At 45.6% G+C, this 72,089-nt stretch overlaps 1 long non-coding RNA gene across 1 annotated transcript; it reads right to left on the bottom strand.

Annotated features, from left to right (window-relative positions):
• Positions 1 to 12,609: 12,609 nt before the first annotated feature.
• Positions 12,610 to 24,135, bottom strand: LOC142818101 (uncharacterized). The gene is made up of 3 exons (XR_012895570.1): positions 23,802 to 24,135; positions 20,814 to 20,923; positions 12,610 to 17,287 (listed from the first exon to the last, which is right to left on the bottom strand). It is a non-coding gene; the product is annotated as an uncharacterized LOC142818101 (long non-coding RNA).
• Positions 24,136 to 72,089: the final 47,954 nt, after the last annotated feature.

Here is a 72,089-nt window from a genome sequence, read left to right as displayed (position 1 = left end):
TCATAAGTGTGGAGCGTGGGCGGCAAGCTGTGGTGAGCGTGAGTGTTGCAATATTACGTGATTGTTGTGAGCATGTTTCTGTACGTTAATCATTGTTATGTGCTTCGAAGGTAATGCAATTAAAGTTACGCTTGCTCAAGGTACGGCTGCCGACGTAATTTTTTTCTCAATCGAAGCAAAAAATTTACTCCCATACTGACCTGAAAAAGTTCCCCGATGGATGTAAATAGAAACCCCCCTGGCACCATGCAAAAACTCCCTACAAATGGGGAGTAAATTTTTTACTCCCTCTAGACGGTGTTTATAAAACTCCCATCGGAGCATGCGCTAGAGGACAAGGTCATTTACTCCCATCTCGGCTTATTTCTGTTTACAGTACACAGTGTTGGGGAGTGCAACATTACGTGTCCTGGCCACGTCAGAAATCGGGGCAGCGACATAATCACCATCGGGTACCGGAGGATATGGCGAGAGTTGGACTTGGACTGCGGCTTGCAGCGAAAGCGAAATCGACAAAGCGTAGACGAGATGGGCTGGTAGAGACAGTCTCTGAGAAGGATAGTAGTTTGAGCCGAAGAAGACCTTTGGAACAGTCAATGAGCGCAGTGTGTGCAGCCAAAAAGTCGAGTCCAAGGATGAGGTCATGAAGGCAATTTTTCAGTACAGAGAACAGAACTGAAGTTTGATGCTCAGAAATCGTTATTCGCGCAGTCCACATTCCAAGCACAGCAGGAGTACTCCCATCCGCTGTACGAACGGTAGGGCCAATTGCAGGCGTCAGAACTTTTTGGAGACGGCGGCGGAGGTCTGAGCTCATCACAGATATTTATGCACCGGCATGAATAAGAGCAGTACCAGGTAAACCATCAACGAGACTTGTAAGAAGGTTGCACCGCTAGTCGGGAGTGATCGGAGGATTTGAAGTCCAAGTCGTGTATGCAGCGTCACCTCCGGGGGCTGCACCGGCTAGTTTTCCGAGCGACGGTCGTAGGAAGACTGAGAACGGCGGGTTTGGGGAGAGCGGGACTGACGACGCACGGGCGATGGCGAGCGGCTGGTCCGACGTTTTGGATTGTGCTCTGGACCTGTCCCAGCACGGTAGGACGGGGCATAAGGTGCACGTTCGGACCGAGGTCCCCAATCATAGAAGCTCAGTCGAGGTGATGAGGTCTAACGGCTGCGGCAATGGTGAACGATGTGTCCTATCTGATGGCACGTGAAACATATGGGCCGATCATTATGAGTGCGCCAGTCAGCTTGGTTTCATCGTGGCACAAACATGTGGTTTGGAGTGGCAGCCGCAACGACTGGAGCCAAGCTGGAAGTAGTAGGGGCATTTTGATGAGGTGGCGAAATGCTCCTATTCGCGATCTCTTTGTGAACCACGGCCTGTATCATTGAAACAGCATTGAGAATGTGTCCAGGCGCGCTGACGCTAGACATAATGGGTGCCATAGCCTCGAGTTCCCGACGGGCTATTCTGGTGACGTTTTCCGGCGCTGGTGGTTGAAGTAGTGTGGGCAAATCTTCACAAGAGGACGTAGCCCGCGTTTTGGGAAGGCGGTCAAATCGATGAACTACGCGCATAGTTTTCGCCTGTTCGATGCGACGACATGCTTCGATGACCGACTTCACCGTCGAGCAGTCCTTGCACAGCAGAAAATTGAAGGCGTCATCGGCAATTTCTTTAAGAATGTGTCCGACTTTGTCCTCGTCGAGCATGTCCTTGTCGACCTCGGAGCACAAAGCCTACACGTCCTGGATGTACGCGATGTAAGGCTCTGTGGATGTCTGGCCTGGGACACGAGGTCGCACCACAACAATCGGTTTCGGGGCTGACGGATCTTGTTGACATTAAGTAGCCTGGTCAGTCATCGTGGTAGCTGCAATGCGCTGTCCTCTGCGAAGATCCAGCTCCTGGGGCTGTGTTGCGAGCTGCACCCCACACCTCCGCCAATGATGTTACGGAGAATAAAGTATACACGATGAATATACTGGCGAGCAAATACGTACAACGCTGCTGCAATCCGAGCACGTTCCTTTCAGCTTTTCGTCGTCGTAATCCTCAGGCATCTACTTATCTGCTTAGCCCGTAACAATATGTATAAATATCTTTATATATATACGTATATATATATATATATATATATATATATATATATATATATATATTGTCAAGGTTATAAAATAAGTGCAGGTAGCAGTATAGCAAACAGCAGAACAGCCTTGATCGAGCAGCGCGAGTTCGTCGTCATCCTTTCTGCTCACCAAAACCTTCGACACCCACAAGTAATGATGACACTAGCCCCGCAACAGCCAGAAACCCACTACATGCTCGTGTCATTATTTCCCCTCTTGAATAGGAACAATTCGATGCTTTCAAATGTATGACGGCACGAGCAAGTCTTCAGCGTGAGTAATGCGGCTTCATCCTAACCACGTGGACGATGTGCGGCTGGGCACCATGAAGGGAGGACTGCATGCTGGGCAGTGCGATAGCTTCGTAATTTACATCGCTGACGCGCTGAACAACCCGGTAAGGATCGAAATGACGACGCAAGAGCTTCTCAGAGTGGGCGCGTTGGCGTACGGGATTCCGGAGCCATACTTTTTCTCCGGGACAAAGAAGGCAAAATAACTACCAATATGGATAGGATAGTTAAAATAGCGGAGGAGTTTTACAGAGATCTGTAGTGTAGCCGGGACAACCACGACTTTAATACCATAAAAGCTAGCAGTAACACAGATGACACCCCACTAGTAATGATAGAAGAAGTCAGAAAAGCTCTGGAAAGCATGCAAAGAGGCAAAGCTGCTGGTGAGGATAAGGTAACATCAGACCTGCTGAAAGATGGAGGACGGATTGTGTTAGAATAACTAGCCACCCTGTTTATGAGGTGTCTTCTGATGGGAAGAGTACCAGTCTTGGAAGAACGCTAACATCAGCTTAATACATAAAAAAGGAGATTACAAGTACTTGAAGAATTGAAGGCCGATTAGCTTGCTCTCTGTAGTATACAAGCTATCTACAAAGGTAATTGCTAACAGTGTAAAGAAAACATTAGAATTCAATCAACCAAAGGGAAAAGCAGGATTTCGAAAAGGCTACTCAACAATCGACTTCATTCATTTTATCAATCAGGTAATAGAGAAGTGCTCAGAGTATAACCAACCACTATACATAGCCTTCATAGATTACGAGAAGGTGTTTGATTCAGTAGAAATATCAGCCGTCATGCAGACACAGTGGAATCAGGGCGTCGATGAAGTATATATAAACATCCTGAAAGAAATCCACAGGGAATCAAGTGCTATCATGGTGCTTCATAAAGAAAGCAACAGAATACCAATCATGAAGGGTGCAAGGCACGGGGACACAATCTCCCCAATGCTATTTACCGCGTGCTTACAAGAGGTTTATAGAAGCCTAGAATGGGAACAGTTAGGGATAAGAGTTAATGAAGAGTAGCTTATTAACCTGAGGTTCGCTTATGACATTGCATTGCTGAGTAACTCAGGGGACGAATTGCAACTCATGATTACGAAGTTAGATTAGGAGAGCAGAAAGGTGGGTCTTAAAATGAATCTGCAAAAAACGAAAGTAATGTACAACCTCGGAAAAGAGCAGTGCTTCGAGATATGTAATAGTGCACTTCAAGTTGTAAAAGACTATGTCTACTTAGGTCAGGTCAAAACCGCGGAGCCGAACGTTGAGATTGAAGTAACTAGATGAATAAGAATGGGGTGGAGCACATTTGGCAAGCACTCTCAAATTATGACAGGTAGATTGCCACTATCCCTCTAGAGGAAAGTATATAACAGCTGTATCTGGCCAGTACTTAGCTACAGAGCAGAAACCTGGAGACTTACAAAGAGGGTTCAGCTTAAATTGAGGACGACGCAACGAGCAATGGAAAGAAAAATGGTAGGTGTAGCCTTAAAAGACAAGAAGAGAGCAGAGTGGATTAGGGAACAAATTGGGATTAAGGATATCATAGCTGAAATCAAGAAGGAGAAATGGACATGGGCCGGGTATGTAGCGCGTAGACGAAATAACCACTGGTCGTTAAGGGTAACCAACTGGATTCCCAGAGGAGGCAAGCGGGTTAGGGGGAGACAGAAGGTTAGGTGGGCAGATGAGATTAAGAAGTTTTCGGGTATAAGTTGGCAGCAGCAAGCACAGGACCGGGTTAACTGGCGAAATATGGGAGAGGCTTTTGTCCTGCAGTGTACGTAGGCAGGCTGATGATGATTATGATGATGATTGTCACGGGCTAAGTAGATGCCTCAGGATGACGAAGACGAAAAGCTGAGGGGAACGTGCTCGGACTGCATCAGCGTTGTACGCATTTGCTCGCCAGTATATTCATCGTGTATACTTTATTCCCCGCACTATCATTGGTGGAGGAGCGGGGTACAACTCGCCATACAGCCCCAGGAGCTCGATCTTCGCAGCGGATGGCGCATTGCAGCTACCACGATGACTGACCAGGCTACTCAATGTCAACAAGATTCGTCAGCCCCGCAACCGATCGTTGTGGCGCGACCTTGTGACCAAGGCCCCTTAAACCGCACACTGTCCCAGTTTCTATGGTCTACGTTGACATACATGGAAACCATGTCTGTGATTGTCTTATTGAGCAGCTCTGTTAATCCGTTAGCTCACGAATCGTAAGCTGTCGTTCGGCTAAGTACGCTGCCGCTGAGAGTCATTACTTCTTCCAATAGTTGGGCAGTGAAGGCCGTTGTTCTGTCTGTTAGAACCACTGCTGTTGCACCATGGCGGATGACCACAGCATGAATGAAGAAATCTGCGACATCGCTCGCCGTACCGCAGTGGGGTGCTCATGTTTCACAATAACGAGTTAAATATTCAGTCGCAATTGTTCTTCATTGATTCGTCCCTGAAGATTTTGCTAATGCACCTATCAAGTCCATGCCAACTTGTTGAAATGGTTCTCGCGTTGCTCCACAGTGTGTAAAAGACCAGCGGGTTTCATGGGCTCAGCTTTGCGATGTTGACAGCCTCAGCAGGTTTTCAGGTAGTGCTTGACCGTACGAGACAGTTTGAGCCAGTAGTACGTGTGGCGGATACGTGCCAGAGTACGCGTGAACCATAAATGGCCGGAAGATGGTTCGGCATAGCACGCCTTAAAGATGTCGTCTTGCATCACAGATAGTACGGCTAGTAGTGCGGTTCGAGCGTTAGGATCAAAGCTCCGCTTGTACAGGACGTTGTCACGAAGGAAAAATGATGAAATTGTGCGCCTGGATGTTTGTGGTGGCTGTTCAATCTTGTCCTCGAGATTGTTGATGATCGAGCGAAGTTCTGTGTCCTTACGCTGTTTTAAAGCCAAGTCGGAGGCTGTGACGGCCTTGAGGAAACTTTCGTCGTCAGTTTGGTCAGGAAAAGTTGACCCGACTGGCGCACGTGATAGGCAGTCAGCATCGGTGTGCTTGCGTCCTGACTTGTAAACCACCGTAACGTCAAATTCTTGTAAGCGGAGACTCCATCAAGCTAGGCGGCCTGAGGGGTCTTTGAGACCTGCAAGCCAGCAAAAGGAATGGTGGGTGACTACTTCGAATGCAGTGCCATTTTTTGGGCGTGTTGGTAAAGGGAGCTTGACGACATATTGAGCGCTAAGAGACAGGGACAGGAGAGAGTGGACACCACAATGCGCTAACTTCAACAATTTTTATTTTCAGGAAACGCGAACCTATAAATCCGTGTACAGTGGCGCCACCAGTCTAACCACTAGCCCAGCAGAAAAGCCCTTTCTCGATCTAACAAGTCAACTGACGGTGCACTTACACATGCGTCACCTTTGCGAAAGATAGCATGGGCTTCAATTATCTCTCGCACGTCTTTGTCTTTATGCTTCGCCAGAACACTGCAGGATGCGTACAAGGGTGTGCAACCACATTCCACGCAATGTACTGACAAATGGCCATAATTATTCTTGTTTTTAACATTGAGCTTATGTTCACGAAGACGGTCATTAAGGCATCTACCCGTCTGACCTATACATATACCACCACAAGTCAGAGGAAGCCCATAAACTACCCCTTCAACACACGCCACAAAATGATCGCGATGCTTCTTGGAGCAACCGACAGCAGGCTTGCGGTGCGGGTCCGTCAAGCGACTTATCCTGCCAAGCTTTTGTGGTGCTGAGAATACTACTTTAATGCCCACTCGACTAGCTACTTTCTTCAGGTTATGAGCAGTTTTGTGCAGGTACGGCACTACTGCAACTCTGCTCCTACTCACTGCCGGTTGGATGTCTGCTTCCCGAGGGCGACTGTCCACCCGGCATTTTTTAAGCAAACCCTCCACAACAGACACCTGTATCGACTCTGGGAAACCTGCTGCGGATAACCTCTCCGACTGACTCATGACACTTTTCTGAATTTTATGATGGCAAGATTTCCGCAATGCGTTCCCAAAACACAGATTGGCAATGCTTCTTTTTACTAGCTTCGAGTGAGCAGATTGGTATGGCAATAGGGGCTTATTAGCTCTGGGCTTGTATTCCCAACACGTGTGCTGCTGCTTGAATTCCAATTCAATGTCTAAAAACCGCAGCACGCTATCGGTTGGCTCTTCTACTGTAATAACGAGTGGGCTAAGGCAAGCAGAAAAAACAGCTTCGAGTTGACTTACTGCTACGTTTTCTTCACGCTCGAACAAGACAAGGTAATCGTCCACGTATCTCACAACTTTTGCCACCCTGTGCTGTGACAAGACATGTGCCAGATTTCTATCATGGTGGGCCAGAAAAATGTCACTCAGTACCGGCGCCAAACAGGAGCCGATACAGATGCCCTGCTTCTGAAGGAAAGTTTTTCCATTCCACGTGGCAAATGTCGAGCGGAGATATAAGCGAAGCAAGTCTAAAAAGCATTGAACCGAAATCTCGGCTGAGTTTTGAAACGCAACCACACCAAAGCTGTCAATACATTCTTCCACGCGCTCGATTAGTTCATTTTGAGGCAAAGAATAATATAAATCTTTTATGTCAAAGGAGCAGGCGAAAAAACCTTTGTCTGGGTTACTCTTCAGGAAATCTAATATTTCCCCGGAATGCCTAATCAAAAAGGGGTCGTCAATTTTAAGAATACCGAGCCTTTCTTGCAAGAAAAGGGCTAGGTTCTTCTGCCATGACCCTATTTCCGAAACTATTACCCTCAATGGCCATTCAGGCTTGTGCGTTTTCGCGCTAAACATAATATCAAGGCTATCTTTCTTGGCTGCGTCAATATCGTGAAACAATCTACTGAGGCCCAAATTTTTACAGAGACGTTTTGTTTCAAGTTTTACCTTCCTAAGAGACACATTATTGCACTCATTAAAAACTTTGGCAACTGCAGAACAGGCTCTCTCGTCATAGTCACCTTCCCCTAGGACAACAAATCCGCCCTCCTTATCCGCTGGCAGAACGCACAGTCGCTTCTGCTTCAAGAACGACACAACACGGCTTACAGGCACCCGTGAAGCCCCAATATTCTTCCGCGAGATCACATCAACCCCTTCCGATATACATCGATTCGCTTCACCTTCCGGGGCACACTTTGATATCCGTCGCACAAGGCTCAAAAGTTCCGGCGCACTCAACCGTGGCTCGACGGCGAACTTAGGTCCAAGTTTAAGAGCATTTTCAACGTAGTCTGGAAGACTAACCTGGCCGGTGGTTCTGACGCTGCATGTGGTTGGAACTGTCTTCTTTGGGATGCTGGCACGTAAGCCTGGCAGAGTCTGCTTCCACATGAATTCCGTGCCGCTGCTGACGATCGCTAGAAGATTCTTCCACTCCCTGGTGGCATGTCGTGTCCTTCCTGGATCTTCCAAGGAGGTCTTGAGCAGGTCCTTTAACATCCGAGCCTGCCTGTGCCACTCACTCCTAAGAATCTTGAGGACTCTGATGCCATGCCCGGCTGAAGGAGCGAGTCCACCAAACAACCGCACGACTTCATCCGGTAGGTGCTTGCAGCGAATGAAGAAGGAAAGGGAGCGAGCTTGGCAGTTGGCATGAATCAAGAGGGGAGCAACTGAACACGGATTGTACGAAGAACACAGAAAAGAGCCCGATGTACTAGAAATAAATTTTAGCAGTGCCATTTTTTGGGCGTGTTGGTAAAGGGAGCTTGACGACATATTGAGCGCTAAGAGACAGGGACAGGAGAGAGTGGACACCACAATGCGCTAACTTCAACAATTTTTATTTTCAGGAAACGCGAACCTATAAATCCGTGTACAGTGGCGCCACCAGTCTAACCACTAGCCCAGCAGAAAAGCCCTTTCTCGATCTAACAAGTCAACTGACGGTGCACTTACACATGCGTCACCTTTGCGAAAGATAGCATGGGCTTCAATTATCTCTCGCACGTATAGGTCAGACGGGTAGATGCCTTAATGACCGTCTTCGTGAACATAAGCTCAATGTTAAAAACAAGAATAATTATGGCCATTTGTCAGTACATTGCGTGGAATGTGGTTGCACACCCTTGTACGCATCCTGCAGTGTTCTGGCGAAGCATAAAGACAAAGACGTGCGAGAGATAATTGAAGCCCATGCTATCTTTCGCAAAGGTGACGCATGTGTAAGTGCACCGTCAGTTGACTTGTTAGATCGAGAAAGGGCTTTTCTGCTGGGCTAGTGGTTAGACTGGTGGCGCCACTGTACACGGATTTATAGGTTCGCGTTTCCTGAAAATAAAAATTGTTGAAGTTAGCGCATTGTGGTGTCCACTCTCTCCTGTCCCTGTCTCTTAGCGCTCAATATGTCGTCAAGCTCCCTTTACCAACACGCCCAAAAAATGGCACTGCTAAAATTTATTTCTAGTACATCGGGCTCTTTTCTGTGTTCTTCGTACAATCCGTGTTCAGTTGCTCCCCTCTTGATTCATGCCAACTGCCAAGCTCGCTCCCTTTCCTTCTTCATTCGCTGCAAGCACCTACCGGATGAAGTCGTGCGGTTGTTTGGTGGACTCGCTCCTTCAGCCGGGCATGGCATCAGAGTCCTCAAGATTCTTAGGAGTGAGTGGCACAGGCAGGCTCGGATGTTAAAGGACCTGCTCAAGACCTCCTTGGAAGATCCAGGAAGGACACGACATGCCACCAGGGAGTGGAAGAATCTTCTAGCGATCGTCAGCAGCGGCACGGAATTCATGTGGAAGCAGACTCTGCCAGGCTTACGTGCCAGCATCCCAAAGAAGACAGTTCCAACCACATGCAGCGTCAGAACCACCGGCCAGGTTAGTCTTCCAGACTACGTTGAAAATGCTCTTAAACTTGGACCTAAGTTCGCCGTCGAGCCACGGTTGAGTGCGCCGGAACTTTTGAGCCTTGTGCGACGGATATCAAAGTGTGCCCCGGAAGGTGAAGCGAATCGATGTATATCGGAAGGGGTTGATGTGATCTCGCGGAAGAATATTGGGGCTTCACGGGTGCCTGTAAGCCGTGTTGTGTCGTTCTTGAAGCAGAAGCGACTGTGCGTTCTGCCAGCGGATAAGGAGGGCGGATTTGTTGTCCTAGGGGAAGGTGACTATGACGAGAGAGCCTGTTCTGCAGTTGCCAAAGTTTTTAATGAGTGCAATAATGTGTCTCTTAGGAAGGTAAAACTTGAAACAAAACGTCTCTGTAAAAATTTGGGCCTCAGTAGATTGTTTCACGATATTGACGCAGCCAAGAAAGATAGCCTTGATATTATGTTTAGCGCGAAAACGCACAAGCCTGAATGGCCATTGAGGGTAATAGTTTCGGAAATAGGGTCATGGCAGAAGAACCTAGCCCTTTTCTTGCAAGAAAGGCTCGGTATTCTTAAAATTGACGACCCCTTTTTGATTAGGCATTCCGGGGAAATATTAGATTTCCTGAAGAGTAACCCAGACAAAGGTTTTTTCGCCTGCTCCTTTGACATAAAAGATTTATATTATTCTTTGCCTCAAAATGAACTAATCGAGCGCGTGGAAGAATGTATTGACAGCTTTGGTGTGGTTGCGTTTCAAAACTCAGCCGAGATTTCGGTTCAATGCTTTTTAGACTTGCTTCGCTTATATCTCCGCTCGACATTTGCCACGTGGAATGGAAAAACTTTCCTTCAGAAGCAGGGCATCTGTATCGGCTCCTGTTTGGCGCCGGTACTGAGTGACATTTTTCTGGCCCACCATGATAGAAATCTGGCACATGTCTTGTCACAGCACAGGGTGGCAAAAGTTGTGAGATACGTGGACGATTACCTTGTCTTGTTCGAGCGTGAAGAAAACGTAGCAGTAAGTCAACTCGAAGCTGTTTTTTCTGCTTGCCTTAGCCCACTCGTTATTACAGTAGAAGAGCCAACCGATAGCGTGCTGCGGTTTTTAGACATTGAATTGGAATTCAAGCAGCAGCACACGTGTTGGGAATACAAGCCCAGAGCTAATAAGCCCCTATTGCCATACCAATCTGCTCACTCGAAGCTAGTAAAAAGAAGCATTGCCAATCTGTGTTTTGGGAACGCATTGCGGAAATCTTGCCATCATAAAATTCAGAAAAGTGTCATGAGTCAGTCGGAGAGGTTATCCGCAGCAGGTTTCCCAGAGTCGATACAGGTGTCTGTTGTCGAGGGTTTGCTTAAAAAATGCCGGGTGGACAGTCGCCCTCGGGAAGCAGACATCCAACCGGCAGTGAGTAGGAGCAGAGTTGCAGTAGTGCCGTACCTGCACAAAACTGCTCATAACCTGAAGAAAGTAGCTAGTCGAGTGGGCATTAAAGTAGTATTCTCAGCACCACAAAAGCTTGGCAGGATAAGTCGCTTGACGGACCCGCACCGCAAGCCTGCTGTCGGTTGCTCCAAGAAGCATCGCGATCATTTTGTGGCGTGTGTTGAAGGGGTAGTTTATGGGCTTCCTCTGACTTGTGGTGGTATATGTATAGGTCAGACGGGTAGATGCCTTAATGACCGTCTTCGTGAACATAAGCTCAATGTTAAAAACAAGAATAATTATGGCCATTTGTCAGTACATTGCGTGGAATGTGGTTGCACACCCTTGTACGCATCCTGCAGTGTTCTGGCGAAGCATAAAGACAAAGACGTGCGAGAGATAATTGAAGCCCATGCTATCTTTCGCAAAGGTGACGCATGTGTAAGTGCACCGTCAGTTGACTTGTTAGATCGAGAAAGGGCTTTTCTGCTGGGCTAGTGGTTAGACTGGTGGCGCCACTGTACACGGATTTATAGGTTCGCGTTTCCTGAAAATAAAAATTGTTGAAGTTAGCGCATTGTGGTGTCCACTCTCTCCTGTCCCTGTCTCTTAGCGCTCAATATGTCGTCATACTTCGAATGGTCGCCCATACAAATACGGCCGGAACTTGCATAAGGCCCAGACGACAGCTAGGCATTTCTTTTTTGTGGTGGAATTGTTTGTGTTAGCCCATGATAACGTAAGGCTAGTGTAGGCGATCACTCGCTCGATATCTTCCTGCCAATGCACAAGGACGGCTCCAAGGCCGATATTACTAGCATCTGTATGCACTTCAGTGTCAGCATTTTCGTCGAAATGAACCAAGATTGGAGGAGTCTCGAGGCGTCGTCCTAGCTCTCAAAAAGCATCGTGTTGTCCCGGGGCCGACACAAAAGCAACGTTGCCTTTCGTGAATTGGTTTAAGGGTTCTGCTATTTTGGAAAAGTTCGGAACAAAGCGACGATAGTACGTTCAAAGGCCTCGAAAACGGCGTGCGTAGTCGTTGTTCATTGGAGTTGGAAAGGAAGCGACAGCCAGTGTTATCTCGTGGTCTGGGCAACTTCCGTCACTGTTGACGACATGGCCGAGAACCTTGAGCTCCTCGTAGCGAAAGGGGCATTTTTCGGGCTTGAGCGACAGGCCAGCTGTTAGTAGCGCCTCAAGTACTGCACGAAGTCGCTGAAGGTGCTGCTAGAAAATCAATGAAAAAACGACGACGTCATCTATATAGACAAGACACGATTGCCACTTGAGACTGGACAAAACTGTGTCCATTATTCGTTGAAAAGTTGTGGGAGCAGAGCACAGTTCAAAAGGAAGCACCTTGAATTCGAAGAGCCCGTCAGGAGTAATAAAGGCTGTCTTTTACCGGTCGCGCTCATCGACCTCGATTTGACAGTAACCCCTCCCTACTGAAACGTTCCGTAAGATGCGGAGACCTCACATACGGAATTATTGGAATATGGAAGACGTATGATGCGGACTCCGCATAAGACGTATGATGCGGACTCCGCATCTTATGGAAAGACGTATCATGCGGAAATTACTGAAATGTGTGCATGTTACGTCTGAATCTAGTGCAAAGCAATATAATGTGTAAATTGAATAGACGTCCACATCTTGAGTACATGCAATACTGTGTACAAATCACAATATTTCTTAAATGTGCGTGATGAGGGATTGAATCATCGGCATCTTACTAATTGTCGTGATGCGGAAGCAAAATTACCTTTTAAATAAAATACATTACAAAACTACTAAACATGCTAGCGATCATAAATGGTGGTTACATTGCAACACATTAATGCAGTGTTCTATGCAAGACTTAAAGAAATTATAAAGTTATTATTATCAATAGAGAAGCATTAATATACACATCAGCCCTGCTACAATCAATATGTTTTTTTTATTTGTCTGTATGCTCCAGCTGTGAATAGTGACATTGCAGTGTTGATCGTACACAAATGAGGCGACTGCACTGCAATTTCACGAGCTCCACCTAAGCCACAGGATGGTGGCACAATGTAACAGCAATTTTAGAACGAAATGCTTAAACATAAATAATAATCATAGCACTGTGAAAGTGTGGCGCTGTGTTTATCTCATGAATGCCTTGTGGAGATCGGCGAAATGCTGCTTGAGGCTCCGGCACCACTGCAAATTTCGAAGGTCACTGCGATAGAACTCATGTGTCCTTCATAGGCACCTGGAAATGAAAATAATTGGCACAAATAATGTCAGAGACGCATGTTAGCACAATAGTTTACATGCACAAGAAATATAACACACAGAATGAAACTGAAAACTTAAGGCACACAATCCTTCATGTTATGCATATGTGAATAATAGAAGGAATGAGTGTATAAATTAGTTCTGCCACATCAAAAAAACAGCATGCTTATCACAGTGAAAATAGCTAGGTTGTCACGATTTTCAATGGTAGAGATAATCGATTAATATGTCCTTATGAAATTATGATTTAAACGCTTCCTGCACAGTAAAACTTTAGGAACTGCAAGTGAAAGCTCTCAATGTTCATTTAATAGTGTGTGCATGTACATCTGCTGCCTTTATACTATACAGTTTGTGCACAAAATTGGCATCTTGAACAATTTTGAGAGTTAAACCTATGCAACTTATGAAGGTTAAAATCACCATGAAAGCAAGCAGGACCAGGCAGGTGCCATTAAAAATCTGTGCAAGCCAGATAACTATAATCGAACTGCACACATATAGGGGAGCAAGAGTAACAGAAGTTCGGCTGCTGACCCGCATGCCGCGGTATCAAACCCCGGCTCCATTTCCGATGGAGGCAGAAATGCTGTAGGCACGTGTGCTCAAATTTGGGTGTACGTTAAAGAACCCCAAGTGGTCAAAGTTTCCAGTGCCCTCCACTACGGCATCTCTCTTAATCATATAGTGGTTTTCGAACGTGAAACCCCACATATAAATCAAGAATAACAGAAATAAACTGCCAACAGAAAAGTTGGGTGCATGTGCTATCTGTAAGTGCTTACACCTTACTCATCAGCATGCTCATTCCATTTTAAATACCGATATTGAAAATAACTGCTCTATTAGGAATGTAAAAGGTAAGGTAGAACTGAACGACTCTACAAAAAGTGACCCTAGTATGACATCACGTTTTCTTATAACAAAATTGACTAAGAATCTCAAATATCATTATGCAAGGAAAAAATCTTCAAAAGAACAATCAAGTTTGAAGTCATAATTATTTATATGGCTACTATGACTATAACCAAGAAATCGACCTCAACATGGCTAATGTTAGTTTTTAAGGCCTATGTTCACTAGACAATGAACTATACCACAAAAAGCACAGCATTCAGGCAAAGCACCACACAAAAAAAGAAAGCAGTCCTTTTTGTTATTACCTACAATGCCTTTAAAATGGTATTTTTACCTGTACTTTCCGCTTTTTATCTAAATAACTGGTGTGAAACAAGTTAGCTGAAAATGCACTGTGCCTCCAAAACCTGTTGGTTGAATCTGAATTTTTAAAAAATGGTGAAGCTTGCACTAAATTAGGCTCCACAAGCCTTCAAACAGTGAGACTACATGACTCTTAGGACTACTTTAGTTACTTGTGTTTTGTTTCTGGGCCTAAGCATAAAGACAAGGGCTTAACTGAATTGCTGCTAACAAACAAATGCTTTCGAAATTGCCCGAGTGTCAAAGGATGCTCAGCCATTTGTTCTTTTTTGCACTGGGCTATTCTACACCAAACATACAAACCATACTGCCTGGCGACCATCACAGATGTATAGTTTAAAAAATGATGGTAATTTACTGTTCTGAAAATAGTTATTTGCAGAAATGTTTTGAAGAGAAAAGAGTAGTGGTCACGTGGGTACCTTCAGAATTTCGCAGAATGTCGTGCGGGTGTTATTTGTGAGAAAAATTTCAAAGTACCGCTTTTTCTTGCCATATCAAATTTGATCTACATATTAGGTAAAGATGCTTCTTAAAGTATTTGAAGTCAAGTAACATTAGTGCAATTTTTCTGCTACATAGGCTTTGAAGAATTCAGCCAAACTGTTTATCGTTTGCATTTCTTGTATGGCAATACCGCATTTTGTATGAATATTTCAGCCACAAATACTCACTGCACAGAAGTTATATTTTACGAAAAAAATAATGTTAGGTCCAGATTACAAATATTACTATATAATCATTTTTGTCCACATTGAGATGCAATTTGAGCTGTGTGTTTGTCTAATTGAAAATTACTTTTATATGTAAGTTGAAAGCAAATTAACAGTTCTTGTTACATCGCAAGTGTTATCATTATAATTTTTGTTTAAATGAGGAAAATGATTTTTCAAGTCTCCTATTGAGGGCCATGGGGAAGTTCGGAACGGAAGCTGTCGTACATCAAATGCAGAAAACAGCCATCATAAGAAAACTTCAAAAATTCATTTCTAATTTAAGACAAAGTGTAATCATAAAACTTGCCATATAAAGAGAACTGCTTCCTTGCTTTTGATGTGGCGAAAAAATTGCACTAATATTACTGCGCTTCATGCACTACACACAATCACCTTTACTTAATACCAAGACCAAATTTGGTGTAGAAGAGGCAGTATTTTTGAAACACTTTACTTTTTACAAACAACACCCAGACGACATCCTGGGAAGTCCAGAAGGCAGAAACGTGGCCTAATATTTTGTTCTCTGCGATATACTTTACCATTTTGCTGTTTTCAGAAAAATACAGTAAACGAGCACAATATTTTTTTTCAAAACACATTTAGGACGGTTGGCAAAATGGCTGGGATGTTTGATGCGTAATTGCCTCACTGCCAGCATTTATTCTTCCGAAGCTCAAGCTATCACCTCTCTGTTACTGCCTCCCTCACATACAATGCCTGCATAGGAAAGAAAAAGAAAGGCAGGTCCGACAAAGTTCACGAGGCAAGATATTTTCATGTTGGATAAATTCATTACCATAAACAGCAGCAAAATAACATTCATTTTGAATAGTCCAAGACACAAGCTATATATACCAGCATACTAAGAGCCAAGCACAAACTTTTCAAGTGAACATGTGTGATGGTAGACAGGAAGCACTTATTGCAAGACTGATCAGTCTGTAATTAACTAAATGAAGTACAATGCACTGTTCAATCCAACACCACATAGGCATCTTTGCTATAGCAAAGCCATGTGTCATTGATTCATGCACTAGATGGGACAATGCAAATGTAACAAAAAAAGGTGAAAAAAGAAAACAAGGGAAAAAAAGAAGAAAAGGGGGGATGCAAAGTAGGAGCAGTGTAGCACTACTTTTACTTTGCATTCCCCTTTTCTTTCTTCTTTTTTCTTCTTTTCTATCATTTATCTTTTTTTGCTTTCCTTGCCCCCAACCTCCGACAGGAGAACACTTTGTATCAGCGCAACCTAACTTGAAAAGAAGCAAGGGCTGCACTCTTCTGCGTTATAGGTTTTTTTTTTTCAGACAAACATTTCCAACAGGCGCACACGCCTATACCAAAAGATGATGTCATTACTGACCCCATTTAAACTAACACGCCAAGGATGACAAGGTGACTTCTAAAAAATAGGTCCTCCTATCGCGACATCGGCCAGCCTGTCTGAAGCACTTCTACTGTTCACCCTGATTACCCCACTAGATGTTTCCATCTGTCGACTCACATCTTCATTTTGGATAACACTAAGACGAGCTTACATTGATGAATACGCATGAAAGTTTAGTGATGTATCATGTATCAGATTAAGCAACTCTGTTAAAAATTATTGATAGCTTGCTTTCAGGCTTTTTATACTGTAGCCTGAAACTTCGTAATGTCTTCTATGCACATGAACCAGATTGACAACGTAATGCACAACATGCTTAAGAATACTGCGAGGAACAAGATAACGACAAAACGACCAGCCACCCAAAATTTTCGCTGTACATGTTTATAAAATGTTCATGTACCCCAAACGAGGTGCTTATGATACAAGCCGAAAAAACCTACAAGTAGGGCCTTGGAGTCTTCTGGAAGTAGACGTGTTACATTTTTTCTGTAGAGGGCTTTAGACCCATAAGTGAGGAACAGAACTAATGTATATTGAAGAATGTTGGCAGCTATCACTTATAGAAAAACCTAATGCAGCTAATCTTCCCCGACACATACGTACATTTAGAGAGGTGACGTACCTTCTGTGATTGTGGCAGTAACTCCAACAGGACCAGTGCGAAAGTTGGCAATACTTGGCTAGACAAACGTCCAAACATGCCTGCCCGACTCCCTCTAGCCATCCTGGCTGAATCTGACACATTATTTCTTAACTGCTGGCTGGACAAAAACAAAACCACTGAAGCACTCACAATACACAGCGTGAAGTTTCTTTAGAGTGGTCAACTTCGTCTTCTGCGATGAAAGAGCAGCACAGTGTACTGATAAGGCACTGCTTGCAATGGTTTTCAATGCCACACAGTGGCCTTGCTGTTCCTGTCGAAGAGAGCTTCGGGAGCTTGGAGGGTGCTTGCTCTTTTCTGGGGGCTGCAGCCGTTCCTCGTTTTCTGCTCAAGGTCAACCTGCATAAAGTTGTAGACGAGGCTTTAAGAGTTGTATATAATGATATACAAATTTTCGCTGAACACACATTTCCTCGTGGCACACTGAGGAATTTCTTATAAAACTTGAGGCCTCGCATATGCAAACATTGACAATCGATCCGAAGATGCACTCGACTCTAAAGAAGCAAGTTTGTTATGTAGTGTATATAAAGAAAGGTCATTCAGCACAACCCCAACTACAGTTGCACACGAAAACGACATTTTACGCGATCCTGTTTATTTACATGGTCCATTTTATTTTATTTACACGGTCCATTTTACACGGTCCTGTTTTACACGATCTGGTCTGCATGAACTCTTGAACCGGGCACCATATAGGTTGAAAGACACACACAGACTTTGAGACAAACCTAGTTTCCCGTGGAGCATCCTCTTGCACTATAACAACACATCTCAATCTAGTTAGTTGGTCAGAACGAGGTGAAAACAGCTCGCACTTGAAAAGCACGGGCAGAAGGAAACGCCTGCACCCTGTGCTTTCTGTACATTCTGGTTGAGGGTGCAGGTTTCACCTTATCCTTAAGCAATTTCGCATTTATAACATTGTTTGCTGCATAATCTTTGTGGCGTTAAAGTGTGTGATACCGTCATGTGTATCCCATGTTATTTATAAAAATAGAATACAAGATAGCTTGATTCAAAAATAACAAAGTGCATCCAGCGCCATGTCCTGTAGCCATTCTTTAGGCAAGTGGCAGAATGATTTATTCTTCAAAACATATCTTACTTGTAACGACTACAAGAGCTAACTCGTACACTGGCACATTCTGTTTGCCTCTTCAGATTATAAGGTACCTTTTTTACACCAGAAAATCTTCAAGAAGAATAGAAGTGTTGTAATTGTGAAGGAAGAAAAGTAGAAGGAAAAAAAGATATTGATTGATTTGTGGGGTTTAACGTCCCAAAACCACCATATGATTATGAGAGACGCCGTAGCGGAGGGCTCCGGAAATTTTGACCACCTGGGGTTCTTTAACGTGCACCCAAATCTGAGTACATGGGGTTACAACATTTCCGCCTCCATCGGAAATGCAGGCGCCACAGCCGGGATTCGAATCCGCGACCTGCGGGTTAGCAGCCGAGTACCTTAGCCACTGGACCACCGTGGCGGGGCAGGAAAAAAAAGATAACCTGCCCTGTACAGGGACCGAGCCTGCGAACTTCGAATAACATGTCCGATGCTCTATCAACTGAGCTACCATGGCGGCTATCCCTCTTCCATTTTGTACGGTATATATGTGCATTTATACATGGAAGAGTCAGTCAGCGCTGCCTGTTACCATTATGGCGAGTGTGGGACACCTTTTTTTGCCTACTGGCAATACCATTACGATTGAAATTACGTTACGATTACTTCCAATATCCCTATACTTCTTTGGCAGCATTATGCATCTGTCCGTTCTCAGAAAATCTGCTAGTCACAGGAGGAGGCAATAGTTCGCCCTCCCACCTAAATGCATGTATTTGAACACATGCACAACTGATCAAAAAAAAACAACTCACACACCGCTAAGATTACTGAGATTCACTGTTTCAGATTCATGAGTAAAGGAAAGAACTATAAATTTAAGAATTTGTTGTCTTTCTTGAACACACTATAATGAGAACTAGCAGAAAATGATGCCAAACAAACTATAGGGGAAGTTATCAAAAGTAACTTTAACAAAATTGTTAAAAGAAAAGTGAACAAAAACGTAACTTGGCAACGTTTTTTGACAATTGAATTGCCATTACTTTTTATAACATCCCTTTATTTTACTGGGTAATGTTGTCGGGTAATTCTCATTATTAGAGTGGTGAGTAGGCTGACAAAGGAAGTATATGGCATCGATACTTCTTTTGAACACCTAAAAGTTTGAGGAACTTAAAAAAGTGGAGGCTACTTTGAGTAGACCAGAATATTTAGTTGGAGCGAAAAAAAAACGTACACACATTTTTACCAGGCTTTTTAACCTATTTTGAGACATAAAAGTGTATGCTGCCAGTAATGTTATGTACCATTACTTTTGTCACACTATGCACTGTAGCAGGTGTAGTTAGAGTGGTGATAGTGAAGGATTAATCAAGCACGCCACCAACTGCGTTCACATCAATGGTCGCGTATTTTAAAAATAAACCTGCTGTATAGTAAAAAAAATTTTAAAGCATTTATGATTTTATCCAAATCAAGTTAAACCGAATGGGTAAGCAAACCATTTGCATAAAATCAAAAGGCATAAAGTGATTCATGTATTATAACTATGTGAACAATTCCAGCAATGCAGGGCAAAGTGACAACAGTTCTATTAAAAACCCCTCTCATTATAACATGCATGAAAAGCACCACACCAGAATATTTTATAGTGCATGTAATATCGAGACTACTAGACTGTCTATTGACCTTTTAGAAGAAGGGTATCTCCTTCACATTCAAGAGGCAACCACTTAGCCTTTTCCTGAGCTTTTCTGTGAATATTTACTGAATTTCAGATATCATTAGGATTGATTTAGAGTAAACAGATTTCGCTTACGCATCGAAACCTAGTTCTGTATGTAACTGCAATTACGGGTGCCAAACCATCTCCAATTAATTTTTAACATTTAACCTATTTTTTAACTGCAGCAGCACAACTAGCTATGGGTGCCCAAAAAGTAGCTAGAAACAATACCTTTACCTCTTTGAGCCTTTTGGAAGTGTTCAGCTTCTCAGTGCTCACCTTACAACATTTTTTTTAAATACGTGTTTGTATGCCCACTGCTCTTGCTCCTTGTACAGTGAGGAGGAGCACATGGCAAGACGAGACAAGAAAGAAGCATATCAAAAAAAAGCGAAATAAGCGAGGACCTCTTTTGTATCGTACGATGAGTGTAACATTACTATTGCGACAACATATAGACAAATTATCACGGCTATGTATCCATTGTAGAGTCATACACAGCTGCAACACCACGACTAAATTTCAACCTTGTGTTGGTTTAGGATCCCTTTATAGTGGCAAGCTAATGATATCTGCATTTGTTTGGCACATACTAAGATGCAGTGAAATGTGATATGGTAATCTCATTTAGAATGCACGTCATGTGGCTTCATTGTATATGTGGCCACAAGTAACTCTGGTTGCAAAGCAATATAGCAGAGCCTAAACAGACGTCACCGACCACTCCAATCTGAACTTGCCTTTGCTACTTGCCCATTATCATCCCAGCAAAAAATGAATAATTGAATCTGCTACAGATAAGTGCTAGCTTATGCTGAGGACCAAGTATGAAGGGTGTTTTGTCATTATTGAGATCAGTTATTTGTTCAAGAACACTTGCTGTCAAACACAAATACATTGCTGTCGAAGCATCAAGACTCAAATATAAAGCAAAAAGAATTGTCTCTTTAAAAATTACAGGCCACAAGGCAAGATAAATATTTGATATACTTGGGATGTAAGGCACGCACAAGAGGTGCTGCCATATTATACTTTTCCTTGTGTTGAAACCTGCTTGCTTTACTCACCCAACACATCTGTAAAGATGCCGTGAAAACACCAAGGAGCTGATGCAGCAAGGTTGAACACATGTCCAAGGATTCCAACATTCCTAAGCAGCCCTACAGCCTCCACAATCCTGCAACCATTTGTAAGATAAATATAGTTCTACCCAAAGTTTTTGGTTTACAGACACACATGCAAGACACATAACTACTCTATAGGAAGTTTGCATGATAATGCGCTGGGTAGCAAAACGGATGCCAATATCAAGTATCCCGGCCTGCCGCTTCTTTCTTTCCGTTCTTAATTAATCAATTCATGGTTATTAAATGTTCCCCCAATGTGAAGTGTACTGGCAGTCCAGTGAAGAATTGCAATGTATTTAGAACACAGTCCAATTCATGGCAAGTAAGCATGCAATAGCGTTTTGTCAGCTCTTCGAGAAAAGAGCATAAAGTTTAGCTAAAACCCATGTTTTTTATAAACACCATTCAATTTGATATAAAAGTTGTGAGCAATATGTAAAGGAACACGGATTCACGTTTAATCAATGATTTCTTATAATGTACTGATATGAATGCAACTAACTGAATATGAAACGATAAATTTTGCTCGAGAATTTAGAGTTATGAACACTATCGCACTTGCCTGCTGCATCTTGTCCAAAACAGCGGCAAGATAGGCTAGTTTGTGTAGGTGAGTAGTAATGAGCAGTGCAAAGTAACAACAAGAAACACCAGTAACAACAGTATGGGGCAAGCACAGACTGCCAACTGCATAATTTATTACACAAAAGTTTGCCTGAATATCAGTCAGACAACTTGTGCAAATGAAGGTCCAGTTGGGCATGAACAAGTTACGAAATCAACAATGCCTGCTTTCACTAAGAGGACCCTCATTCACATAAAGTAGGCAGCGATAGGCCCCTACCGAGGTACGTCACAGCATGATGTCACTGGCACATCTAAAAGGTGTGGCTGGAAAAACACTCCCGCTGGTGGCTCAGACCGGTACAGTCGTGCGGTGTTTGGGGCAAGTTTTAATTTTTCAAAGCTTACACTTCACGTTACAATGTCGACATTAGCTGTAGTATGTGTCAGCAAACATCCAGCTGTGTGGTAAAATATTTGCCACGCTGTCTGTTTATCTTGAAGAAGTGAACACACGTGGTGGCCTGTGCGAGCAACAGCGGCATAGTCTTCAAAAATGTGCACTGTTGATTGCGGCATGTAGTGTGAATTGAAAGGTATTGAGAATATCGGTTCAACTGGGAATACTGAGTGTGGTGTGTGCAGTGTCAATAACAATGTGTCTTGTTTGCGAAGACTAGCACTCATGGCAGCGACCGGTCGATGAAAAATCTTGATTCGACATTTTAGTCAAGGTAAATATGCACTTGACGTGACCATCTGCGAGTGGGTACATCTCGGTGCTTGCGCTGTGTGCAGAAAAAAATTGCAAGGTCACCGGGCTGGAAGATACCATTTGCTGAAGCTGCATGTATGAATCGCCCCGACGAGTACGCAAGCTCAATAAAGGTATAACTCGTTTTATCGAAGGCCTCATAATTCTTCATGCAATAAGCAGAGATTCTTGTTTCACATATACTCAGTACCTTTACCGCTCGATATTCATGAAGTGACAATGCAAACAACATGTTTGTGTGTTAGGTCCTAAGGGAGCAATGTAAATATGCAAATAAGTTGTAGGTGTCAGATGCAGCGATGTAACTGCACAAAAGATTACGTATATATTAGGCTACAGGTTTAGAATCGCATACATCTCAGTGGTCTATCAGGAACGTCACAAACAACTTTCTTGCCAACCAGCCCTTGCACAGAGGGAGGGAATGGCTGGCACGGTGCTCGAAGTGACGTCACACTATTTGCAAACATAGAGAGGCTTCTTACTTAGGCAACATTTTGCACAATATATTTTTTACATGGAAGACTGTACTCATCCACATTGATCATACTGATGTCTTTTGTTGTTACTTTGTGCTGTGAGTTACTAGGCATTTAGTCACGATGATCTTTAAAAGCTAATTTCAGTGTTCTCTCTCATATTGCTGACAACTGTGTTGTTGCATAAATTGGGCAAAAAAGCAACACAGAAAGGCTGTCACAATATATACACCAACATGGGTATTCTCCTGCAAACAAAAGTCGGCACTGGTCCTGTCATTACCGGTCTTCCTTCTCTCTTTGCCTTGTTTGTGCTGAAACAGCCAAACACCTGATGAGTTAGATGAGAAATATTAACGCATCAAAACTATAAGTGCTTGCATCAGCAACTACACAACAGCTTGATAACCGCACCCCTGCCACACAGCAGCGAAACATATTTTGAACATGCTGGCAGTGTATTAATTTATAAAAAGCAACTCTGGCAGATTACAAAATCTCACATTGTGCATGCAAGTTTTCTTCAAAGTCAGGCGTACAATGTAGGTGCTGGCCGGTACATTATTAGTTACAAGCAAAGGCGTCTTGCAGGTACACATGCAGATTGCACGAACACCTCTCTCTCTCTGCACTAGGCACACACATTATATCTTTCAACAAGCACACGCCACTGTTTAGGGGCATAATAACGCTCTACCGTGAACGTATGCTAATCAACCCACTTAGGCGGTTGGCTAGGTGAATCGAGCCAAGTTACAAATTGTATCGCCCGCGAACGTAAACAAAATGCTGCTTTGCATCAAATGGCACTGCAGGCTTCGTTTAATCAACAACGTAGCAAGCGCCATGTGCATCTTCCTCACTACATTGCACATATGAAAAAATCGATCACCATACACATGCATGTTGCCGCAGTTGTCTCGAATTAGCTCCAGTAAGGCCGCGCCGATGCGCCATGGCTCTGCTGGCGTTAGCGTTGTCAAAGCGAATCGGCAACCGCACTCGCAAAGGCGCGTAACGTTGCCGTTTCACGACGCCTCGTTCGAGTGCAGCAACACACACTTGCACTGAGTGGCATACTTGGTCTACATAAAAAAGTGTCCCCCTTACCTTTAGTTTCTTTCACACTGTCCTGAGGAAAGCGACCACAGGCGTCAGCCGTCACCTCGGAGTCCTTCGAGCACCCGTCCAAACCGCCGATTCCTTGGACGACTCGCACTTGATCCGCACTCGGACAACCGCGGGAATAGGGCGCAATCTTAGCACATCACACGAACGAGGATTGGCGCTTCCTTGCGTAAGTTTAACATTTCGTGCTCTCGTAGGTAGCAGCGCGAACACATGAGACACGCACCGAAACGGCATGCCCACGAAAACAAAGAAGACAAACAACATGTGGCTTTAGCTGTGAATGGATTTGACTTGGATATCTGTGTGAGGAAAATAAAAAAAAAACATCTGTCGCTGCTATAAACTGAAGAAAAACGTATGTTATCTGGCAAAATAACTTTAAAAGTGATAAACGGTTATTCAAAAAACAAGTTACAACTTATGAATACTTTCGCAGGTCTTTGTTTTGTTTTTGTTCTAGCAGACGACAGCCTCCTACTGCTTCTACGACAGACGTAGTGCGGTTTCACGTTCGGTGCGTGTCGCCGACGCAAAGCTCTACAGTAGTGATATCAGAGTTATCAATTCTCAATGAATCATAGGATGGCTACAAAGCAGTAACATTTTGACATAGTGCAGTACGCAATCTTTCAAGGTATGACATTTCTTTGCTCTGAAGCAAATCGAAGCAAGCCGACCGGCGCAATCAGCTGATGTCGCCGCTACGCGAGGCATGGTCGTGCGCAATAGCGTCGCGCCCCGCGCTCGATTTGTCATCAAGCGATAGAGCTACTAAGTGGAATACAGCTAGATGCAGGGATTAATGGCGTATCACTCTAATTCCCTGTGGTGGCCGACTCCATCGCAAGAGAGCCCCGGGAAACAACCTTCAACTGCTCAAGCTTTGGTGTGTGTGTAAAAATACTTGTTTTCATCCGCGGCGGGGCAGCAATCTATAGTTGAAAGACATGCGAAAAGCATGTGACGTATATACAATCCCAAAACATATGCACACAACAATAGATACGATCGCATATCGTACAGAAATATGCCAGCACATAGCGTTTAAAAAGCAAATTTATATACGTAACTTAAACTTATGTGCTACCTTCTGCGCGAATAGCTTAGCAAGCTAACGCACTCAGTTCACGTACGCGAGCACAACTAAGTGGCGCAGGTTCGAGTCCCGCCAAGTTAATTTTTTTTTGTTTTTTTTCAACGTTTTTATTGTACTGCTATCTCTTCTAATGCCTTAGGTTCTAAAACAAAATAAAAGCAATATTGTGTTCAAGTACGTATGTGGGACTGTGTTTTTTGCGCAACAGTTGTTAGTATTTTTATTTTCATTAAGAATTTTTTTATTTATTTTATAATATAACAAAACTAAGGACTAAGGGGAACAATTGTGAAGGGACTCGATTGTGAAGGGACTCGAGAAGTGAGAAAACTCAAACCAAAAAATTTATTTGAGAAAAAACTGAGCATTTCACAGCCGGACCAGTTTCTTCAAGGGTAGGCCCTAGGTATTCGCGAGACTTGCTATATGACTCATCTCAAGCTGTCGCAGTTGAGGGAAGGCAATATCACTGAGAAGCAGTTCCAAAATATATTTCGGTTGATGTTTTTTGATTCCTCCAAAATAAGGGCTGCACAATTGTGATCGAGCCAAACCGAGAATTGCGGGCACGAAGTCATCAGACAGAAAATGAATAATGTTGATTGTTTGAAAAATTGCCCTTAATAAAAGGAAGAGTTATGGAGTGCTACGTAGCTTAACTCGCAGTAGGAATTTTATATATACATATAGATAGTTTAAAATGGACAATGTTGCACACACAGACATTGGTTAAATTTCTTTGCAGAACAGTTGAAGCATCTATGTAGAACTGAAGCATCATGAGAAGCTCATGCGTCCTCACTTTATTGCGCTTTACATAGCTTGTATGCGTCCATGCAGCCATGATATGATATATTTTAAAGCATTTGTTTAACCTATAATCTTCTTATTTATTAAAGCTGGCCCATAAGTTGTGTCTTATGTAGCACTACAATTGAAGCGTAATGTGCATGGTGGTCTGAAACTATGCTTTTGAAAATCTCAAAACGACCCATCTCTATACACGACCATCCGTGCATCAGTGATAAGCACCATTATGTGTTTGTACATATCAGTTGTGCTCTCATACTTAATTATTTTTCCGACCACTCCCTCTGCCCCTACCTCGTTTCTGTCGTGAAGCTGTGGCAAGTTTTGTATAGCTGTATTTATATTGTAGGAGCACATACTATCAATAAACTTATTTTTAGGCTACATGCAATTAGTTTTCATAGATTTTCATTTCTTTTGTCAGTGCTCAGGAGAGCTAAGCTCATGGTCGATATTTTAAAATGACATTTCTCTTTGCCAATGTTAATGAGAACAGTTTCATTAATATTGACAAGCTCATTCACATTGAATTTAGTTCTCATTATTATTGTTTTTACCAAAAAACGAGCCCTTGAAGTTATGCTTTTTTTGCTTGATTTGTTTTCATGTGACAGCATGCAAGCAAAATGACAGTTATTGTCATTCCTTGTGAATGACACATTTTTCGTGTGACAGACTTTAGCACCTGGTCATCTGCAGAAGTTGTATTCATTCTGGAAAAGGGCGAACAGCGGTGACTGACAACACAGACTAGCCTGCGTTATTCTTTTGTACTATATATGTCACTGTGCATTCATTTATAACTTTATAGAGCTCGGATTTCCTGCTTAAAATGTGACAACAACTGTAGAGTTTCCACATTTTTGCAACAATCCACATGCCTTTCATACACTATTGCACATTTTCGTAAGCACCTTACAAAATCTGTACATTTCCGTAAGACCTTACATTCTGCATTTTCCTTATGAAAGCTTCTGTACACTCCATACACTTTCCTTATCCTTCCATATCTTCCATCATGAACTCTCCGTATGCTCCATAAGTTTCCTTAGCTTTCCTTATCTTTCCGTATACTCCATAAAAAGCTTTCCGTATACGCCATACAATTTCCTTATCCTTCCTTTTACTCCATAAAAAGCTTTCCGTAAATGCTATACAACTTCCGTATATTTCCATAAAACTCCATATTTTTTCCGTATGTAGCATAAGGAAATGTTACGGAGTCCATATATTTTCCGTAATATTTCATACGGAACGTTTCAGTAGGGCTGCGTAGATCCATGCTTGAAAAATATCGCGTGTTTCTAAGACGGTCGAGTGAGTCGCGATGCGAAGAAGCGGATAAACGTCTTTCTTGTCACGGTGTTCAGTTTGCGACAATCAACACAGAAACTCAATGTGCCGTCTTACTTTTTCACCAACACAACCGGTGATGCCCTTGGGCTTGTAGATGGCTGAATGATGTTGTCAATAACCATTTGATGCACTTGGTCGTGGATGGCGTCTTGTTCTCTGCGGGAAACTCGCTAAGCATGTCGGAGACAGTTTGTCGTCCTGAGGACCAGAAAAGAGTTGCGTGAGTGAGAATCTGGCTTTCGAGTCTCCAATTTCTTCGAAGTAAGCGATGACACACTGCTTCATGAAGGTATTTATGACTGAAATTTGTTAGTAAAATTTTCGCATGCTCTTGGGTAAATTCTATGAGACCAAGGGCGACTCATACTTGACGAGACAAGAGCACAGACACAATGCCTTCCACAACTCCGACAGTGGTTTGGTTGATTTCGCTCAGCACGTTAACCAGAACACTAGAACGGGGTGGTACTGTTACTGAATCGTAGGATACACGCAACGCCATCCTACGCGATTCACAATCCTGAGAATTTTCGTTACGTGAAAACCTCACCAGCAATTCTCAGAGATTAATGATAGCTTCATAATCTCAAAGAATGTCTAACCCAAAATGACCTGCCTGGAGCATTCCCACAGTACCACGAAAGTAGCGATGAAGGTCGAAGCGCCAATATGTACTAGGCCAGTGCACCTCCCAACCGGCGTCACTTAATGACTACCCGCGGTACAGAGCTGCGGGCCGTTTCATGGCGTCAGCACTTTTTGGAGAGCAGCCGCGAAGTCGCCTCTCATATTGGAGTAATCGGCGCCAGTATCCACGAGTGCGGTAGTGCAGTGATTGTCGACGGTTATAGAAATATCGGCGGAAATCGCTCCGTCACGTTCAAAAAATTTCGTGACAGAAATATCGGCGTCGTCAACGTGTCGTGGCGGAGGATGTTTGTTCAGCCAACAGTGGCCCTACCCCCAGAGGTCGCTGGCCTGAGATTTCCTGGCGTGGGCCAGGACTTGGGGACCTGCGTAGCGACTAGGCGAGCCGAGGCGCCGAGGAGAAGGTGAGCGTGGCCGGTGGCTTTGTGCAGGAGGAAACGGCTGCTGCACTGCTAGGTATTGCTGATTCTTTCGAGGACACTCCCCGATGCTTGGTCGGCGCGCGTTAGGGTGAAACCCCTGAAGGCACACTGATGGTGTCAGTAGCTTGAAGCGGCTTGAGTTAAAACTAGCGAATTGAAATTGTACCCAGCACCTTCACCAGTTTGTCACGGTAATAAAATAAGTACAAGTAACAATGTAGCAAACAGCAGAACTGCCTCGATCGAGCAGCGCGAGTTCGTCGTCGTCCTTTCAGCCCACCAAAACCTTCGACACGCACGAGTAATGATGACACTAACCACGCAACAGCCAGAAACCCACTACATGGTCATGTATATATTTATATATATATAATTATATATATATAAATTTATTTATTTATTTTTATTTATATATGTATATTAGGGTGAAACTAAATAATATATATATATATTATATAATGTATATATATCATAATATATATTATTATATATATATTATTGCTACGTAGCTGACGTATCAGCAGTCAGAAGACGACAACGAGGAAGTGGTCTGTTGGTTGTGCGTGCTGATTCCATCTTAGCCGACGCCATACGCATCAGTTTGAATATAGATTTTAAATAAACACGCCTCGTGTCATTTTCACGTAACATCTTTTTGGTGGAGGTGCTGGGTACTTGCCGTCTTCATCACGAAGCTCCGCAACGGCCGCCTCGTCATAGGTCCAACCATGTCAAAGGTTGACCAACCATCGTTTTCGCCACCTGCCCCTACCATGACTTCTACATACGTCGTTCTATCTCCTGCTCGTGATCCCGGTGTATTTTCCGGTCAGGATGGCGTTGACGTCGACAGATGGATCAACCGGTATGAACGGGTCAGCGCAAGCTATAGGTGGGACCCGACTGTTATGCTTGCGAATGTGCTTTTTTACCTCGATGGCCCACCGCGAGTGTGGTTCGAGACGCACGAAGCGGAGATTACGAGCTGGGACTCCTTTAAAGAGAAGATCGGCGACCTTTTTGGCGACACCGTTGTGCGGCAGATCAAAACGCGGAATCAACTGGCGGCTCGTGCACAGACGTCGACGGAGTCGTACGTCGCGTACATTCACGACGTCATCGCCCTATGCCGTCAGATTTACGAGCACATGAGTGAGTCGGAGAAAGTGGCCCATGTGCTGAAAGGCATAGCAAACAACGCATTTAATCTTCTAGTTTACAACAACGTTGCCACCGTCGACGTCATCATTAAAGAGTGCCGGTGGTTCGAAGAAGCCAAGAGCCGCCATATTACTCAGCGATTCACCCGGCTGCCCAACACGGCCGCGACCTCATCGTGTGAAGCCGCCTGCAAGTCCCCCACGTATGACAACGTCACACGCATTGTTCGTCGGGAAATCGAAGCCGCCTGTCCGGCTCCTCTTGAGCCACCCGTTTTCGCAACGCTCGCCTCTGACCAACAACAGCCGTCAGTGGCGTTAATACAAGCTGTGGTGAGGCAGGAGTTTGTGAATCTCGGACTTCCATCAGCATGTCCCTTGACTAGCCCTGAAGCCACTTCCTACTCCCGAGGACACGCTCGCCGTTCACCTCCAACAATGCCCTTCCGTAACCCTTCGGAATGGCGAACACACGACGACCGGCCTATATGTGTTTCCTGCCACCAGCCTGGGCACGTTTATCGCTTTTGCCGCCGTCGTTGGTCAAACCAACCACGTCAGACTTTCTCTACCTTAGCGCTCATGCATCCGACGACCCCTCGACGTTCAGTCGCCGCACCCTTCAATTTCTATTCGTCGTCATCTTACGAGCCTTCCATTGACGCCCCTTTGCCCGGTCGCCGCTACCCTGACGCCCCTTCGTCCGGTCACCGCAGTTCTCGCTCCCCGTCGCCGCTACGTCGCCAATCCCGCTCTCCGCCATCTCGGCGCTTTTCCTCGCCGAGCTTCTCTGGACGACCGCAGCAGGAAAACTAGATATTGCAGCTTATAGAGGTGAAGCTGCAATGCCAATGACGGCCGAAAATCCTCTACTGACGCTTCCCACGCACCATAGCCTGCTTGAAGTACAAGTCGACCATCTTCCTGTGACCGCCCTCGTTGACACAGGTGCGCACCTGTCTATTATGAGCGCTTCTCTACGCTGCCACTTACAAAACATTGTGACGCCATCTATGACGCAGGCAATACGTGTTGCCGATGGTGGTACTGTACCAGTAATCAGAATGTGCGCTGTTCGTGTCAGCATTTCCGGTCTTCACGCCGTGGTCCTTTTTGCAGTGCTAGCCTGCTGCCCTCATGACCTCATACTTGGCCTTGATTTCCTTTCGGCACACTCGGCCTTAATTTATTGTTCGTCTGGTACCCTCAGCCTTGATCTACCAATCTTTGTCGACTACTCTGCAAAGCCCACCAGCCGCTTGAGCCCAACCACTTTCGTTCGCCTGCCACCACGAGCCGTCACGTACGTGTCTTTGTCATCGAACCCTCCCGTTCCTTACGGTGATTATATCGTTACGCCAATCACTGACGTTCGGCTGATGCGCAGTGTTACTGTGCTCTATACCGTCGCGACCATAGCGGATAACTGTGTGTTACTTCCGCTCCTTAACTTTGGTTTTACCCCTCAAGTGTTGCCCTGCCAGATGTCTCTAGCCCAGCTAACTGCCATAACAGAGGACAATGTCAGTGTTGTCGCTGTATCTGCTCTTGATCGAAGTGCAGTCTCACGGTCACCCAGATCAGACGATGCTATTTTTCGAAACATGATTGGATTGGAGCTGTTGCCTCACCAGACCGACGCCCTCTGCCAAGTTTTGGCCTCATACAGCGACATTTTCGACACTGACGATCGTCCCTTGGGCCAGACTAAAATTGTCACCACCGAATCAACACTAGTGACTCTGCACACATTCACCGTCGGCCGCACCGTGTGTCAGCGTCTGAGCGAGAAGTGATTCAGAAGAAAAGTGGCCAAAATGCTTACGAAAAACGTAATCGAACCATCAACAAGCCCTTGGGCATCTCCCGTGGTATTAGTAAAAAAGAAAGACGGCTCATGGCGTTTCTGCGTTGATTATCGCCACCTCAACAAAATTACCAAAAAAGACGTGTACCTTCTACCACGCATTGACGATGCCCTTGATTGCCTTCATGGCGCCACTATCTTTTCATCTCTCGACCTCCGATCTGGCTACTGGCCAATTGCTGTAGATGAAATGGATCAAGAAAAGACCGCCTTCGTTACCCCTGACGGTCTTTACCGATTCAAGGTCATGCCACTCGGACTCTGCAACGCTCCAGCGACCTTCGAGAGAATGATGGACACGCTCCTACAAGGATTTAAATGGTCGACATGTTTGTGTTACCTGGACGACGTGATCATTTTCTCACCTACCTTTGCAACCCACCTTGAACGCCTTTCGACCATTCTATCCATATTTCGACGGGCCGGCCTGCAGCTCAATTCCTCCAAGTGCCACTTCGGTCTTCGTCAGATTACCGTATTGGGTCACCTTGTTTGCGCTGCCGGCGTACGGCAAGACCCGGCGAAAGTACGCGCTGTAACAAACTTCCCAGTCCCACGCTCTCTCCATGATGTTCGCAGTTTTGTGGGCCTCTGCTCCCACTTTCGCCGGTTCGTGAAAAACTGCGGTACTCGTCCGGCCACTCACTGACCTTCTCAAACAAGACGTCCCATTTTCTTGGGGCCCTCCTCAAGCTGACGCCTTCTCTCAGCTAATCACTGCTCTAACGACACCTCCTATTCTTGCACATTTCGACCCCGATGCTCCCACAAAAGTGCGAACAGACGCGAGTGGTCATGGAATTGGTGCAGTTTTGGCGCAAATTCAGCGGGGCAACGACTGTGTATTTGCGTACGCAAGCCGTCTGCTTTCTAAGTCTGAACGCAAATATTCTATAACAGAACGGGAATGTCTCACTCTTGTTTGGGCGGTTTCGAAATTCCGTCCTTACTTGTATGGCCACCCTTTCCGTCTCATCACAGATCATCACGCACTGTGTGGCTTTCTTCTCTGAAGGACCCCACTGGACGACTTGGTCGTTGGGCATTACGCCTACAGGAGTATTCCTACTCGGTTGCTTATAAGTCTGGACGTCTCCATCTGGACGCCGATTGCTTATCCCGACGAACCAGACATCGAGCCTAGCCTCAGCGTCATGTCAATGTCCCAGTTTCTTCAGATACGTGATGAACAACGTCGTGATGCTTCTCTACGATAACTTATTGACCGTCTCGAATCTGCTCCGAACGACACGTCACTTCGCATGTACGTCCTCCTGAATGGCACGCTGTACCGTCGTAGCCTCCAGCCAGATGGCCCTGAGCTCCTTCTTGTCGTGCCGAAAAATTTGCGTTCAACCGTGCTGCACGAGCTTCACGATGAACCAATTGCTGGTAATCTGTGTGTATCTCGGACGTACGAACGCGTGCGTCGCCGCTTCTTTTGGCGTGGTCTCGCCTGGTCCGTTCGCCGTTACGTGTCCTCCTGCGATAAATGCCAACGTAGGAAGCGACCTACTGCGCCCCAGGCTGGACTTCTTCAACCGATCTCCATCCCAATGGAACCTTTCTTCCGTGTTGGTATAGATCTTCTCGGTCCTGTTCCTGAGTCGAAATCGGGCAACAAGTGGGTCGCCGTTGCTATAGACTACGCGACTAGGTATGCCATCACTCGAGCGCTCCCCACCAGCACCGCTACTGACGTTGCGGACTTTTTGCACCACGACGTCATCCTACACCATGGCACTCCTCGCCAATCACTCACGGATCGTGGCCGCGCATTTTTGTCCCGTGTGATCGACGATCTTCTGCGCTCTTCCTCGACGCACCACAAGCTGACCACTTCCTACCATCCCCAAACAAATGGCCTTACCGAACGGCTAAATCGGACCCTAACGGACATGCTCGCGATGTATGTGTCCTCCGACCACCATGACTGGGACCTGGCGCTAACTCACGTGACCTTCGCGCACAATTATTCGTGCCACGACACCACTGGTTATTCACCCTTTTATTTGCTTTATGGCCGTGATCCGACGTTACCACTCGACACCTTACTTCCAACCACTACAACGCCGTCAACCGAATATGCACGCGACGCTATTGCTCGTGCAGACAACGCACGTCAGATCGCCCGCTCTAGACTTTCGGCTTCGCAAGCCACCCAGAAAGCCATCTACGACAGCCGGCATGCTGACGTTCACTTCTCACCCGGTTCTCTTGTTCTCCTGTGGTGCCCAGTTCGTCGAGTTGGCTTATCAGAGAAGTTATTGTCTCGTTACATGGGTCCTTACCGTATTATCCACCAGGTAACTGACGTCACCTATGAGATCATTCCTGCATCTGAGACCACATGCCTGCCTGCAACCACACCCAGTGACTTTGTGCACGTCAGCAGGCTTAAACCTTACCACCTGCCTACTGAAGACCGTAGTTAACGTGCACCAAGATGGCGCTTTTACCGCCGGGGGGTAATGCTACGTAGCTGACGTATCAGCAGTCAGAAGATGACAACGAGGAAGTGGTCTGTTGGTTGTGCGTGCTGCTTCCATCTTAGCCGACGCCCTACGCATCAGTTTAAATATAGATTTTAAATAGACACGCCTCGTGTCATTTTCACGTAACATTATATTAAAATATATATATATTTATATTGTTATGTACAATTCAATTGGTGTACAAATAACTGTTCATTGGGGCGAACTTGTGCCCGAAAAGTAAAGAAAAATGTGGCGGCGTCTCTAACAGGCGATTAGCAAAAAAAGGGATCGATCTCCGAGACACCCTCGAGTGGTGCACTACTTCTTTTTCATCGAAATCCCTTGCTGAGGAGGCGCGCGCCTTCACGGCCTTTTCTTGTTTGATCGGCAAGCCGCTGATCTTTTGGGTGGCGCACGAACTAGCGCGCGTAGTTTGAATACTGCGTTTGCCTTGCGTCAATATATATATATATATATATATATATATATATATATATATATATATATATATATATATATATATATTTATATATATATATATATATATATATATATATATATATATATATATATATATATATGGGGAAGGTTTATTCACCGACAGCAGGTCTGTCTATCGGCTTGAAGAGCGCACAGTCATGCAGGCCAACGGAAGAAGCTCGACAGACGAACCCACAAGAACCACGTTGTCGTCTTCCTGCTTTCGGGTGCCATTCAATCTGCGCAGAAGCAACAGTTTCATACACATTATCAACACCCCGGCCAGTAAGGCACCGTCTCGGTGCCTGTTACTTGAGCTAGTCCGCGTTGTAAGGCTTGATATGGGAAACGTGGACTATTTCCGTTCTGGGTGCAGCAGCCAATGAGTTTGTGGTAGCGGCAATCTCATACGTCACAGGTGTGACCTGACGAAATACTCGCTAAGGCCCAGCGTACCGCGATAGTAGTTTCTCGCAGAGGCCGACACGCCGAGATAGGAGCCACAGGAAATTAAGAGATCCCGCAGAAAAAAACGGCATCCCTGTGTCAAGGGTCGTGAAAGGACTTTTGTGCTGTCTGCGACGACAAGAACCGAGCGCGGGCTACCGCTCGTGTCGTGAGAGCACGGGTGATTGCATCCTGAGCGTACGAAGTGAAGGATGGTTGGTCTGCTGAAAGCAGTGTGTCGAAGGGCAGTAAGGCATGACGTCCGAAGAGTAAATAAAATGGAGAGTAGCCTGCTGTTTCATGACGCGGCGAGATATAGGCGAAGGTGACAAATGGCAGAGCTATGTCTCAATCAGTGTGTTCGGTAGATACGTACATGGAAAGCATGTCTGTCAATGTGCGGTTTAGGCGCTCTGTAAGGCCGCTAGTCTTAGGGTGGTAAGATGTGGTGAATTTGTGACGCGTAGCACAAGCCCGGAGTAGATCATCAACCACACGATTTAGAAAGTAGCGATCACGTTCTGTGAGCAGGTTAGACGGAGCGCCACTGTGCAGAAGAATGTCATAGAGCTAGAAGTCGGCAACGTCTGTTGCGCAGCTGGTTGGTAGCACTCGAATGATTGCATACCGAGTGGCAAAATCTGGTGCCACTGCAATCAATTTATTTGCAGCTGTAGAAGTAGAAAAGGACCTAGCAAGTACAACCCCACTCGATAAAACCGCTCAGCTTGAACTTCAATAGGTTGAAGAAGACTGGTAGGGGGAGTCGTAGGCTTCTTTCGGCACTGGCAGAGGTCGCAAGATGCGACGTAATGGCGAACGGAGTGGTAGAGACCCTTCCAGAATACTCGTCGTCGAACATGGTCATAAGTTCTGGAGTATACTAGATGTCCAGAAGTTGGAGTGTCGTGGAAGTGTCGCAGAACAACCTTTCGAAGTGATGTGGCATGACAAGTAAAAGTTCTGCGCCGTCGGGGTGTAAGTTGCGGCAGTACAAAACGTTGTCTTGAAGCAAGAATCTGCCCAGGGAAGAGTCGGTATGATGCGATTGAAGGCGGTCAATGATCGTGAGCAGCGATGTATCTCGGCGCTGTTCGTCGGCTGCATTCAGAAAGTCAGTGATGGCTATTATGCAGGCATCAGATTCCAAATCAGCGGAGTTAGGAGGATAAACAGGATTCAGGGATGAGCGGTCAGCATCGCCGTGCAGCTTTCCACCTTTGTACACAACCGAGAACGTGTACTCCTGTAATCGAAGTGCCATCGACCGAGTCTTCCTGTAGGGTCCTTAAGCATCGACAGACAGCAAAGGGCAAGATGGTCCGTGATGACTGCGAACGGACGTCCGTATAAGTACCAACAAAATTTCGCATTGGCCCAAACGAGGACTAAGCATTCTCGCTCAGTGAGGGAATATTTTTACCTGCTTACGACAGAAGGCGACTACTGTAGGCTATCCAACAGTTGGTGCCATTCTGCATCTGAGCGAGTATAGCACCAATGCCATGACCACTTGCATCGGTGTGAAGCTCTGTTCGAGCTGCTGGATTAAAATAAGCCAACAAAGGTGATGATGTGAGGGCGCTAATCAACGACGCGAAGGATTGTTCTTGATCCTTCCGCCAAGGAAAGGCCGTATTCTATTCGAGGAGATCCGCGAGGGGCGTAGCAATATCCGCGAAGTTGAAGACAAAGCGGCGGAAGTGTGAGCAGAGCCCAGTAAAACTGAGAACTTGTGTGGAACGCGGAACCGGTAATTCTCGGACTGCACGGACTTTGTGAGCATTCCGACGAAATGAGCATTCCGACGGATTCAGTTGAAGACCAGCACCTCGAAAAACGACAAGAATTGCCTAGAGACGAGACAGGTGGCTTTGGAAGGAGGGCGAGAAAACGATAACATCGTCCAGATAGCAAAGGCAGGTCGACCATTTGAAACCGCGGAGAAGAGATTCCACATACGTTCAAAAGTAGCCGGGGCATTGCACAACCCAAAAGCCATAACCTTGAATTGGTAAAGGCCGTCGGGTGTTATGGATGCTGTCTTTTCGCGGTCGCAGTTGTCAACCGAAATTTTCCAGTACCCGGATCGAAGGTCAAGGGACAAGAATTAGTTGGCGTTGTGGAGGCAGTCGAGCGCATCATCGATTCGGCAGAGGGTGAATGTCTTTATGGGTGATCCGATTCAGATGGCGATAGTCGACGCAAAAGTGCCTGGTGTTGTCCTTTTTCTTAACTAAGACCACAGGAGATGCTGAAGGACTCGATGAAGGCTCAATGACGTCTTTGCTCAGCATTTTCTCAACCTCTGTCTGTATAACTTGGCGATCAGCATGTGACACGCGATAAGAGCGTTTGTGGAGTAGACTGGCGTCGCCGGTGTCAATGCGGTGAGTCACGGCACTTTTGCGGCCCAGAGGACGGTCGTCGATGTCAAAGATATCCAGGTAAGAAAATAGAACACCCCGGAGCGCTGCAACTTCAGAAGGTAAGAGGTGTCTGGATATCATTTTGTCGAAAAACACCTTGTAATGCGAGGTGATGACAGGTTTCGCCACGGTATTAGTGTCAGGGTAAAAGAGCAAATCGAACATTATTCAAGGATTGAAAGATCGGCTAAAGTGATGCCTTGGAGGAGAACTTGGGTTGACGTAGAGGAGTTCAGAACTGCAAGTAGCGCCGTGTTGTTAGCACCAACCACTATATTATGTGGTAGTGCGATGTGGTGCGTAAAGGTCAAATCAATGAGGGGAGCCACAAGATAGTCTGCATTAGGAACAGACAGAAAGGGCGACACAGGAATGTGCCTTGCAGCCTGGGGTGGTAGCGTAGAGACTCTACGGATCCTCACCGAGTGCGACTTGGAGGAGGGAAATCGGTGATGAAAGGCAATTCGAGCCGTAAGATACCGGTGGAACAATCTATGAGGGCGGAGTGGGCGGATAAGAAATCAATTTCAAGGACGCCGTCGTGTGGGCAAGCATCAAGGACTGCGAAGAAAACGTAAGTGTGGTGGCCGGCAACATTAACGCGGGCAGTGTACAAGCCAAGCACCGATGTTCGACTTCCATTGGCCACTCGAACAGTAGAAAACATAGCAGGTGTGAGAATCTTCTTCAGGCGAGATAGAAGTGTGGAATTCATAAGAGATTCTCGGGCACCAGTGTCAAATAGAGCAGTAACGGCGTGGTCATCAACGAACACTCTAGGTAGATTGCGTCTCGAATTTGTAGGCGGTTGAGGGTTTTCGTTCCGAGTCGTTAACGCAGCGCCACCCCCAGGTGCTGCACCCCTCAGTTTCCCAGAGGATGACCGGAATAAGCCGGTGAGAGAGAGCGGCCTCGTTGAGGGGAGCGTGACGGCCGACCCTGAGGTGACGGCGAGTGGCTAGACCAGTTTCTTTAGGAGACGACGTCAGTGTAGGATGGTTCGGAGCGTGGAGATGAACGACGAGGTGGAGGGTCCTGAAGATGGTCATCCGGAAAAGCAAGTTGCGAATAGTATCCACGGTCCTGACGGTGGTCCACATTAGGAAAGCTTAACCGGAAATACAACCTGTTGCGGCAATGGGAGGAGATGTGCCCAACTCGAGAGCAAGAAAAGCAGATGGGTCGATCATCGTGCGTGCGCTACTCAGATGGATTTCGGTAGCGTTGTGAAAACCTAGGAGTCGAAGCAGGTGCAGCGACAAGGGAGCAGTGCGGTGGTCAGCGTTGCGTACGGGAATCCTCATGGGCTGCGGCATGATCCTGGAGGGCTGGGGAACCTGGGCGCTGAGGTTATCAAACTCCTGACGTTCGACTGCTTGGATAAGCGAGACTGTTGCCCAGTTGTCTTGCGCAGGGGGCCGATAGGAAGCGGGTGCAATGGCCTCCAGCTCCTGGCACAGAATCTTTTTGATATTGGTGGGAGGCGCAAGTGAATGGGGCGCTGAAGAATCTTCGCAAGACGAAGTCGCAGCGATGTTTGGTAGTCTCGTGAAGTGTTGGGTTACTCGGCTGCTTTTAGCTTGTTCATATTATCGGCATTCAGATATGATGGAGTCGACAGTGGTACAGTTCTTACACATTAGTATTTTGCAAGCATCCTCAGCAATGCTTTTCAACACGTTTTTGATCTTGTCCGCCTCGGACATGTTTTTGTCAGTCTTCCGGCACACTGCGAGTACGTCTTGGATGTATGTGAACTACAACTCCGTCGATGAGTGAACACGCGACGCGAGTTCCTGCCTGGCTGCCATCTGACGAGCAATTGACAGACCGAGCAAGTTACGAAGATCTTGCTTGCATGTGTCCTAGCTGGTTTATTGTTCATGCGTCTCGCACCAGGCGCGTGCCGTACCCCGTAGGTAAAATACAATATTTGTCAGCATAAGCGTCTCGTCCCACCTGTAGTGCTTTCTTACGCACTCGAATATTGCGAACCATTCTTCGACGTATGCGCTGTCCATCCCACAAAACGTTCCAGGGTCAAAAAGGTGGGGGGGGAGGGGGGAATTACAGTTGATGGAGTCGACGCGGATGGCGAGGCCTGAGTGCCGGTTTCAGGCATTGCGCCTGAACAAAGCTGACATTCACTGTGGAGTTCCAGAGCCGGTTCGTGTGAAGACCCCGCACCTTCCACCAAAAGATTTTACGTGGAAGATTTAGTCGCCGACAGCAGGTCTTGCTAACGGCTTAAAAAGCGCACAGTCGTGCAGGCCGACGGGAGAAGCTCGAGAGACCAACTCACAACAACCACGTTGTCGTCTTCCTCCTTTTGGGGTGCCATTTCTGCTGTGCTGAAGTGACAGTTCCATATATATATATATATATATATATATATATATATATATATATATATATATATATATATATATATATATATATATATATATTCACGACGCAGACACAGCAGGAGTTCGATGTAGAAGAGCTCACTTTAATTAAAAACGAAAGGTGATCGTAAAGAGGACCGGGCAAGAGCTTCGTCTTCCTTTCTGGCTGTGCGAGCTCTCCTCTGCAGGTTGAACGCGGCATTTGCCTCCCTCAAGGAAGAGCATCGACCCGATGCGCGGCTACAGAATATGCGGTGTATGTAGTTGACATATTGCGCAACTGGCTGACTGCAATATGGCTTTATCCGCACAATGTGTACGATTTCAGATTTTTGAGCTCGCGAGGAACTGTGAGGGATGACCTCATAATTCACGTCACTTAGGCGCCGTATAACATTGTAGGGACCAAAGTACTTTTTCAGTAACTTTTCACAAAGGCCGCGTCGGCGAATAGGGCTCCAGACCCACACTTTCTCGCCTGGTTGATAAGTGACGTATCGGTGTCGCAGGTTATAACGTTGTGCATCATAACTCTGGTGTCGGGCGATTCGCACGCGTGCTAGCTGCCGTGCGTCTTCAGCTGATTGGGTAAAGGCTTGAACATCCGTGTCTGTATCCTCGCAGTCGTGCAGCGGCATGGCATCAAGCATTGTCGTCACTTCACGGCCAAAAAGAAGACTAAATGGCGTGCTCCGTGTAGTTTCCTGCTGCGCCGTATTATAGGCAAACGTCATGTATGGTAGAACGTCGTCCCAATTTTTATGATCCACGTTGATGTACATACTAAGCATATCAGCAATTGTCTTGTTGAGGCGTTCTGTTAAGCCGTTGGTTTGTGGGTGGTAGGAGGTAGTTTTTCGATGCGCTGTTCCACTCAACTCAAGCACTGACTTGAGGAGCATGGCTGTGAAAGTGGTACCTCTGTCTGTTATCATAATTCTAGGAGCACCATGCCTCAGAACAATATTTTCAATGAAAAATCGTGCCGCTTCTACTCCGGTTTCACTTGATAAAGCCTTTGTTTCGGCGTAGCGAGTAAGATAGTCCGTAGCGACAATTACCCACTTATTTCGAGTATGCGAAGTCGGAAATGGTCCAATGAGATCTATTATGGTTTGTGCAAAAGGCATGGTGGGCACTTGAACTGGTTGCAACAATCCGGCTGGTTTTAAAGGTGGCGATTTTCGTCGTTGACAATCGAGGCATGTGCGGACGTAATGCTTTACAGTGCCTGGAAGCTTCGGCCAGTAGTACTTTTGTTGGATTCTGGCCAATGTGCGCGTTTATCAAAGATGGCCGGAGGTTGGCTCATCGTGGCAAGCGCTCAGGATCTCATCGCGAATGGATGTCGGGACGACAAGTAAATGGGCATTTCCGCTGGGGGCAAAGTTTTTCTTGTATAGGACACCACTGCGCAAGCAGAATGAAGGCAGGCTCCTTGCAAATATCTTGGGAACGCTTGTAGACTGGCCGTTAAGAAAATTAATAAGAGGGAGCATCTCACTGTCTTCTTTCTGCTTAGACGAAATGGTGACCGTGTCGACCACTCCTAAAAAGGCCATGTCATCATCTTCTGAGACATCATCTTGCTTTATAGGTGACCTGGATAAGCAATCAGCATCAGAGTGCTGTCGTACTGACTTATAGACGACCGTCATATCAAATTCTTGTAGGCGTAAGCTCCAGCGCGCTAGCCGACCGGATGGGTCCTTCAAGTTGGTCAGCCAGCAAAGGGAGTGGTGGTCGCTGACTACGTGGAAAGGACGGCCGTAGAGATATGGACGAAAATTCATAACTGTCCATACTACAGCAAGACATTCCTTTTCTGTTGTGGAATAATGGGACTCGGCACGGGAAAGCGTCCTACTTGCATATGCAATCACTCGCTCGGCTGAGTCTTGCCACAGGACGAGTACAGCGCCTAAACCTACGTCGCTGGCATTGGTGTGGATCATGGTAGGAGCATCCTCGTTAAAGAGTGCAAGCACAGGTGGTGTCTGCAGGCGCTGTCGTAGACCGTCAAATGCTGCTTGTTCCTCTTCGCCCCATAAAAATGGAACATTGTCTCTCGTTATGCGTGTTAATGGCGACGCTATGTGCGAGAAATTGGCGATAAATCTGCGGTAGTAGGCGCAAAGGCCAAGAAATCGTCTTACGGCCTTCTTTCCTCTTGGCACCGGAAATTTTCGGACGGCGTCGATCTAGTCGGGGTCCGAACGAACACTTTCATGGCTCACCACATGTCCTAAAAATTGGAGTTCCTTGAAACTGAAATGACATTTCTCAGGTTTCAGCGATAGGCCAGCGGACCGTATTGCTCGAAATACTAATAGCAGCCGTCTTAGATGTTCCTCGAATGTTGGTGAGAAAACAATGACGTCGTCGAGGTATACCAGACACGTCTGCCACTTAAGGCCTGATAGGACGGTATCCATCAGTCTCTGAAATGTTGCTGGGGCTGAGCACAATCCGAAGGGCAAGACTTTAAACTCGTAAAGCCCGTCAGGCGTAACAAAAGCAGCCTTTTCTCTGTCCCGCTCATCGACCTCGATTTGCCAATCACCGCTTTTCAGGTCCATTGACGAGAAGAAGCGTGCATGCCTCAGCCTGTCAAGTGAGTCGTCAATACGCGGTAGTCGGTATACGTCTTTCTTTGTCACGCAGTTCAGCCTGCGGTAGTCCACACAGAAGCGTAAGCTGCCGTCTTTCTTCTTAACTAGCACTACCGGTGATGCCCAAGGGCTTTTCGACGGCTGAATGATGTCATCATTGAGCATTTTCTGGATTTGTTCTTGGATTGCTTCGCGTTCTTTCGGTGCCACGCGGTATGGGTTTCGTCGAATTTGTCTTGCCGTCTCTTCCGTTATAATTCGGTGCTTTGTCAGTGGCGTTTGATTCACCCTCGAGGTCGACGAAAAACAATCTTCAAACTGGCCGAGAATATCTAGAAGACTCTGCCTCTGCGATGGTGGTAAATCTGTGCTCAGGTCGACAGGCAGTGGTGTTGAAGCGGCCGGCGTCTCTGCCTGTTGTAGTGCGAAGCACTCGCGGAATTATACAATTTCTTCGAAGTATGCAACTGTGGTACCCTCTGCAATGTGTCGACGCTCGTTGCTGAAGTTTGTCAACAGGACCTCTGCTTACGCAGACACAACACTGACGAGACTTCTGGCAATAGCGATTCCTCGAGAGAGTAAAAGCGTCGATATTTGTTCCGCGACACCTTCTCCACTATGCTGCGTGTTACACGTGACAGAGACGAGGCGGCATGACAACGGTGGCATGATCACGTCGTTAATCACGCGCATGGGCTTGCGCTTCAGCGCTGCGCTATGGTCCGCTGAGATGGTCAGTACACCGTCCGGTATATTTATAATGGCACCGTACACCCGTAACAAATCCATACCCAAGATGGCCTGTTTACAACACTCAGAAAGAATAACGAAGGTTGCCACGAATGATGAATCCCCGATCTTGATTTGTGCGGTGCACTTTCCGGTAGGTGTCAGCAGCTCGCCTCCGGCTCCTCTAATTTGTGGCCCCGTCCATTCCATTTTTACCTTCTTGAGTTGGTCGGACAGATTCGCACTCATTATTGAAAAGTCCGCACCAGTGTCGACCAGCGCGGTCACGTCGCGACCGTCAATTGAAAGTGTAATGTGGGCGGTGACAATCTTGTCTTTCGTCGATTCATTCGAAATGTGCGGCTTTTCATGCGGCGGTAATGGGGGATTTTCAAATCTTCGGCAATTCGCAACCTTCCCTCCTAAGGTTGCTGCTTTTAGTTTCCCCGGCGTGGACTGGGAGACCTTCCTCTCGCCATGTCCGTGGTGCTACATCTATAAGATCGGGGAAAATGACTCGGGGAGGGCGAGCATGACCGGAACCCAGGAGAAACGTCTCACGGGATCGTCGCGCTCGATTCAACGTTGCGTCTTCCGTCGAAATAGCGCCGAGGGGTAGTGGATGGAAATCCTTGATACCCGGCAACGCGATGAGGACAATACCGCACGATGTGGCCTGCTTCCCCACAATGGCAGCACAGGGGCCACTAGTCAGGGGTACGCGATATGTCGGTTTTGCGGAGTGGGGGTCGCATCGGCGTCGACGTTTCCCTGTAGTACTAAGGCACTGTCGGCGGCGGTTGCTGGTGGTACTGTTGAGGTGGCGGCACGTTAGATCTAGGCTGTCGACGGAGAATATCTGCATATGTTGGCCTGACTATTTCAGTGTTCGGCTAGGGAAGTGAAAGCGCTTGCCTTATTTCTTGGCGAACAACTTCTGTGACCACCGCAATCGCGCAGTCATTCGGTGTGGCGGCAAGCTTCTTCACCTCTTCTTGCACAATTTCGCGTATCAGGTCACGCAAAGAATGCTCGTCAGGAGTCACAGTGGCCACGACGGTTGCGCTGGTTTGTCCGCTGTTGTTTGGACGGTCGTACTGGCGGTACCGCAGCTGTAGTGCGCGTTCTATGGTGGTCGCCTCCTTCGAAAATTTTTTGACGCTTGAAGGTGGGTTCCGTACGAGACCAGCAAACAGCTGCTCTTTAACACCACGCATGAGGTGGCTGATTTTTCTGTTCTCGGACATATTAGGATTGGCTCGATGAAAGAGACGAGCCATGTCCTCAACAAACATAGCAACAGACTCGTTGGGCTTTTGAATTCGTGATTCAAGGAGTCGTTGTGCATGCTCCCACCTTTCGGTGTTTGCGAAGGTGTCCAGGAATTTCTGCCGGAACTCGACCCACGTTGACCACACGCGATTCGTGAACCACGTGCGAGCCCTGTCTTGAAGAGGGAAATACACGTACCCCAACTTCTGTGCGGCGTTCCACCCGTTAACGTTGGCTGTGCGCTCGAACTCCTCAAGCCAGTCATCTGCGTCTTCATATGTGTTGCCATGGAAGTCCACAGGAGTTTTAGGGGTGAAAACAATCACCTGTGTCGTGCTTGGGCTCGTAATGGTGGGGCAACTGCTTCCCGGTACGGTCATGTTTTTCGTCCAAGGACCGAACTCTGGGCTCAGGCCTAACAGGCGGCGGCTGGCGCGGTGGACGGGTGTTTCGACGAGCGGAAGTCTTTGTGGACTAGATCCCGGGCTGTTGGAAGGTGTCCTGGACATGTCTGTAGGTGTCCTGGAAATGCCTGTATTCACTTGAAGTTCGTAACTAAAAGTGTAGTTTGGCCATTTCAAAGTTGAGCGAGACTTCGAGCAATGGCAACTTTCCCATCAATAAATAACGTCATTTTACTTTCGACGACACCTGTACTGGACAGCTCCTGTGGACACTCAACACTCAACAAGCACAAAGATACTACTGCGAGGTGGCAACGTGACGCAATCATCAACTGCGCGTAAGGCAACGCCACGATGTTCGTTCTCGATATCGGAATCTGAAGAAACACAGCAAAACTGACGAACAAATCACGCAGATTATTTATCGCTCCTTACTTTTGCAGAAAATCCTTGCGCAAAATGACTGGCCGAGAAAAATTGGGCAGAACAACGAATGACGCTACAAAAGCCGACGCACAAATCTCAAGCCTGGCACTCCACCTTTCATAGGGGGTACGAGGTGCCCTGCAGCGTAGGGCCATCCCACTTTGTCAGCACCTTGTGTAGACGGGTGGCCAATGAAGCACTCATTACCGAGTAGTCAGCTCTTGTGTCGACAAGCGCAGTCACCGGATGACAGTCGACGGAAACGGTAATTGCAGCGGATCGTCTATTACGGTCTATTGGCGGTTTCAGAAACAGGCTTTAACGGCACGTCGTAAGGCAGTGGCGGAGGGGATTTTTCGGTTCGCGTGACAGTGGCCTCATCTCCGGAGGTCGCTGTTTTCAGTTTCTCTGGTGTGGGCTTGCGCCACTGACACCAGGAGACCCAAAGGTGGGTCGGGTGCGATGCGTTGATGTGGACGGACGAAGTGATGGTGAACGTGACTCTGATCGCGGTGAGACAGAAGCGTGATGGCTACCTTCCAAGCGATCCGCAATTTGTTGTGAGCGCTCACCATAGCGTGGACAGCGGGCATGTGGGTGAAATCCGCGTAGGCCTATTCGTCAATAGTAATAGTCGTGGTACATGTGTCCAACTTCGCCACAATGGTAGCAACAAGGACGATTGTCGAGTGCATGCCAGATGGTGGACTCCCGGGAACCAGGACGAAAATCGGCTTGACAAAGCGCGTGATGGGCTGGACTTCACAAGCGTCTGGGGGTCACATCAGGTGGATGAGCAAATTGCGCCGTCGACGACGTAGAGACGTGTAGAGCATCTGCGTAGGAAAGCGTGGAGGTTCAACTTGCTATGATGGTGAGGAATGAATGAACTGCCTCATTTCGTTACGAACGACGTCCGTAAGAGCAGCGCTACTGAGAGGGGACGCTGCATGAGATTTCCGAAGTTCTTCACGTACAACTTGCTCTATGAGTTCTTGAGGACCTTCCTGTTATCGCCTTCTGGTAGAAGCGAGCACGCAGCGGACATGGCCGTCTGATGCTCCTACTGCGACAACCGCTGCCGAAGCATGCGCTCTATAATTGTGACAGGCCTCACGTATGAACTCTGACACAGTCGTGTGAGGGTTGCGCACAAGGCCCGCGAAAAGTTGCTCCTTTACGCCTCGCATTCGAAGGCAAGCTTTTTTGTCTTTTGGCATGATGGGGTCAGCCCGTCGTAACAATCGCGACATCTCGACAAACATTGCGACGCCCTCGTTCGGCATTTGAAACTGCGAAGAAAGTGCCTGCTCCACTCTCTCTTTCCATTCGATGATACTGAACGCCTCGCGAAGCTGCCGATGGAAATGCTGCCAAATCGCGAATGAAGTTTTGTGGTTCTCGTACCACACTATTGCCGCGTCTAAGAGAAATGTACACGTTCTTCAACTTACGGCGATTGTCCCAGTCGTTGATGGCAGCAACCTGGTCGGAATAGTCGAGCCAGTCTTCGACATCCTCACCGGCATCGCCGTGGAATCGGTTGCGTGTGTCAGGCGTGTTGATGACACAGGGTACGCTAGAAATAGTTCATGCTCGGTTAGGGTGGCGGATGTGGCAAACATTGTCCACATGGAACTTGCCAAGGAGCCGTATAGTGGTGGTTGTCCTTGAAGGCGGCGGCTGCTTCGATGAATATCAGCAGACTCTGGTGCACTGGAGGTGTTTGATTCTGGTTCAGAACCAAAAGGCATAAGACGTTGCAGTACAGTACCCCGCACCACTACCAGTCGGTCGCGAGAGGAAACGATAGACAAGAACTTCAAGTGGATGACTGTTTACTCAGCCACAGCAGCCTTTCACATCTTCCCTCTCTTCATCAGCCACAAACAGAGCGTGGCAATATATATACCTTCCACATGCATACGTCAAATAACTCACGGCCGTCAGTCCCCAGCAGCTGCGAAGCAACTGACCATGGCGGCGGTCAGATCTGCAACGCACCAGAGGGGGCTAAGAATCTCTGGACTACAGGCCGCCTTTGGAACCTGAACTTGGCAACGTTTAACGTTAGAACCTTATCTAGTGAGGGAAGTATAGCTGTACTATTCGAGAAGCTAGAGGGTGTTAAATGGGATATAATAGGGCTCAGCGAGGTTAGGAGGACAGGTGAGGCCTATACTGTGCTACAGAATGGGCACGTCCTTTGCTATCGGGGCTTGGCAGACAGAAGAAAACTGGGAGTCGGGTTCCTAATTCACAGAAACATAGCTGGCAACATAGAGGAATACTATAGCATTATATAAAGGGTGGTAGGTATTGTAATTAAACTGAACAAAAGATAGAAGATGAAGGTAGTACAGGCTTACGCGCCTACATCCAGCCATGAAGACGCTTCAGTTGAAAACTTCTATGAAGACGTGGAATCGGCAATGAGTAAGGTAAAAACACAGTATACTATAGTGATGGGCGACTTTAATGCAAAGGTAGGAAAGAAGCAGGCTGGAGACAAGGCAGTAGGATATTATGGCATCGGCACTAGAAACGCCAGAGGAGAGCTACTAGTAGAATTCGCAGAACGCAATAATTTGCGGATTTTGAATACCTTTTACCAAAAACAAGAAAACCGCAAGTGGACATAGAGGAGCCCTAATGGCGAAAATAAGAACGGAATAGACTTTATAATGACTGCACACCCAGGAATCGTGCAGGATGTGGAAGTGGTTGGCAAGGTACGATGCAGTGACCATAGAATGGTACGGTCTCGAATTCGCCTAGACTTGAACAGGGAACGACAGAAACTGATACGCAAGAAGCCAATCAATGAGCTAGCACTGAGAGGGAAAGTACAGGACTTCAGAGTCTCGCTGCAGAACAGGTACTCGGCTCTTAGTGAGAAAACCAACCTTAGCGAAGATACAATGAATGATATTCTGAGGAGTATCATTATGGAGTGTGCATTGGAAGTTGGAGGCAGGGTAGTTAGACAGGACACTGGCAAGCTTTCCCAGGAAACAAAGAACCTAATTAAAAAGTGTCAAATCATGAAACTGTCAAGTACAACAGACAAAATAGAACTGGCAGAGCTTTCGAAGTTGATTAATACACGTAAAGTATGCGATGTAAGAAGGTATAACATGGAGAGAATTGAACACGCTCTGAAAAATGGAGGAAGCGTAAAACCAGTGAAGAGGAAACTTCGGATAGGCCAAAATTGCATGCATGCACTAAGGGAAAAAGAAGGGAAAATAACTACTAATATGAATAGGATAGTTAAAATAGCGGAGTAGTTTTATAGAGATCTGTACAGTAGCCAAGTCAACCACGACCTTAATACTATAAGAGCTAGCAGTAACCCAGACGACACCCCACCAGTAATGATAAAAGAAGTCAGAAAAGCTTTGGAGAGCATGAAAAGAGGCAAAACTGCTGGTGAGGATCAGGTAACATCAGATCTGCTGAAAGATGGAGGACAAATTGTGTTAGAAAAACTAGCCACCCTGTTTACGAGGGGTCTCCTGACGGGAAGGGTACCAGAGTCTTGGAAGAACGCTAACATCATCTTAATACATAAGAAAGGAGATAACAAGGACTTGAAGAATTACAGGCCGATCAGCTTGCCCTCTCTAGTATACAAGCTATTTACAAAGGTAATTGCTAACAGAGTAAAGAAAACATTAGAATTAAATCAACCAAAGGAACAAGCAGGATTTCGAACAGGCTACTTAACAATTGACCACATTCATACTATCAATCAGTTAATAGAGAAATGCTCAGAGTATAACCAACCACTATACATAGCCTTCATAGATTAAGAGAAGGCGTTTGATTCAGTAGAAATATCAGTCGTCATGCAGACACTGCGGAATCAGGGCGTAGATGAAGTATATATAAACATTCTGGAAGAAATCTACAGGGGATCAACTGCTACCATAGTGCTTCATAAAGAAAGCAACAGAATATCAATCAAGAAGGGTGTAAGGCAGGGGGACACAATCGCCCCAATGCTATTTACCACGTGCGCACAGGAGGTTTTCAGAAGCCTAGAATGGGTACAGTTAGGGATAAGAGTTAATGGAGAATACCTTAGTAACCTGCGCTTCGCCGATGACATTGCATTGCTGAGTAACTCAGGGGATGAATTGCAACTCATGATTACGGAGTTAGACAAGGAGAGCAGAAGGTAGGTCCTAAAATAATCTGCAGCAAACGAAAGTAATGTACAACAACCTCGGAAAGGAGCAGCGCTTCGAGATAGGTAATAGTGCACTTGAAGTTGTAAAAGACTATGTCTACTTAGGGCAGGTAATAACCGCAGAGCCTAACCGCGAGATTGAAGTAACTAGAAGAATAAAAATGAGGTGGAGCACATTCGGCAAGCACTCTCAAATTATGACAGGTAGATTGCCACGATCCCTCAAGAGGAAGGTACATAACAGCTGTATCTTGCCGTTACTTAGCTACGGAGCAGAAACCTGGAGACTCACAAATAGGTTTCAGCTTAATTTGAGGACGACGCATCGAGCAATGGAAAGAACAATGGTAGGTGTAACCTTAAGAGACAAGAAGAGAGCAGAGTGGATTACTGGACAAGCAGGGGTTAAGGATATCATAGTTGAAATAATGAAGAGGAAATGGACATGGGCCGGGCATGTAGCGCGTAGACAAGATAACCGCTGGTCATTAAGAGTAACTAACTGGATTCTTAGAGAAGGGAAGCGGGTTAGGGGGAGACAGAAGGTTAGGTGGGCAGATGAGATTAAGAAGTTTGCGGGTATAAATATGCAGCAGCAAGCACAGGGCCGGGTTATCTGGCGAATCATGGGAGAGGCCTTTGTCCTGCAGTGGACGTAGTCAGGCTGATGATGATGCTGATATATATATATATATATATATATATATATATAAATTTATATGTATATGTGTGTATATGTATATATATATATATATATATAATATGTGTGTTTGTGTGTGTGTGACGTATGAAGGTAGCGATGGTTGGTAGGTAGAAGCCGAGAAAGAAGAAGTCAGGGAATGGAATAAACATGGCGTATGAGCCACGCCACGTCGCCCTTTCATCATAGCGTCACACAAGTCGACGGGATGAAGACCTCGCAACCACTTCATCGCCCGGACATCATCATAGAACACCTCAGCGAGACGCAGTGACCGAACGCGGACCGCCAAGATCACCAAGCATCATGACAGCAGCATCGGACGACCTTCCCAATCCCAAGTACACCGGAGCAGAGGACGATGGACCTGTACAGGACTGGTTCGACCTGTTCGAGTTCCACGCTACCGTTGCATCTTGGTCGGAACGGGAGATGGTTACGAACTTCAGCGACTACGTCACCGGTGAGGCATTTAAATTTTATCTCACCCACATATTCGACAACGACGAGTCTTGGCAAAAAATAAAAAAAGAAATGATCGTCTGGTTTCAAGACTTCAATGAAGATTCGATTAGAACACACGCTCTCAGTGCTATCGGTCTCAGTCATCGCAGTCATAAGCAGCCTTCACCCATTCGAGCACAGAGCAGAAGTTTACGGTTCCCGTCAGGCGAAGTCAGTCATCTGCTCATAGAAAGACAACCTAGCCGTCTTTCTACAAAGCCGAACCTTCCACCTGGTTTCCCATGTACACAAATATCACCAACGCTAAACTCTTCCATAAAATACACAAATCAAGACAACATTGAAGCACCCAATGTACTTGACTCTTCATCTTCCTTACGTAAGCCACCACCTGGTTTTGTGCCAAGTAGCTCGTCTGGTGCTTGTCACTCTCATCGCACCCTTCAAGATATCGCCACATACGCAACTCACCACCTGAAATATCGGCCGAATACCTTGTCAAGCCACTGCCATTTCGAAAGTGATTGTACTTCACGAACGCTTGGCTCAATTCTCCTGCAAAGAAACGAACCTACGGAATCGGAAACACATCAAGCGATGTTTGCGGCGATGTCAATCTCAGGAACCGGACCAACCTAAAGTGGAAACATTATGGAGTCACCATTCAATGCGAGTGGGCAGCCACATACGAAAATGTATCTACTGCTTTTCTTGACAGAAATCATGCTTGCATCCCACTCGTAAAGAATACTGGCAATACCGACAGTGTCTCCTTATTCAACGACGATGACCAACCACAATTTTCTTAGAGCCATCACCAAACCAAGATAATACGACGACGAACGAAAACTTCAACGGAAGCACATTCACGACTTGAACAACTTAAAAAATTAGGGACTTTGATCCAAGGGTCATTTCAAGAAGTAGGACGTTTGCGAATGAAGGAACATCGCCGCAGACGCTCTCTGCGTCTGCGGCTACACAGACAACACCACGGAAAACACCCAGAAAGACGTGGAAGCACTTCTTGCACGCCGCCAGCACACAGGCATCTAGCCGTCACCATCTCTCAAGAAGCACGCATTCTAGATACAATGCGTCTGTCGCAGCCACGACTCGAAATCCGACGCATTAGACATCCAACCTTCCAACGCTACAAGGACTCCAAACCTTGTTCATTTTTCGCTACTATCCAGGCTGTTTCATCACCATTTTCCACGTCGAATGCAAGGTTATGCTCTCCAGAACGCAACAGCCAACCTCGCCCACCTGAGGTCTCCTAGATGTCACTGGACTGCCTTCCCTGTGAAGATTTTTGTGCAAGTGCATGGAACTGTCGTGTTACATGAAACTACTCTATTTTGTGATATTTTTTTCTATGATGAGACACCACTTGTTCATGCTTCATAGTTTGTAGCTCGCGCATTCTTTCGGGGGGAGGGGGAATCTTGTGACGTATGAAGGCAGCGATGGCTGGTAGAAGCCGAGAAGGAAGAAGTCAGAGAATGAAATAAACATGGGGTACGAGCCACGCCACGTCGCCCATTCATCATAGCGTCATATATATATATATATATATATATATATATATATATATATATATATATATATATAGTGGGAGTAATAATTCAATGGGCCAGTTAGTCTTCGTGAAGGTATGAGATATGGCACAACGGGAGCGTTGTCAACAAGAATAAATATATTTATTTCCCAACAGTTTCGGGAGGGGTCCTCCCTTCATCAAGGGATAACTCATCCCCTGATGAAGGGAGGACCCCTCCCGAAACTGTTGGGAAATAAATATATTTATCCTTGTTCACAACGCTCCGATTGTGCCATATTCCATATATATATATATATATATATATATATATATATATGGGACGTTACGATGAATAGGTGACGTGGCCTGGCTCTTACCTCATGCTTATTCCATTCTCCTTCTTCCTTCTCTACTTCTCCTAACCATCTAACCATCTTGCCTTCTTACGTCACAGGCTAGGCCACGTCACTCATTCATCATAGCATCACACGAGTCGACAGGATGAAGACCTCCAAGCCCCTGCATCTGCGTCTCATCATTGACGCAATTTTACGCAAGACACCCTGACCATACACGGAGTACCGTACTAGCGCCTAACATTACGCAGCGACCAGCGTCATGTCAGAACTATCTGCTTACCTTGACAGTCCCAAGTACACCGGATCAGCGGACAACGGACCCGTAGAAGACAGGTTCAAACTCTTCGAGCTCCACGCCGCCGCTGCATCATGGCCGGAAAGGGATATGATCGTCAACTTTACATACTACGTCTCCGGTGAGGCTTTAAAATTCTACCTCATCCACATATTTCAAATCGATGAGTCTTGAAAAAAGATCAAAGAAGAGATGATCGCCAGTTTTCGCGACTATGATGAAACTTTCTAATTGCCAACCATCTGGAAACAATCGCACTCGGTCGCCGCAGTCAAAAGCACTGCTCACGCAATGGGACACCAAAAATAAATCGGTCTTTGAAACAAGAACATTTATAGCACCATCTTACTGAAAGGCAGCAAGATCTGTTTGCAGGAAGAGTGTACCCCCCACCGCACCGCGTTTTGCAACTGTCCGATCGAAAAGCAACCTTTACGTCCTCACTGCACCGTAGCACTCACGTTAGGGAGCCACCTTGTGCACAGTACTTTCCGTCTCGCGCACTTCGACCACCCCCGACTTTTCCGTTGCTTGGCTATTGAGTTGCTCACAGCGCTCACCTCGCATCTCACATACTTACTACGGTTGATATAGAGGTGAAGAACCCTGAAGATACTCAGCGAGGCTTTGGCCCTTCTGTACAGATGCATGCGTCAGAACAGCCTAACTCGTGAGTTACACAGAAAGACAAACATTTCCGACTGATATTGACGAATCTACACCTACTGCGGTGTCACCATCCAGTGCATGGACACCTAGGATTCTTAACAACACAGGAGGCTCGGAACCATCAAACCGTACACGTTGCCGAGAGCAAGAAGCGTCCATTAGGAACGGCGTCACAAGAGCCTCCAAAGAGTCTCCAGTAAATTCGAGCGCCACAACCTTCATTACCCGAAACGCAGCATAACAGTCCACCGACCACCATCTGCCTACTGGACACCACATCAAGCTGTCCAGAAAATTAGTGCCATGGCGAAAAAATGGCTGCCATCTCGGTTTCTACCACACAAACACTATCAATGCCAGCAGAAGCAAGCCCAAGAACAACAGAATCTCGATGGGCTACACCAGCAAGGACGACTACAAACAGAAAAAAAAGAACACGCGAGGAATAAACAAAGGCGTCTACAAGCGGGTCAAGTGAAGAGACGACATTTAAACTAAGTGTCGCTTAAGACAAACAAGTCTTCTAATTCAAGACATTTTCGCAAAAAGAAACATCGCACAAGTTTTCTCCAGAAGGGATCAAGATTCAGTCTACAATGAAAGCTGTTCAGACAACAGGACACAAAGCGACGAAGAAGGCGCAAAACCACACCCTGTATTACGGAAGGACGCAGAAATCACCGCACCAGTCTTGGTCAACAAACACACAGACGGGTGGCACTGCATGTGTATCAATCAAGGCAAAAAGCACGAAGTCTACGCAAATCATGCTGCTGTTGCTCCAATGCCTTCACACCACGTTCATTCTTTGCAAGTATACAATTAGTTTTATCATCTGCAGTTTCAACGTTCAAGGTGTACTTGTGTTTTCCAGTACACAGCAGTCAGCCTCGCCCACCAGAACTCCAGCACTAACCGGACTGCTGCACTTTCCTATGAAGCTAAACTGTGTTTACGGAGACTTCCTAGTACATGGAACGATGTTCGATTTTTTGACTGTGTTCACTTCTAAGTCGTGCATACTCAGTTTATAATTGCTGTTCGTCTGACGCAACTTTTTTCGGGGGGAAGGGGAATCCTGTTACGTAATAAGGCAGGGATCATTAGGAGAAGTAGAGAAGTAAGAAGGAGAATAAAATAAACATAAGGTGTGAGCCAGGCCACGTCACCCATTCATCATAGCGTGACACATATATCCACAAACTTACACACCCATTGCGCACACACGACCTCCGTCCGCGCGTTTCTTGCGCCTGTATATACATGCGAAATCAAAAATTATTTAGGGGGAAGCATTAAGCTGCTTAATTTCAAACTAGGTAAGACTATAACTCACGCAGCACGCACACACATGTGAAAATTACCCTCATAAACGTAACGCTAAACTTTTTCTAAAGCGCTTGCTTATAGAAAGTTTCAAGGTCACAAGCGTTGTACCCAAAAAAGCATTCAGGTCACCTCATTTACCACCTCCTAACGTCAAAATTCAGAGCACGTTGTCAAGTTTATTTTTGGGTAGTAACTGTCTCTGCTTAGTTTTTCAGAGAAAAGAAGCGTGCATTAAAGAAAATCATTTATAAGTTTTACGTAGCTCAAAACTTCATTTATTTGATTATATTTAGCCAAATAAGGGAAAGAAGGTGTTAAAATCAGCGGGCTATTTTCTAAAGCTCTTCTTTCCCACCGATGCTACAGAGGCATCACACTGGTGTTGGACGAATCTTGGACGGGCATCGGCTATCGTCGGCTGCAATATTAGCCAAAAGTTGGCATCTCGCCCAAGTGCAACTTCTTCCGATGTAGAAGCGATGTTAAAGCCGATCTAGGTTCGATATTCTGCCGTTGAATTTGTCGATATTCAGCCGATACCAGCCTACTCCTCACAAGCCAACAAAGGCCCGTCCTTTCACTGACGTAGTTGCCAACATACACCGAGTATAGAACCATTCTCAGGCCACTTTGTTGCCAATGAAACGCCAGTATTACGCCAGCATACGCTTTACGACAAATTTCGGCTACAATTGAATGGCCAATATTCTACCGTTATTATAAGGGCTTTTTACTACTGGCATTCCTTAGGAAGTAAACTTTACATTATGCCCCAGGATCTTCCCCTAGCAGCCTATAGCAGCCCCGTACAATCTTAAAGTGTAGTATACTTCAAGGTGACTGACCACTGGATGACAAGTGTAGAAGCACTACACGATTACACTAAATATTCCATTTTTGCCTTTTTTCTTGCATTGCCTGTTACCCTCCCCACATGTAGATCATAAGACTGCGGAAGTCTTGGTACCGTCTTGTTTTTTTTTACACATTCCTCCTCAGTTTTGCGAGAAATTGTAACATGGGCTATTCCATCAAGTATTAGCTAAAAAACATTAACCAAATTAACTGCTCGGTGCAAATATTTCGCACACAAGCAATCTTTAAATAAGAATACCAGAACACAATATTGTAACCTTATTTCTAAATATACCAAGTCAAACTATTTTTTCTGTTCAGTTTTTCGAGTTACTGCTGTTTGGTAATGCTGTCCAAACTAAGAGGCGAGTTCAGCAAGGCTCTATGGGCATAGGGCTGGCCAGGGCAGCAGAGGTGGGGTGTTGTTTAGAGGCTGCAGCAGGAGATGGGGCAATGACGGTGGGCTGCCCAGGGTCCTGCAAGCAGCGATTGGGCAGAAAACAGACCATCACAGGCTGTCGCAGATTTCTGCTCTGAGGGGCAGCAGCGATCGGGCTGCAATCCTATGAACACATGTGTTAAGTGCCTTTCCTAACCTCCATCGAGGCCAACAAACTTCAACAGGCATGTCTTGATGAAACACTGAGCCTTTTCGAACACCTGCATACGTGAATAAAAATAAACACCTCAAAAAAGTTCTAAGCATTGCAGTATAACAAATATGCAAGCTAAAACACTGAAAAACAATGACAGCAGATGTTATAATGAACTATCTAGATCAAAGGCCATGTGGCCATTATAAAAAGAAACGAAGAAATACTTCAACAGTCATGTGCAAAAAACTTCTGCCACATACAAAAATAGTTTAGGAATAGGTTTCAATGAAAGTTGATTAAAACAAGCTTGTTTGACTGAGTTATAAATAAACACAAAGTCTTTCTTGATTTATAAATATGACTTACAGGGTTGCAAGCCAGGTGAACTAGTCTGCAGCTATAGCCTATGGCTGTATAAATTTATAACAGGACAAAAAGACACATGACCGCACGAACTTCAAACTCTGGATTATTTTTGGGCACACAACAGCTAATACTGCACAAGAGGATGACTGACCACCAGATAGACAACATAAGATGAAAGAATCTATGCAAACCCAAATTCAGCACTGACACTTGTGAATTATTGCAAGGCTCCTGTATTTAATTTGAAATGGTATCTCCAAATGCTGTGAAAGACGCGCTCATGTAGTTTTCTATGTTGTTCTTTTCGCATTAAAAAAACGTCTGAAATTTTACGTGCTTTTTGAGACTTGAATTGATCTGAAGTTTTGGTTTCATAGGAGACCAGGAATGGATAGGTGGCTCACCAATAAACAGCACTTGGCAGATAGTCGCGACACAACTCAGATATTCGCGCCCACACAACTGGCTGCAGGGAGAGCACGTACTTGTGGCGCAGCCGTGCCTCATTTTGAAACGAACAGCTCCAAGAGCCATTGCGCCAGTAATACTGTACTGTGGATTAAAAAAACTGTCTGAAGGCTATTCTCACACAAGTAGCACTTGAAAACATAGCGAAGCTCTGCAAAGCGGATTGCATCTATGCATGTGGCATTGAAGAGACAGTGTTGTACAGTGATGGAAACTCTCTCGAGATCATTTTCTCGTTTGGATTTTGTACTATGGTAGTACCAGCTTATATACTCATGCAAAGACGATACCACACTGCACACTTCTGTGGTAAAAAAAAGAATAAATAGTAACTGCGGCATCACTTTTTTGGTGGCTTAAGTACACTCTGTCTGCGGTATGTATGTACTTGTACGTTCATCAAGCAAACCACTGTGACAGTATAGCATGGGTGGTGTCGCGGTCATATGCTCGATAGCGCGGGATGGATCTCCGACCACATGGGCTGTATTTAGATGGGGACGAAATATAAAAAGAACACCCGTGAACCAAAGGATATAAGCACATTGGAGAACTCCAAGCAGTCACAATCTTGGTACGCACCCTGCAGCGTACCTCAGAATGATATCTTGTTGGCACATTAAAGCCAACAATTATCGATGTTGAACAGACATGATCATTCGAGGCCGACACAGGCAAGCTGAAAAATCTGAAACTGCGTGTTAGGTGAACTAAACAATGAACATTGAAAACAATTGATACTTCTCTATAAACGTATAGGTTACGATTTTACTTAGCCAAGACAGCAAGTGAAAAAAACGCTTACTGAATTGGCTGGCTCCATAAAGCTAAGTTTTGAGTAGTCTGCTTCTTTGTTTTTAACAAGAACCCTGTCTCTTGCACAAATTAAGCTAAACAGAGGCACTTCGGCATTGATTTTTCACCGTCAGAGTATCTTCTATAACAGCCCAGAGGCGTATGAACGTAGCCCTGCACACGTGTTGGGGGCGATGCAGCTTTCCTTACACGCAACTGTTTACAAAAAAAAGACTACCTGCCTATCATTTCATTTGCTACACGCAGTGGCATTAGATAGAGTTTGGTGGTGATGGTCAAATAGTTGGACGCATGGAAACTTTATAGTCTTGAAGTTAATCACGCAATGCTTGATTGATATGTGGGGTTTAACGTCCCAAAACCACTACATTATTATGAGAGACGCCGTAGTGGAGGGCTTCGGAAATTTAGACCACCTGGGGTTCTTTAATGTGCACCCAAATCTGAGCACACGGGCCTACAACATTTCCGCCTCCATCGGAAACAGCCGCCGCAGCCGGGACTCGAACCCGCGCCCTGCGGGTCAGCAGCCGAGTACCTTTAGCCACTAGACCACCGCGGCGGGGCAATCACGCAATGCTCAGCGGGCCAGATCTAAAAAATTACAATGCCGTTTGTTGCATAATATGCTAATTTCATTTCCGGCAAAACACCGCCTAAACTCGACTGTTTGGCCCTGAATTTTACTGGTGGCTGTATTCACTATCGAATAAATATAGCATACACGTGCCATCCGGTTTAGAAACGAGCCCGACAGCACTACAAAGGAGAACGAGAGCAGAATTTAGCTCGGCTGACCACTTGAATGCAACGCTAGTTCCTCATTCTGAGTTCTCCCCTTCCTCTATACGTCCTCCTTTTTACATACTGTTGCACTTGAATACGCAGCAATACCGCCAGCACCCTTTGTTTTTTTTGTGAAATATATATCCTTGTGTGCAGAGAACGTTTCAGAAGGAAGATATAGCATTGATTGATATGTGGGGTTTAACGTCCAAAAACCACCATATGCTAATGAGAGACGCCTTAGTGGAGGACTCCAGAAACTTCGACCACCTGGGGTTCTTCAACGTGCATCCGTATCTGATCACACGTGCCTACATCATTTCCGCCTCCATCCGAAAAGGAAGATATAGCAGAGAGATAGGCCAGAGCGCACACTTACAGCCAATAATATTGCATAGATGGCGGGAATTTATAAACGGTCAAGAAGGCGAGGAGCTCACGCATAGAAGACAGGAGAAATGAAGGCACATGCGCCAAACCACCCTATTGCAGTCTTCAAATGACAACTTAACTGAAAAGATACCTGTAGTCATTACTCGACAATTTGACAGGTATCTTTTCAGCTAAGTTGTCATTTTAAGATTTGGATAAGGTGGTCTGGCGCATTCGCCATCATTTGTCCTTTCTTCTGTGCGTGATCCCCTCGCCCTCTTGACCATATATATATTCCCGTCAAAAGTGCAATGAAATTGGCTGTAAGTGGGCGCTCTGTCCTATCTCTCTGCTATATCTTCCCTCTGAAACATTCTCTGCGCACTAAGAAAGTATATTTCTCTCAAAAAATACAATACCAACCAGTCCAAGTAGCCACTCTTTTTGTTTTGTTACGGCGTGCGCACACGCAAAATCTCTACCAGCCGCCACTCTCGTCTGCGGGAGCAACTGAGAAGTGCGCGCTTTCACCGTCAGGGTGGCCGTGGAAGTTCCAGCGCTGGTTCCCTATACTAGCAACGTTTAGGATTCGATTGTGGGGGTTCCGGAGAAAAAAACCTTCGAGAAAGATAACTTTCCCATAGAAAACTTTGAACGACCCCTTTACCTTGGTTGAGCGACAGAAGTCAAACCTGATAGACACATCATCAGAACTATGGGGAGGACCCTAAAAAAGTGGAGATGGCCAGACTGTGAAGACGCAATTTTGCACTCAATTGGATCTACTAGGCAAACGAGGTATCTTTGAGATAAAACATCTTCATGGAGGAGGTACATGTATGAATAAATTTTCAAACAACTGTGAGGTTGCTAGAACAGGAACCAATTGTAGATAACTCAAATGAACTTTTGATTGCGTAACTTTGTGCTAGCCTTTTGTCCAGTCATATTCACTCAAGACAACTTTGTCGCAAGGCTGCCCCACACGACGTAGAGTCATTTGCCCCACCTCACCTCTCCACATCAATAGAGCCATTTGTATTAAAAATGCGAACCAGTAAATGCTCCGTAGTGCGAGGGAAGGTTTTCGAAACGTCCTGCCATTATTCATTTGTCTTTATATTGACAATTCTTCAGCAAGATGAAAAACTTGAAACATCTGTCACGAAGTAACCACATTTCATGGTGGTACAGGTCTTCGACATCTAAGCTAAATTCACTACATGACTTCGCATCATTCTGCCGCAGAAATATCACAATAACCCCTGAATTGGGCTTAAGCGAGGAATCATAATAGCGCTACTCCATGCCCCAAAAAGAACTCAAGAGTGGTGTTAAGGCGCTAAAACACGAGGTCAACGACAAGGCCAAGTTCAACAAAGTGATAGGACTAAAATGTCAGTGAACGTCTGATGTTTTACTTTATTAAAATCAAACATTGCTTCAAAGCAGTGTTTGCAGTGACTGGTGTTGCACCAGCAGTTTGCTATGTTTTCCTAAAGGTACACTAAAGAGAACCAATGTCTTAGTTTAGACTAACATGCTGCGCACCGCACCTATAATTCCACAATTTCATTATCAGCAGAGAAAATTAGCGTCGAAGTTGATTTTTTATTTTCGTGATGGTCAAATTTTTAAAATGTATTATCGCAACAGTGACTTGATTAATATTTTGGTAGTTTTGTATCTTAGGGCCGTCAAACCAACAGATGGCAGTGTACTTATCTGATGAATTCTTATTTACGTAAGACCCAGTACACGCGTTTCAATTTTTGGTGTCAAGTGGTTTTGTGCGATAAGATCAAGGCAGCATCTCCACCCACATTTTCTTTTTGCGCGTTATCTCGCCTACCAAGCGCCGTGTCGCGCTACAAGTGGTATTTCCTGGATTAATAAATTGTACTTAACTAATACCCGAAAAATGTTTTTGGTTTTAGCGTTTTTTAAAGGTATACCGAGAATATTTTGAGACATCGTAAAACAGACATGTTTAGTTTCCTCGGTATACAAGTAGTATTACCACTCACCACACAATGGTCAGCAAGCATGCATAAGATACCTACTTTGATTTTAAAGTTCTCGTTCCAGACTATTCGCAAGCAATGAAGTGGACATTATCGTGATGAGTCAACAAGGTTTCTCCGAGTTTGCAAACGGAGTTTTCATGCAGCCTGAATCACAAAAATCACTGTCATGGTGAGTAGAGACAATGCACTCATGGTTTATAAATACCACGAGCAGATCGCTTATGTGCTCTTAGTACGTAGTGAATCGCCAAGTTCCTGCAACGTCAAACTGTCTTGTCATATCACGGAGAAGCCACCCTTTTTATATCAAAACTGAAAGTGTCTTTTAAAGGTAGAGGTAATAAAAACGTATGCGATGCTTTCCCACGCAAAGTAAACTCTCTGTTTTAAACAAATCATCTTCTATAGAACAACAATTCCTAAATATTGAAAATTCGTCTCCGTACTCTTTTAAGCAATGTGAACAGGATGATTCGGGACAGTAATATTAGATAGTTTGGCAGTATGTATTTCGGTACATGAACGATTACCTGATCAATTGTAAAGGAAACAATAGTAACGAATGGGTTGTAGATTACGGCCGGTCTACAGGCGCTTGCTCGCTCCCTCCTTTTATGGCCTAAGTAGCCGCCGCAAATAAAATATAGTTTTTTTTATACAGTGACAGCGCACTCCGCATGAGGGCGTCGAGAGCCAATTCTTCAAAACGCATTCTGCCGCATACGCATTGCATTGTAAATCAGTTTTCCCCGGCCTATTTCGTGTGCCAATTACTTTTCTTTTGTGGGAAGCAGTGAGAGTAGTAAAGGTGTGTTGGCACAGCCTGCATTTTTTGGCACTCATGCAATGAATACACACACGCAACGGCACAATCTTTTTTAAGGCTCGAACACATTCCATTCGTTGAATTCGAAAATGTTTTAGGCTCGTGTGGTTGGATTTATTATTTAGGTGCACGTTACAGAACTCACACGGTGAAAATTCCCAAAGCCTTCCACAAGGCGTCCTTCATAAACATATAAGTAAAATAACTTCCTCGAACGAAAATTCTTGACAATCACAGTTCATCCTCGAGCGATACATTAAAGAATCACTGCTATTAGGCTGTCCGGAAAGTGTGGACAAGAGTCACGCAGAAGCATCAGCGCTAATTACTCCTAAAAAGTTTTTTCGGACTCTTCTAGTTTTGCATAAAAATGTTAACGGATAAAAATGATTTGTCGTCTTTCTTTGTTTACAAGCCCACACAAAAGAATTTCTGGTTAGAAACAATGTCGCCACTTCAGCTAAAAGCATCACGACAAAGTTTTGCCAACAGTGCTTTTTTTTTCTTCAGGTGCAATGAAAATGTATTAGTACTAATGAGAACATCTTCTGCTTCTCTAAAAGTGTATTGTTACCCTGAGTCTCTGGCGAGCAATATTGCATATGAAAATGTTTCACATTTTTTCATCGGTACTGAAGATTGCATCTCGGATGCAATCCCATGATGGTGCCCATGAGATTCATAAAACTGGAAAAAAAACTGTTTCGCTTTTTAGAGCTACAGAGGTGTCATATTGTACTCTAAACAATTTTGCCAGTAACTTTCTTAGACATCAGCGAGCATATTAGAACTAGCAAATCTGCGGCATATACATAGATGAGTCATTGAACCAACTCTGCAGTGTCTAGCGACTACAACTGCAAGCCCCTTCTAAATAATATAACCCTTTTCCACAGGCCATTAATGTACTATGACGAAGGCGGCTTAAGCGGTGTTTCTGCACAGGTTAGAACAAGACCAGGCAACGTTGGAGCCACAACCCCATCCCCTCAATTTTTTTATCAAGAAGGGGTTAGACTTAGGGCACAACGTTTTGACTTCCTCGCAAGGCGCGTTTTACCAGATAAAGTTATATTGGCACGCGCCAGTTGGACTCGCAATGGCACCAGATATCGAACGCATGTGGCGTTGCTATGGCATCAGACGTGGTCACGGCATGAACTAAAGCTGGTAGTGTACAAGCTCGATATGCTGAGAGTTTGTACACTTCAAACTTTAGTTTCTAATTATTCTTATCATGCCATGGCCGCACTTGCTGACTAGAAAATTCATATTTCCACGAAATGTCGCTGGCTACAGCAACACATATTTTGTGTTGTAGTTGCATCGTCCCACCCCCGCAGGGGCGCCTGCGCAAGTAGGCGTTTGGTGTGTAGCGTCACCACGGACCCGAGCTAACGGGGGAGTTCTGACTCCCTTCCACGCCTAGCCGTTCGTGGCTTTGCCGTGTCCGGAGAAAAGGGGATCCTGGGGTTTGAGCTGAGGCTGGGTGATTGGACCTTTAAGGCCCCTGGCAGAGGCAACACACCCCTTTGGCCCCGGATTCACGTAGACGGCACCCCTGGGCTGACCCACCCAGGGGAAATCGGCAGTCGCCTTTTCCTATCTCTCTCTCCCTACATCTTCGTCTTTTGTTCTCACTTTACATCTTTCCTGCATTCTCCTCACTTCATTTCACTTCCAATTTTTCCTGGCGGCAAGGGTTAACCTAGTGTAAATATCTAACCTTGGGTAGATATATCAGGTTAAAGCGGCCATGTATGGCTGGCGCCGGCGCCTCCTTCGTGTCTCGCAGCGTCCCCTTGTTGGGCCCGGTGGTGGGTGGCTGGAATGGCCACCGAATAAGCTATCAAATTTATGAGAACCCCTAGCCCTCTCACAACTAATCGCCCCTCCAAGAGGTGGCGCACCGATGCAATTTTGGAATTTATTCCAAACAAAAAAGATAACTTCTCGAAGTACCACATTATCCACTCTGAAAGTACAGAAAAAAAGCTAGAAGCATTTCACCTTTCCTTGTGTCCAAATTCCTTATAGAAACGCTGGGCGCAGGCTACAAGGCCACAAAGACAGCCAGTGGTGACCTGTTACTTGAAATAAAAGACAACGCACAGTACCAGAGACTACATAAACTCACAGCATTTGGGGATCAGCCTATCACAATCACACCGCATCGAACCATCAACAGCGTGAAGGGTTTTGTATCAGTTGGAGACCTGATGGACCTCTCTGATGATGAACTTCTAACAGGCTGGAAAGAGGAAAATGTCATTCAGGTGCAGCGTATCAAAATAAGAAAAGAAAATAAAGAAATCCCAACGAAGCACATCATACTAACTTTCGCATCTAGCACCCTCCCCACTGAAATAGCAACAGGATATCTTAAACTGCCAGTTAGACCATACATACCCAACCCGCGGCGCTGCTTTAAGTGTCAGAGGTTCGGGCACGGCTCCCAGAGCTGCCGAGGACAGCTTACCTGCGCGAAATGCGGCACCCAAGGTCATACCGCTGACGATGACTGTCAGCTACAAGTCCACTGCGCAAACTGTGAGGGTGACCATCTTGCATATTCCAGGTCATGCGTGGCCTGGCAATAGGAAGAAGAAATTATTAAACAAAATTTAAATTGAACATAAGCTTCCGTGAAGCGCGGCAGCGCGTTTCCCCGCATTTTGCTGGGAACACATCGTATGCCGAAGTGGTGCGAGGGGGGTCAGCACCACTTCGGTTTTCGGTAATGCCTTGGACCACGCCCAGCGTGCCGAGGCAAACGCCACAAGACCCCTTGGGAGAGCAGCCTCGGCTGCCCCACCCTCCTTGAATACAGCCCCACCGAAGGCCCCTGTGAACCTTGGCAGCAGCCAGGGCACCACACAAACTAAAGAGTTCCCTCGACCTCCGGCCCGGTGTGGTTTAAGGCTCCGTCTGTCATGACGAAGCCTACAACGAAAACGACATTATCTGTCGTCTCTCCTGGGGCGATGGACACATCAACTGCACCGGCGCTGAATGCGCCAAAGGAGCGGCGGGGTTCCCTCGACCACTCTAAAAGACAAAATGGTAATTACAGGGCCTTCTAAAGGCTCTGTAAGATAAGTCATTTCTCTCTTTAGACACCAGCCACGCTCATTTCGTACACACAGCACTTCTTTACTCCCATAATGGAGATACAAATTATACAATGGAACGTCAGAGGACTACTTCGAAACCTCGACGATGTCCAAGAACTTCTACGCAAACATTCTCCAAAAGTGCTGTGTGTACAGGAAACACACTTAAAATCAAAGAATACAAATTTTTTGCGTCAATATTTTGTCTTCCGAGAGGACAGAGATGATGCTGTGGCGTCATCTGGTGGTGTAGCCATTATTGTTAATCGAGGAGTAGCATGTAGTCATCTACCACTACTAACATCCCTAGAGGCAGTGGCTGTTCGAGCAGTTCTATTGAATAAGCTCGTCACCATCTGCTCTCTATACATACCGCCACAACACCGCCTGGAAAAACATGATTTCCAGTCTTTAATAGATGAGCTAGCAGAACCCTATTTGGTTCTAGGGGACCTGAATGCGAGTAGTGGTTTATGGGGTGACTGTCGATGTGATGCACGAGGTCGTCTCATTGAACAGTTTCATTTTCATCAGGTGCTTGTATGTTGAATAGAAAAGAGGCAACATAGTATAACCTTGCAAACAATACTTACTCCTCCATAGACCTCAGTATCGCATCTCCTTCTCTTGTACCATTACTTCAGTGGAAAGTCATAAATAATCCATACGGAAGTGACCCTTTTCCTTTTTTTGAGTACACCAATAATATATGATTGTCCGCCACATGTTCCCAAATGGCTGATAAACAAAGCCGACTGGGAACAATTCCAAAAGATTACACACTTAAGTTGGACCGACATATGCGGATTAGGCATAGATGAAGCTGTGCAGTACTTCACGGCTTTTTTTACTGACGCAGCAGCCAAGTGCATTCCACAAACATCTGGATAGCCCGGCAAACGACACGTCCCGTGGTGAAAAACTGAGTGTCAGAATGCGCGATAGGAACAGAACAGGGCATGGAGGTTGCTGCGCAACTCGCCGACAGCGGAAAACCTTGAGAGCTTTAAGAAAATAAAATCTCGAGGCAGTAGAACGCGTCGGCAGGCCAGAAGAGAAAGCTGGCACAAGTTTTTATCAGGGATAAATTCATATACACAAGAGGCTAAAGTCTGGGACATGATTCGTAGGGTAGCAGGAAGACAAGGACACTCACTCCCACTCGTAAACACACAGGGTGACAGCCTGGAAGATCAGGCGAACTTCCTCGGTGCACACTACGAGCAAGTCTCTAGCGCGTCACACTATACTGAAGTTTTTAAAAGATATAAAGCAAGGATAAAAAAACAGAAACTAGAATATAAGTGCACAAAATACGAGGCATACAACCAACCTTTCAACTTAGCTGAGCTACAAACATCACTAAACTCTAGCACTAATTCTGCACCAGGTTACAACCGTGTCACGTATGAAATGTAGAAAAACCTGCCGCCTAAAACGCGAACAACTTTACTCTCTCTATACAATGCTATCTGGCTTCATTGCACCATCCCTGCTTTCTGGAAAGAGGCTATTGTTATCCCTATTTTGAAACAGGGCAAGGACCCTTCCTCAGTTTCAAGTTATAGGCCCATTGCACTAACCAGCTGCCTTTGTAAACTTTTTGAATCAATGATAAACCACCGACTTTTACATTTCCTTGAAACACACAATCTGCTTGACCAGTTCCAGTGTCGGTTTCGAGAGCGTAGATCCACCGCCAACCATCTGATGCGTATCGAGGCACAGATCTGAGACGCTTTTGTCCACAAACAATACTTCCTCTCAGGGTTTCTCGATATCGAGAAGGCTTACGACACAACATACGTTTTGGCATATTAAGAGACTTGTCTCACCTGGGTGTGCGCGGTAGAATGCTTTCCATAATCGAGAATTACTTGTCCAATCGGAAGTCCCGTGTCCGTGTGGGCAGTATTCTCTCCCAAACATTTGTGCAAAAAACGGGAGTACCGCAAGGTGGTGTACTTAGTGTTACGCTTTTTATTAGTAAAATGAATTCCTCGCACCTGTCCATCCCCCGCAACATGTTCTATTCCACATATGTCGATGACGTTCAGCTTGGCTTTAAGTCATGCAACCTAGCAATGTGTGAGCGGCAGGTTCAGTTAGGTTTAAACAAGCTCTCCGAATAGGCTGACGAAAATGGATTCCGGCTGAACGCAGAAAAAAGCACGTGTGTCTTGTTCTCCCGAAAGAGAGGCGTGCACTCAGAACCTGACATTGAACTTGACGGTCAACGTCTTTCTGTCAATGCGGAGCATAAATTCTTAGGCTTAATCTTGGACAACAAGTTGACATTCGTACCACACATCAAGTATTTAAAAACAGAATGTTTAAAGCCATGAGTGTTAGAAAAGTGTTGCCACGTACTACGTGGGGTAGTGACAGGCAATGCCTCATGAACCTGTATAGAAGCCTCATTCGCACCCGCTTTGATTATGGGGCCGTTTTCTATCAGTCTGCTACTCAAAGTGCCTTGAAGATGCTAGACCTCGTGCACCATTTGGGCATCCGCCTTTCTACGGGTGCTTTTCGCACCAGCCCCGTAGAAAGCCTTTATGTTGAGTCAAATGAGTGGTCTCTTCATCTGCAAAGAACTTACATGTTCTTTGTTTATTTCCTTAAGGTGAAAGCAGACAAGAAGCACCCCTCATACTCTACAATTAATGATTTGTCGAGCTCAACTCTGTTTCAAAACAGGCCTTCGATAAGGCAGCCCTTCTCAGTTCGCCTGAAGAGTTTAGCTGAGAAAACTGGAGTCTCACTTGAACATAGTTTAATGGCTCCTGTAGCATACCCGCCACCATGGCAATGGCAGACTATAGACTGCAATGTGTCTTTTCTAGAAGTTACAAAACATGCGCCTATTGCCCATATCCGAACATACTTCCTGGGACTTCAACACAAATACACACGTCCTGAGTTCTTTACAGATGCCTCTAAGTCCAACTCCTCTGTGTCCTACGCTGCTGTTGGCCCTTCCTTTTCGGATGCTGGCCCTCTACATCCAGGCACAAGTATCTTCACAGCGGAAGCTTATGCGATACTTGTGGCAGCTAAACACAACAAATAATTACAAATACAAAAAGCAGTAATTTATACAGACTCCCTCATTGTGGTCACGGCTCTGCACAGTCTTAAAGAACAAAAAAACCCTGTCCTCGTCTCACTCTACTCCATTTTATGCCCACTCTACACACTCAACCAACATGCTGTAGTGTGCTGGGTGCCAGGGCACCGTGAGATTCAAGGCAACGTGATGGCGGATCAGCTTGCTGCATTCGTCCACGAAAGCAGTGCCACTACACCCATATCGATCCCGCCCCTTGATCTTAAGCCGTCTCTCAAACGAAAGCTCAGGGACTTCTGGCAGAGCAAGTGGGATAGACACACACAAAACGAGCTACACGTTATCAAGCCACACCTTGGCCATTGGCCACCAGTACCAAAATCACGTCTAACAGAGGTAACACTAACAAGACTCAGGATAGGACACACATACACGACACACACACATATTTTGTCCGGTGGCGATCCACCATTGTGTGACAAATGTGGTGAGGCATTATCAGTTCTTCACGTTTTAATCCAATGTAAGCAATTAGACACTCTAAGAAGACAACACTTTCCATTACCCTACCGACAACATATACCATTACACCCCGCAATGTTTGTTGGTAGGAAACCACTTTCCACCCATAAATCATTGCTAGCTTTTTCAAAAGATGTCGGTTTTTACCATGTAATATACCCAGGCATTGCGTAGCGTGACCTCTCAAGAGAGGTTGCTGCTGCAGTGACTACGTTTAAAAGCACTTGCCTCGCAGCCCTTGGACACAAGGGTGCTGATGAGGCACTTGTGCTAGTGCCAAATATTTTTACATGTTTTTATTATGAAACCTTTGTCACCCTTTTTACTATGCATATCACGCTACTGTCATGATTTTAATACGTATGTTTTTACCCGCATTATCGCGAGGAATTTTAAGGCCCCTATACAGCCACGCAACATATCATTGTCGGCATCTCTACTCATCGAAATGGCGCTCTTTGGCCATCAATTGGCCCTTGCGCCACAAAGCGCCACACATCATCATCATGCATCGTCCCACCGGTAAATATCTGCTGCGGTCACCAGACCGACAGGCACGTGGCTTTGTTACTTCAACTGATCGATTGAGCTTCGCGAGTGTCTTGAAGTAATCAGCAGCTATCTTACACTGCGATGTAGTGTGAGGGTCTGCCCGCATAGATGGATGACGCAAACTACGAGTGGCTAAAGTGGTCTCCATTTCTCGCTCAAATTGGGACAAATGAGAAAATTTTGAGGCCGGTGGGCCATTTTGGCGCAGTGTGGTGCAATTTCAACAAATTTCATGGTTTTCGCACAGCTTGGCGCAGAAATGAGGAATTTTATCAAATTGGTGCAATCAGCGCAGCTCTTGCACCCTTGCTTTGAGCATCACGTAGGAAATTTCAAAATGTCTTTTCGTATTTTCACGACATTAGCTCAATAAAATTTTCCAATCATCGTATGCTAGGTCTAGCACCCACTGAACACAAGTACTTCATTTTTATTGAGTAGAAGCTATGTGGGACTCCCACAGTAGACGCCTTCAAAAGTATTCAGTATTTCGTACGTCACTGTGTTTGGCACGGCTATCTCAGTGCAATCTCCATCCAAATTTTCTTCTTGCATGTTTTCTCCGTCTAGAAGCATCATGGTGCGGCAAGAGAGGTGTTTTTGGAATAGTGAAATTACAGTTACTAATATGCAAAAAACTCTTTTGCCCTTTAGTGTCTTTTTGAAGGAAATGGAAGCGTACTTAACTTTACGACAGAACTGCCGGAGTAATTAAGCCTTCACTTTCTAGACCTAAGGCTACGCTTTACTCAAACTGGGGTTAGATGACTGAAACTAAATTGCCAGCAGTTCTTGTAGCAGCAAAATTTTAACTTTGAAGCAGTTAGCAGCCTTCACTAAGTTGTCCTGGGAGCTTAAAAATACTAATGTTTAGCAACGTGGTGGCACCAGTGCATATTTGAATTGGCTTATATTACACATTCCACTGAAACAGATTTTGAAGGAAGTTTTTGAACAGATTATCGCTAGGTATAAACTGCACTACATTTTACACACCACACACGTGACCTATCTAGCTCTTGTAACTCTTGAAATAATATCTAGAAAAAGGTTTTGCTGAAAGCTAGGTTCCGCGAAAATATTAAAAAACACATGACACTAAAAAATAACTTAAAAATTGTGATTGCACAAGAACTTTAGTGACGTAGCAGGGTCATTCGCTTAAAAAAAACCTGGCATGACAGCGTCAAGATCTTTTAACAAACAAAAGCATGCTGCACTGCCGTTAGCGGTCACCTCATGCAGAACCACCTCCAAGAGAGCAACGCGAGATCCAAGAAATCTCGCTGCATAGGCTATCTCGTAAAGCACGTGCATATGACTCTAAGTGATAAGCGAGTGATACTTATAACGCCTCTCCACATGAGCAGCCACGCGCTATTATTATAGCACAAGTTGACCAGTTTTATACTTTTTTCAATATCTGTAGGTCATCATCGTCGATGAAGAACTCTCAAAAATACATCGACCTGTGATTGCGGCCTGTGCCGCTCCGTGACTCGCGTAAAGTGCTCACACACCACAGGTGAAAAAATCCCTGTCCACACAAACAAACCGCTAATCATAGAGAGGCAAGTTTTATTGCAAAATAAAAGAAGAAAAGGAGGAAAATGAAGTCACAATGCCGCCGTCCGGAACACTGATTGAGATAAGCCAAAAGCTCGTGTAGCCCAGGGCCTGCACGCATGCAGCGTCACCTCTTTAAGCACGTGTGGCGAGTTTCGATTACAAAATCCAGCAATGAAAAATCGCCGTTAATGAAAACTATGTCAAGTGATTGTCAATTCGTAATGAGTCACGAATAAAGCGTCAAGGTGCCCTTCAATATTGTTTACAGTGGTTTGAACACTCGTTTCGTCACCGCGGCTTCGCATGTAATCGAGTGTTTCTCTCTACCTGCACACTCTGATGTGTGGATTTCACTTGCGGTCGCTTTTTAAATACAAAATGTAATAATAACTCGCCTGTCTAAATAAATTAGTAGTTAATTGGTATAAACCGGGAATAGGTTGCACACAATCTGCCGCTCACGGAACCCATTTTGAGAACCCAAGTGCACGTGCGAGAGCATCCGGGAGACGCGTCGGATCCATAGAAAAATTGACTCCACGTTTACAGTTACTCGCTCACAGCAAACATGTCCTCGTAGGTGACCGCATGCAGCAGCGTCAACATGAAAGCCACAACGCGTGGATGAACCCGCAATGCACGACAGAGAACCGGAGAGTCAACCCCGCTATGCTTGCCACCCAACTCGGTGGTTTTCGCTAGGTGACAGTGGCGCTCGAACACACAGCCTAGCTAGAAGAAGCACCACGCTCAATGCACGGCAGAACACTTTTGTGGGGTCACGCATATTTACTAAAGTTTAAAGATTCTGGCGGCACCATAGGAGCTTTTGTTACCAGAAAGATGAAAAGTGAAAAAAAAACACAATTGGGTGCGTCTCCTTAGTCACACTTGCCATTTTGTCCCCACTGAAGCTGAGGTCGGCTATAAGTTCTAGCTTCCGAGGCTGTTTCAATGTAGTTCGGTGCAATTTTCTTGATTACTATCTTTTAGAGCAGCTTGGGGCAAACAAAAACGAAAATGTATTTAAAATGCGCAATGTGAGCAGCTGTCTTACTCCATACCAATGCATGTGTGTTGGCAGTACAGCCCCACGTCGCAACAGCCTCTTTCGCCTAACGCATTAGCTTACTTCAAAGAGATCAAAGATGGATTGGCTGCATCTTTGGTAGAAGAGGCTGTGTGTAAGCGTGTGCACAAGGTATGGAGCAATGTGTATGCTCAGATCCAGAGGTTTCTAACAGCAGGGTTTCCAGAATATCCGGTCACTAGATCCTGCGACAAGGTGGCAAGATGGATCAAACAATTCAAGTAATGCGAAGTCTGTGAGAAAAATCATGAAAGCCGCTTTACCCTGCTGCCCTATGTTCAAGTTCTTTATTGATACAAGCTCTTATTAGTACACGAAAATACACAAGGCTTGTTAGACTTGTACACAATATGCTGCAAAATTAGGAGCATCGCGTCCTGATATGATGTGTCAGGGGTATGTATGGCTCTCAAGAAGCTGGGGAACACTTGCACACTTGTTAAGCGTGGGGCCCAAGGTATTACAAAAATAAAGTGAATGTGATCAGAAACACCGAAGGTCCTCTCTTCTTTGTGTTAAAGGATTAGTGTATAATATTCCTCAGTCATGCGCCAACAGTTATGTTGGTCGAAGTGGTAGGTGCATGTTAGCGGGGGCACCAGAAGAAATGCGAAAAGAATGTCCGAATTTCGAGCTTGTTTGCTTATTGAACACAGCGT

This window comes from Rhipicephalus microplus, chromosome 5, assembly GCF_043290135.1.
Source record: "Rhipicephalus microplus isolate Deutch F79 chromosome 5, USDA_Rmic, whole genome shotgun sequence".
Taxonomy (NCBI): domain Eukaryota; kingdom Metazoa; phylum Arthropoda; class Arachnida; order Ixodida; family Ixodidae; genus Rhipicephalus; species Rhipicephalus microplus.
This window is presented reverse-complemented; position numbering and strand designations above follow the sequence as displayed.